Below are 72,089 nucleotides of genomic sequence, written 5' to 3' on the forward strand. Positions count from 1 at the left end.
GATGTTTACTTAGAATCTAAACATTCATGGCATGACCTACATAGTATAGTGTTCATTCATAACATGCATTCATCTAAGTATAAATTGATAGAGGCATTTTCACAAACATGAGACAAGCATTTTATTGTGGTTCGGCAACGTGCCTACATCCACTCTCAAGGTTCCTACCTAGGAACTTGTTGTTCACTATCAATGAGGTTTATGGTTCACCTCTAACCTTTTACATAGAATTTTTATACCTAGGCTAAATTCTAAAACCTTAAGATCGAAAGAACGCATTCTCTCGAAATTGTGAGTTTTATTCTTCGGAAACTCACGAACCTCTACTCTTGTCAAGAATCCTCGATTCTAACAAGAGCTTGATTTTAGAGGGCTGAACCAAGTAACCACATACATATATTTTTAAAATTAAAAATAAAATCAAAGACTCACTCAACTTTATAAGATTTGTCAATGGAGATCTTGAGTTCTTCGAGTCCTTAAGCTCACAAGTATGTCTCGACGGTTGGATCTTACAATCAAGCTTTCAAGTTTGTCGGCTACTTGTAATTACTCCTACCATCATCTCCTTTTTACTCCTTTCTTTATGAACATACCAATGTGTGTGCAAGGTGACGTTTGATGGGCGGAGAGGGATCAAAAAAGAAGTCTAGGAATGTTGAAGGGTTCACCTAAGTTAGATTCTCATGAAAGTAGAGAAGACTCTCAAAATGTGGAGAGAGGAGAGACAATCATCTCTAGGGTTGATCTAAAGGAAGGGCAAAGGGTTAAAAGGATTTTCAATGAAGTTTGAGCCCTTCCATGGCTAGAGAGAGGGTTAAAAGTATGTAGAAATAGATGATTTACTTTTCTCAAGCTTCAACCAACCCAAATGAATGAGTTGGAGTTGTTATATATGAGAAGAGAGTAAATTCGTGCCTCAACGGTCATAAATATGACCGTTTGAGCGCTTGCTGTCGGTGGCACCGTCAGCCAAAAGTGAGGCATATCAGTAAATTACCAAAATGCCCCCGTAGAGTGTTTTGACCATAACTTTCAAACGGTAGCTCCGCTTTGTATGCCGTTCGGGGAGCTAATAGATATTACTATTTAGAACATCCCCAAACTGCCACCAAGGGGTGGGCCATGATAAAAATGGGTAAAATGACCAAAATACCTTTTTTATCATTTCTAGTCAAAACGAACTTTCGAGAAGTCCGACGTCGAAATGATTCGAAAGTATGCTAGATTTTACCTATATAATTACACCTATAAAGTACCAAGGACAGAAAATGGTTTTGGGGTGCTCAAATCTTTAATGTCCCCTCTATATCCATATTTGATTTCCGAAAGGTCCGATGAGCGAATAGGTCGAGGAAAGAGTTTTCCTAGTTACTACGGGTCGACCTATCAATCATCTTAGTGTTGGAGAATGGTATTAGGTAGTCTCATTACCTCTTAGGCTTTGTGCACACACATGGGAGCTTTTTGTCGAGGCGTGTACGGTTGAGCAGCTTTAACGGAGTCTTCATATGTCTTCAATGACAAATCGATCCGACACTCAACATGTGTCTCGGGATTGACAAAATATGGAACTTACAATCTCCCCCTGTGTCAATTACGAGACAAAATCCTAACTAGACCAAAAGGGCTGGGAAACATTCCCGGAATTACTAACACAACTTACATCCGATTAGAATCTTATAGAAGTGTTTACAAATAAAAACCTAAGATTCTAACTGTTTTGCTCCCCCTTTGGTACTGCTCTCCCTGAATAATTTACCTATAAAATTAAACTCAAATAAAACACACGGGTGGAAAGTACATTCTTCCCCTTTTTGTCAGTATTTGACAAAGGGCATAATCAACCCAATGTCGATACAGAATATATACCAATAAACACAGGGGAATAGTACACATGCACGCAATTAGTATGACTATCAGAGCGAAATGCATGATGGAAGCAAACAAGGACATGCCAAAAAAAATATAACTAAGTGGCATAGGCATGGCATGTTGATTGGCACCAAGAAAATATAACTAAATAACGCAGTGTCAGACCATGCATATAAGCGTGCATAATTTAAATGATATGCCAATAATCGATCAAATGCACTCAAAACATAACAAAATGTTTTACTATTAAGCATTGGCATGGCATGATAAACGACACATAAAGATATTACTCAATGACTCATGGTCGTAACATGCCAACATGTGCACAATAATAGAAGATATGCAAATGAGCGATCGAATGCACACGTGATAGTTTTAAATGATGTTACTATTAAGGGACAACTGTATGAAGAATAAATGCCAAAATGATTTAACTATTGAAATATTGGCATAATATGCCAGCAAGATAATAAAGTATGCAAATAAAAGTATAGCAGTTGTAGCATAATAAACGTGTGAGCAGATTTAAAGAATTACCAATTTGAATACTCACACACGGCAGTTAAATGCATGAATTGTGCCACGTGACCACATTTTGTTATTATGCTCACCAAATAATTAAAATATGAGAAATATTTGTAAAAGAATCAAGTTTGGGAGCCCAAGATTGGAACAAAATATATTTGCCACTTTCGGCTCAAATTTGGTGGACCAATGGAGTTCTGTGGTGCACACAAGCATCCGGTTAATTTTTGACTCGGAACAAGGAGGCTTGAAATCCTCGAATATACTAATAGACACACAAAAATGATTTTCACTCAAGATTTACAAGGTTGATGTGAAAACTGAGAGTCAAAGATTGTCCAACATATGTATGTTTACTTGGGCAATGGTTGACAGGAAGCAATGAGGCTCCATCATCCTTAAATGGTCACATTTTAAGAACAGTGTGAGGATACATGTATCCAAATTTACCAATAAACAACATGTTCTTGAAATAAGATGGATTTCTGGATAATGTGGCAACACTGACTCCAACAATGAGAAAATTTCTAAAAAGAAGAAATTCACGAAAATGAGGTCTGAACGTCAGATATACCAATAAAAGTACACAAACTCGAGAGTCCCAAACTCGAGATCAAATTTTATGTCGGAGAGAAAAAAGTCTTTTCATTCCTCGAATAGGTCTATTTTAAAATAATTATGTGTCTACGATCCCAAATTTACCTATAGGAACTTGTTTGGACAATAGAGCATAATTTTGGAAGAATAACACATATTGCTCATTTAAATTTATCAATTTTGATCAACTTGTGAGTTTTTGGACTCAAAAGTGAATGTCTCCTATAGTTGTGAAGTTTTGGCACAACAAAGGGAGATGACGACGGGAAAGAGATAGGAAATACTTCCTCATCATTTATCGTCGAATCAATAAAACTTATGTCCTCCGTTGGTTGATCGTTAACCACAACATTGATGGATTATTTTGAATGAAGTAGGTTTTTTGATTGAAGACTCGATAAAGACAACTATGAATTTATCAACATATAACCTTGCCATTTCTCAAGTCAACCTTTCTCAGGTTTTCATGGTCTCTAAAGAGTATAACATTTATTGTTAAAGACCTTAAAAAAAAAACTTGACACTGGGAGGAAAGATGTTCCACAATTCATCGGTTGTTGATCAACCCTGCTCTAAGATATACAAAGGAATAAGGTATCAGGCAATGTTTACATCCTTGGCTCAAAAATCTTACTATGAAGTATAATAAGCCATTTCCTACAGAACAAAGTTGATCCTCTCAGCAACTCCATAATGTTAAGGGATCTTTAGAGTTGAGAATTTTTGTCAGAATATATAATTATCACAGAGTTAAGTGGACTGACTATTCTTAAACTCTCCACCATGATCACTTCATATCCGTCCAACAACGGACTCTATTTCTATTTGAAGTTACTTAACAATATTCTTGAATCCATCAAATGTATCAAATTTATCCTTAAAAAATGCAACCTAATAGAGTTGGAGTGATCATCAACTACTACTAGAAAATGTCTCTTACCTCTTAGAATTTTAACTCTTATGGGATCCAAAAGATCCATGTGAAGTAATGCTAGAGGATTTGAGGTAGCTAGAACGGTTATCTCTTTGTGGGTACTACGAACTTGTTTACCAATATGGCACTTCCTATGGACATTTCTAGCTTTATTACCCAGCTTGGGCAACCTTCTGACTAATGCTTTTTGAAGCATGTCGAGACAGGTTCTTGTAGTGAACATGGTCAAGATTGTGAAGCCACAACTGGACCTCATCAACCTGAGCCATATTACACACATACGGAGTGGTGGTTTTTCCGGTATCTTTGATAACATAATAGTCATCGGATGTGTGGAGATCTTTCATAACTAATTTTTCATTAATATCTGAGATCTCACACACTTTATGGTGTAACACCGATTGTTCTCTATCGCACATTTGAGATATGCTGAGGAGGTTATATGTCAAACCATCCACACAGAAGACAAATTCAACTTTGGGCTTCGCCGATCCACTGATCATGTCACACCCAACAACCCTACCGATACAACAATCACCAAAGGTGATAGAACCTCCATTAAAATCTGCCAAGAGACTGAATCAACTTTGGTCACTGGTCTTGTGTTTGGAGTCACCACTATCCAAATACCATTTTGTGAAATATCTTACCTTAAGAAGGGTGTGAATCACGTGGTACTGGTTATCCCTTGATTTAACTTTTCAATTTAAAACACATTCTTTGGGATGAAGGATTGTTTTTAAGAAGAGAAGGGATTTACTTATAAAGTTCAGATTTCATCTTCCTTAGTGAGTACTAAGTGGGGGACCTACTTTTCTTTGGTGATCTTGAACTTGAATAAGTCCCTCACAAAATTGTTCACTTTAGGAGGTGAAGAATACCTCACTTCCTTGGACATGGATGACTTTTCTTACTCTACAGATGATCTAATTTTCTGTAAGGGAGTTATCCTAACCCATGTAACTTTTACTCTACCACTGAAGATATACCAATAGAGATTAGGGTGGTTCTAGAGTAAATGGTCTTGTATTCAATTTTAATGTGACCAATTTATCTAGAGAAATTCCAGGTGCCTTTTTCGACTTTATTCATCAGAAAAAGAGGCTACTTGAGGACAAGATTGATTTACCAATATATGTTCATCCTCAACTTCATCCACAAAAAGGATGGAGACTGTGGTGGATGCCATATGGATCCGAATGTGTTACAGTCTTCAAATTTTGAAGATGCTTGTTCAACACCCTCTGACTCATTTGAGTCACTCCACATAGTTTGTGTAGCCAGTTGTTCCGTTGAACCTAGATATTTGGAAATCGATTGTTCTAGGCTTTGAGAAAGAAACTATGGAAAATTAGCCAATACCTCCACAGTGATAGCATTCAGTATCATCCTTTGACATATATGGAGGTCTACCAATGGATCGTCTTTCGTTATCAGGATAACTCATTTTACTGAAACTATGTGAACCTCTTTTTATATAGACAAAATTTGTCCTCATCAAAGTCATGTCCTCAACATCTATATCACTCTCACTATTTTCCTTAAGGATGGGAGAAGGAATGAGAAGACATGAAATATACATATTTAGAGGATAGCTTTGTTAAAGAGTTGTTGATCAAGAGCAAAGAAGCCAAGTGCTTCTAATATATAGAAATTGCATTTCAACAGCTTTCTGTCGGTTGCACCTTCAAGAGTCATCGGTGGGACCGATGAGTATTATAACGTTGGAACTGGCAGAACCATGCTTCTGCCACCGATAGATGATTTCTCAATTAGTTCTGGCGGAGGAAGTCGGTGGGACCGATGACTATTCTGTCGGTGGAACCGATAAGTTAGAGCTTCTACTACCGACAAGCTGACTTCTAGTTTGTATTATCGGTGGCTAACGGTGGATCCTCCACTTTTGCCGACAACCTCAATTTCACTTGAAATCGAGCCATTTTGGGGTTAGCTTTGAACATGAAGTGATGTACAATACTGGCATGTTCTAAAGCACCACTTATATATATAAGTGGTTTCGATGATGGTCCATGTCTTTGATTGGGTTTGACACACGAATGATTTGTCACTAGGTTGTTTCGTTACGATGTGTCTCCATGTGACTTGAACATGGTTTACCAATGGTTACAACTCGACAACATACGACTAACTCGGGATTGACAAAATGAGGTACTAACAAGGACCACCATCTACCCCTCTTAGGGAGGACCTTCAAGACGGAGCTTAACCATGGTGAGCAAACCAATGAGTTCTTCAATACTCATGGTTCACATCTCGGAACTATCTTTGAGGTTGCAATGGGACCAAACCTCCTAGGAAGGGACCTAAGAATTTTCGTGTAAATTATTCCTTCCGGAATAAACTATCTTAGGAAGTACATGGAAATACAACAGTCGTTAAGTTTTACATAAAGTTCTCAGACAAAATTGTTTTATTCCATCCTAATGTTCTTAAAACAATTTGTAAACATTTGAAGTTTGAAGTTTTGACAACGTAGGTTTCTAAGGAAGCCAAGCTTGTTTAGCCGGTCGATATGTGACAATATGTTTGAGTTCACTTGGGGCAATGCCAACGTGTATAGAATTTAGTATTCTCATATTATGACAAATATCGATTTTTAATTGTTTGGGTGGCTCATACCCTTCCTCTACTAAGAACCAAAAATCACAACTCAAGGGAATTGATGAAGATCATCATCCTCATTTACATATATGCATTACGGAGCTGACGGATGGATGGAGGTCTAGAGGATGACCATTGAAGACTTAGACATGGTTCAAAGACTTGGGATCAATTCTAGGATGTTAAGCCTATTAAGAGTAACCTGGTTCTGATACCAATTGAAAATACGTGCTTCGTACCATATCTAGTCCTAGAGGGGGGGTGAATAGGATAATTAAAATTTCTTTCGATTTGTCCAATTTTAACTTAGATTGATAATATGACTATGTGTTCTAAGTCATTCACCTAGCCTCGATTTGGTACTTATGTCTCTAAGATGCATTTAATGAAAATACACTCGGAATTTAAACATTCATTTAACAATGTCATTCAATGGCACATTCAAATATGATTTACCTATTCGACATTCATGGCATCTTATGACATTCAAAACAGTCAAGTGTAAATTGCGGAGTTATGAAAAGATACACGAGACATAAGGCATTTAATGGATCGACAATATGCCTACGTCCATTCTCACGACTAATCTCTAATTTGGAAAGCAATTGAAGTTTACTTAGAATCTAAACATTCATGACATGACCTACATAGCATAGTGTTCATTCATAACATGCATTCATCTAAGTATAAACTGATAGAGGCATTTTCACAAACTTGAGACAAGCAATTTATAGTGGTTCGGCAACGTGCCTACATCCACTCCCAAAGTTCCTACCTAGGAACTTGGTATTCACTATCAATGAGGTTTATGGTTCACCCCTAACCTTTTACATAGAATTTTTATACCTAGGCTAAATTCTAAAACCTTAAGATCGAGAAAACGCATCCTCTCGAAATTGTGAGTTTTATTCCTCGGAAACTCACGAACCTCTACTCTTGTCAAGAATCCTCGATTCTAACAAGAACTTGATTTTTGAGGGCTGAACCAAGTAACCACATACATATGTTTTTAAAATTAAAAACAAAATCAAAGACTCACTCAACTTTATAAGATTTGTCAATGGAGATCTAGAGTTCTTCGAGTCTTTGAGCTCACAAGTATGTCTCGACGGTTGGATCTTCCAATCAAGCTTTCGAGTTCGTCGACTGCTTGTAATTACTCCTACCATCATCTCCTTTTTACTCCTTGCTCCATGAACATACCAATGTGTGTGCAAGGTGACGTTTGATGGGCGGAGAAGGATCAAAAGAGAAGTCTAAGAATGTTGAAGGGTTCACCTAAGTTAGACTGTCATGAAAGTAGAGAAGACTCTCAAAATATGGAAGAGAGGAGAGGCAATCATCTCTAGGGTTGATCCAAAGGAAGGGCAAAGGGTTAAAAGGATTTTCAATGAAGTTTGAGCCCTTCCATGGCTAGAGAGAGGGTTAAAAGTATGTTGAAATAGAGGATTTACTTCTCTCAAGCTTCAACCAACTCAAATGAATGAGTTGGAGTTGTTATATATGAGAAGAGAGCAAATTCTTGGCTCAACGGTCATAAATATGACCGTTTGAGCGCTTGCTGTCGGTGGCACCGTCAGCCACAAGTGAGGCATATCAGTAAATTATCAAAATGCCCCCGTAGAGTGTTTTGACCATAACTTTCAAACGGTAGCTCCGTTTTGTATGCCGTTCGGGGAACTGATAGATATTACTATTTAGAACATCCCCAAATGCCACCAAGGGGTGGGCCATGATAAAAATGGGTAAAATAATCAAAATACCCTTCGGAAAGTTCGACGTCAAAACGGTTCGAAGGTGTGTTAGATTTTACCTATATAAGGACACCTATAAAGTATCAAGGACAGAAAATAGTTTTAGGGTGCTCAAATCTTTAATGTCCCCTCTATGTCCATATTTGATTCTTGAAAGGTCCGATGAGCGAACGGGTCAAGGAAAGAGTTTTTCTAGTTACTACGAGTTAACCTATCAATCATCTTAGTGTTGGAGAATGGTATTAGGTAGTCTCATTACCTCTTAGGCTTGGTGCACACATATGGGAGCTTTTTTTCGAGGCGTGTACGGTTGAGCAACTTTAACGGAGTCTTCATATGTCTTCAATGGCAAATCGATCCGACACTCAACATGTGTCTCGGGATTGACAAAATATGAAACTTACAGACTCCAGATCATAGCTTCCAATAAAAACTGATTAAATATTTTTAACTAAGTGCTTAAAGATACAAGCTAAGATTTTGAGCAAAATACAACAAAGTCGCTAACCAAATATTACTCAAATTTTTTTTTTTCGTATACAAGAAGTAAATAATAAGTGGAAATTTGACCCATACACCCCCAAACTTAAACATTATATTGTCCTCAATATTTCAACTTATTTATGCAGAGGTAAAATTGAAATTGACAAAATGAAATGAAGTGGTTTAGATAGCACCTGAGAAAGACCTTACAGTCCTGTTGATATTTTATACAATGTCCCCTGAAACGTGTGGGTTGCCTCCTAGAAGCGTTAAGTTTAACATCTTTAGCTAGACAAAAACTTTGTTAACTTTGATAGACGGGGTCATCAAGGAGAAGAACCTCCTCCTGCGGAACATACTCGAGAAAAGGTTTGAGATGTTGGCCATTCACTTTGAAAGTGGATCCGTCCTTAGGATTAAGGACTTCAACAGCACCATGGGTGTAGACTATTTGGATAATATATGGGCCAGTCCATCGAGAGTTAAGTTTTCCTCGAAAAAAGTAGAGTCTGTTATCATGTAACAAAATTCTTTAATTAAGAATGAAATTCCTCCAAAGAATGTGCCTATCGTGAAAGAATTTGGTACCCTCTTTATACCTTTTGGCACAATCATACGAGTCATTTCTAATCTCTTCTAACTCGTCTAGTTGTAACTTTCGCTTCTCACCGACTTTATCAAAATCAAAGTTGAGGCGCTAGATCGCCCAATATGCACGATGTTCGAGTTTTACAGGGAGATGACATGCCTTACTAAAAACTAACTGGTAAGGAGACATCCCTATGAGTGTCTTGAATGCGGTCATATAGGCCCAGAGTGAATCACTCAATCTCAAAGACCAATCTTTCTTTGAAGGATTGACTGTCTTTTCTAAGATAGTCTTTATTTCCCTGTTAGAAATCTCCACTTGCCCACTTGTTTGTAGGTGGTAAGGTGTGGCAACCTTATGCATTATGAGCTATTTCTTTATCAACGCAGTAAAGATTTTGTTGCAAAAATACGAGCCACCATCACTTATGATAGCTCATGGAGTACCGAATCTTGAAAAAATCGTCTCCTTGATGAATTTTATTACAACCTTGTGATCATTAGTTCTACCTACCACAGTTTCGACCCATTTTGACACATAGTCAACGGTAACTAGGATGTATTGGTAATCATGGGAGATAAGAAAGGGTCCCATGAAGTCTATACCCCACACGTCAAAAATTTTGATGATTAGGATAGGATTTTGAGGCATTTCATTTTTCTTAGAGATTTTTCCTAATCTCTGACATCTATCACAAGATTTTTTAAACTCGTGGGCATCACGAAAAATACTAGGCCACAAAAATCGCATTGTAAGATTTTCATAGCGGTCTTCCTATCACTGAAGTGCCCTCCACAGGCATGATTATGACAAAACTCTAGGATATTGACTTGCTCACAGGTTAGAATACAACATCTAATGATTTGATCGGGATAATACTTAAATTAGTATGGCTCATCCCAGAAATACCATTTTGTTTTTGACAGAAGACGGAGTTTCTCTTGACTAGTCATTTCAACTGGGAATTGACCTGTAACTAGGTAGTTGACAATGTCCGCATACCATGGAGCGTTGGCTTGAGAAATTTGCATAAGTTACTCATCGGGAAATGATTCAGAGATGGGTAAGGATTCCTCAGATGGCTTGTTAACTATCCTAGACAAGTGATCAGCTACGACATTTTCTACCCCCTTTTTGTCTCGGATCTCGAGATCAAACTCTTGTAGAAGTAGAATCCAACGGATTAACCTTGCTTTAGCATCTTTCTTTGATAGAAGGTACTTCTATGCTGCGTGGTCTGTGTAGATCACGACTTTAGATCCTATGAGGTAGGGACAAAATTTTTCAACGGCATAGACCACTGCTAGCATTTCCTTCTCTGTTGTAAAGTAGTTAAGCTGAGCTTCGTTAAGGATTTTATTAGCATATTGGATAACATGAGGTTATTTATCGATTCACAGACCCAAAACAGCGCCTATTGCATAATCCAAAGCGTCGCACATAATTTCGAATAGAATGCTCCAGTTTGGAGGTTGAATAATGGGTGTCGAGGTTAACTCGGACTTCAGCTTGTTGAACGTAGAGAGACATGACTCTGAAAAGTCGAAAGGAATATCCTTTCCCAAAAACTCACATAAAAGCTTTGAGATTTTTTCGAAATCTTTAATGAATTTACGATAGAAACCCGCATAGCCTAGAAATGACCTAATTTCTTTAACCATTTTAGGAGGTGGTAATTTTTCTATTAGACTTACCTTCACCTTATCTACCTCAATCCCCTTAGCAGAAACAATGTGCCCTAGCACAATCCCCGATGTTACCTTGAAATGACATTTTTCCCAATTGAGTACTAGATTGACCTCTTTGCAACATACAAGGACCAAAGTCAAGTGATGGAGTGTTAAAAAGTAGCGAGTGCATTGTACAATCCAAACGGCATGCGACGGTACGCAAAAGTTCCAAAGGGGCAGGTGAAAGTTGTTTTCTCTTGATCGATTGGAGCAACAGGTATCTGGTTGTACCCGGAATAACCATCTAAGAAGCAATAGTAAGAATGTCTTGCTAGACACTTTAACATTTGATCAATGAAAGGTAAGGGGAAATGATCTTTAGGAGTCATCGAGTTGAGTTTCCTATAATCGATACACACTTTCCATCCATTTTTGACTTGAGTGAGGATTAATTCGTTGTCTTGGTTCACTACCATAGTGATACCAGATTTCTTAGAAACTACTTGTATAGGACTCACCCAACGACTGTCGAAGATAGGATAGATAATACCTGCATCTAGCAATTTCATCACTTTCGTCCAAATCACGTCTTTCATGACAGGATTTAGCAGTCTCTGAGGTTCTAAGGAAGGCCTAGTGAAATCCTCTAAATGAATGTGATGCATCACCACAGATGGACTAATTCCCTTTATGTCAGCTATGCTCCAACTAATAGCTTCTTGATGTTCTCTTAATACTCCTAACAACTTTTCCTCTTGAACTTCATTGAGGTGAGAGAAAATGATCACGGGCAAGGTTTGATTCTTGCTAAGAAATGCACATCTCAAGGTCTTTAGAAGTGACTTGAGTTCTAATTTTGGAGGCTCGACATGGGAAGGAACAAGATTAGATGTGCGTACAGGAAGACTTTTAGCTTTTGCGTGCCACCGCACAGAATCTAAGAATGGAACGGATTCAAGCAAAGAATTGACTTCGCTTATAGACTCTTCTACGTCCAAGTCAAGTCCAAAGTGAGCCAAGTATTTTGTTAGGGAATCAGAGTACCCTAACTCTTGATACGTTTGATTGACTAGCGTATCTATCATGTTCATTTCTTCCATACCATTATCTACATCAATTCCTTAGAAATTGTGGAAGACGTTTAGTTTCAATTTCATATCCCCAAATGCTAAAGTCATAATATCATTTCTACAACGAATGACTGCGTCAGACGTGGCTAAGAATGGACGTCCTAAGATGATAGGAATATAATTGTTTGAATTGATGACTGGCTCTATGTCTAAGACAACAAAGTCAACAAGAAAATAGAAATCTTTGACTTTAACTATCACGTCCTCAACTATACCCGTTGGAATTTTTATGAACCTATCGGCTAGACTCAACGTGATATCGATGGGTTTCAAAACCCCCAAACCTAATTGTTTATAAATCGAATATGGTAAAAGGTTCACACTGGCCCTTAAGTCTAAGAGACAATTTTTTGACCACTTGATTTCCAATATGAATGGAAATTGTCGGACATCCAGGATCCTTAAATTTTGGTACAATCATTTGTTAGATGAGCGACGAAACTTGGGCTGCCATGATGGCTTCCTGAGGAAACGGTGTTTTTCTTTTAGCTGCGGTCAAATCCTGAGGAAACGGGCTGCCATGATCGCATAAGAAGGTATCTGTTTAATGGCATCTAGGAATGGGATATTGATATGCATATTTTGGAAGACTTCTAAAACACCCTCAAATTGCTTATCTTTTTTAGAATCTCTAAGGTGATGGGAAAATTGAGCTTTTGAAATTGGCAAAATGATGGGAGGATTTTTCAAGTCTTTCTCCTTATCTTTTGGAGACTCTATGACTTCTTTTTTAACTTTGTCTTTCTCTAAGACTTTTTCTCCTTTGTCAATAGGTTGGACCTTGTTGTCCACCTTCTTTCCTGAACGCAAGGTGTGGATGGCCTGGACTGAGTCTTGTGGAGCTCTAGAATGATTTCCTATTTCGTATTGACCTTTCAATCTGTTTGGAATCAAAGGTTGACCTTTAGGATTAGGGAAGTCTGACTAGGAAATTGACCTTTCTCTCTCCCACTCAAGGAGAAAGCTAACTGCCCCAACTTAACTTCCATCTTAGCTATGGATTGCGCAATGACCTGCTTAATCTAAGTTTGATTTTGATGGGCTTATTGTTGAGTTTGGATGAACTGTTGTTGCTGCCTCATCAACTCGACAATCATAAATTCTAAGGATGACTGTTGTTGGGCAGGCTGATGGTAATTGGTCATGGGATTTGGTATGATGGCTCTACAATCTGTTGATTGTTGGGGTTGATAAGAGACTTGAAGAACAATTGCTTGGTTTGTGGAAGAACCAGATTGCCTAGGACAACTCCTATTGTAACCTGACAGACCACTAGATTGAATAGATTTGTTCTATCTGTATGAGAAATTAGGATGGAACATATTATCTGGGTGATACGTTTGGCTAAAAGAATTCAGAATTGGCTTCCTAAAATTACTATAGCCATTAATCGCATTTGCTTGTTCAGCTTTGATTTGAGGTAAGGTGGGATAACACTCGACCCAATGGTCATTGTCATCGCATATAACGCACAAAGAACTCAGTTCAACAGTCACTTGTGAAATTGTACGAGGATCTAGGTGAGGCTTGGATGCTGAGATGGTAAAGGCATCTAACTTTTTCATGAGATTGTTCATCCCACTCACTAGACTAGACATGACATTTTTGAGATTAGGGTCTGCCTTCATCTCATACATGCCTATCTTCCTAACTAGATCGTCTCTATCAAACTCTTACTAGTTAGTGCTCCAATTTTGAGCACTCTCGGCTAACTCTACGAGAAAATCGTACGCTTGGTTGGGAGTCTGGTTCATGCACTGACCCTTATGCATTAACTCGACTAAGATACGTTGATTCATTATTAATCCTCTATAAAAATTTTGCACCAACTATACTTTGTCAATGCCATGGTGTGGGCACTTAACCAATAAATCATTGAATCTTTTCCAAGTTTGAGAAAATTCATCATCAGGACGGGTTCTAAAATTTCTAATGGAGTCCTTCATTTTCTCAGTTTTGGCCACGGGGTAGAATTTGGCCATAAATTTCTTGGATAGAACATCCCACGTAGATATGGAATTGGGTGTTAGAGAGTTCAACCATGCAGCTGTGTGGTCTTCTATGGATAATGGGAATAGAATAAGCTTGGTACTCTCCTCATCTAGATTCTGATTTCTAAAAATTTGACATATTGTCAAGAATCGATTAAGGTGGTTGTAAGGTTGTTCACGCTCTAAACCGTAGAACTTAAGGAGCATATTGATGGTGGCAGTCCTAATTTCAAACTGAGGTGCATTGTTCAATGGTAAAATAATGCATGTAGGAGGAGATGCGAAAATTGGAGCAAAGAGCTCATTAAGAGTTCGTTCTCGATCGTCCATCATAACTATTGATGGTGTCTTGCGTATCCTACTAATGGTACGTTCGATCTCAGGATCAAATGGTTTTAATATGATATTTTGTGAACGTTTACCAAGCATGCAAATCACACAATCGATCAAACAATCACGAAAAGAAAAGACTGGACCTAGATAGGTTGCCTAAAGCTAGACAACTCCTAACTGGGTACAAATAGCGTAACTAGCCTTCCAACTCGGTTCTATAAAGTCAAGTTTGAATCATTTGGATTCTAGATCGGAGGTGGCGCACAATGCATAAGTAAGGGCACTCTTAAATTACCTTCCTTTCTTGAATAGAATGAGTCTATCCCCTCAAAGGGAAAGATCTTACTAGATACAAAAGATGACTAAGAAGTACAATTGGCACAACTTGAAGCGGAATTTCTCCTATTGAGCTCGTGGGCCCTATAGTCAAGTCTGATTGATTTTAATTAATTTGATTGGATGACTAGTGAGTTGATTATCCTAATTAGAGCAAGGAATTGGTAATGACTTCCAATCCTTATCTTATCATGCCATCCCTAGGAGAAGGGTGCTCTTTACTACTTAATTAACTATTTCAAGTGTGTGTAAATTGGAAAAATAACATACAAAGACAATGAGTAACCCACTAGCAAAGAGAGGCGTGGGTGTTTCGGGATTACCTCCCGTGCTAGACGGGGTGAAGACGGTTTGAGTCGACTTAGGCTACCAACTTCAATTTTGGTGTGCGAACCTAAGGAGCCGTGACGGTATTGTCTACCCGTCGTCCTTCCTTAATTTATTACAATCCAAGCCTTCTTGGATAATTAAAAAAATTACAAAGAATCTTATACAAGAGTTTCTAAAATAAAAAAAAATAAACCTAACTAAAAATTAAAGGAAATTGAAATAAAGAAGAAAAAAAAATGTTCACCTACAAGAAACAAAACAGAAATGTTAATAGAATTGATAGTAAACGGATTCAAAAATATAATCTGACTTACCACAATCTTGTTGACTAAGTCACATTTTATAGAAAATTTTGTTCTACCCCAAATCGATATACTATAATAGATAATTGTAGATCGGAGTAGAAAGTTACAGTCAATTTAAGTTCTGTTGTCTAGGATGAAAAAGAAAATGGGAATGACTTTTTTTTTTCAATATTTTTTCTTCTTTCTTCTCTCTTAAAACCTCAAGAACACTTAAACTTATAGAAAGAAATCAAAAGAAAAAAATAAAATAAAATAAAAATGAAATAAATGAATTTTAAATCAAAACTTACCACTAAAACCTTTACGTTTCCCTGGCAGCGGTGCAAAAATTCTGATGAGACTATCGTTGTTCTTCTCACCGGAGTTAATAATAATCTTACTTTTACCTTACTTGTGGGGCAAGTAGGAGATCTAACCCAAGAGAAAGGAGGAGTAGAGTTAAGCTAAGATGATAAAATTCAAATTAACTAAAAGGAATTAAAATTATTTTTCTTTGTATTTTTGAACTTATAAGAAGATGTAAAATTGCTAGAAAATGAATTAAAGTAAATGAAATTAAAAACAAGTAAACTTATGAAATTAAAGCACCATTGGAGGTGGATTTACCTAAAACATGTTGATGAGTAACTCCTAATCTCTAGTCTTTTTATAACTCAATCGTAAGGACTTGGTGTTAGCTCCTTAGATCGGAAAGTTTTGCAAATGAAATAAAATGAGGGAACATAAACAAAGTAGAATTCTTTAAAAACTTCTTACTACCAATTATCTAGTTTAAGCATATTTTATCTTGATCTAATCTAAGCATAAAGTATCTATATTAAGAATAAATGGTGCAAGAAACTTAAAGAGAACTCATAAGCATTTTAAATAAAAGAAAGGCATGAAATTAGAAATAACACAAGAACTTGCTCTAGGCTTTTCCACTCTCCAATGGAGGGGAACTTAGCCTAATGTCATTGTAAGAGAGGGAAGATAAGAGATGAAAGAACTTTTTTTCATTTCATAGAGAAACTTACAACTTCTTCTTCTTCTATTTCTTACAAGACTATTTAACCAAAAGAAAATAACTAGAAGATAAAAATACAAAAAAGTAAGAGAATAGGCTAAGAGCCTTAGATTAAAGGAGTCTTGGATAAGAGAACCAAGAGGGACCCTTTCTCTAGAAATTGAGGCTCTATTTATAGAGAAAAATGTGTGAAGAAGAGTTTAAAAGTAGCCTCCAGTTGTCTTTGCCCAAAAAGACAAAATAGGAGAATATGAATTAAGGATTAGGGCATTCCAAAGTGGGCCTAAATGCTTTTGCCTTGAGATTTTAATTTCAAATTGTTGATTTCTGCACAAGAAACACACGTAATTAGATTTATCTAGTAAATGAATTTATTTGTATATAATTAAGCCTAATTAACATGCAATATGGTGTTTTGAGGCTAATCATGATTATTACCTTAATACGGAGAAATAGGGATCAAAATCAAGATAAATGTACAGAAAATGTGCGTATAATTGAGTGTTTCAAAACACTCATCATCAGACCAATGACGTTCATGTCTCAGAGCGAGAAAGGCCATGGTGATGTCATGTTGTGGAGTTCATTTGACAATGCATTGATCTTGTTGGCATATATTTGACATAAAAGACATTTCTTGACGTGCTGAAAGTAGTCACTCTCCATTGTGGACCAGTAATAGCCCATCCTCATTATTTTCTTTGCTAGCATGTGTCCATTCATGTGAGGACTACAGACCCCTCCGTGGAAAACTTCAACAAGACGTTTGGCTTCAACTTCTGCTACACACCAAATGAGAACCTCATAGTGTGATTGTTTGTAGAGTATCCCATTGCATATGATGAATTTCCTTGATAATCGTTGAATTGTTCTTTTTTTGACTTTCAATAGCTTCTAGAGGGTAGGTTCTATCTTCCTAGTAAGCCTTGATGTCGAATAACTTTGGAGTTTTTATTTCGGCATCATCTATCTCAATTGGTAAATAATAAGCTGGCGCATCTTGAATCCCTATCTCCAAGGGATCAATAGTTGTTTTTTCAGTGACTTTGATCATAGAAGCTACGATTGCAAATGCTTCTAGAAATTGGTTTTTGGCCCTTGGCATATAATTGAAAGTGATTTGAGAAAAGTTAACACTTAGTTCTTCGATATACTCATAGTATGGTATCAGTCTCTATTTTCATGTCTGCCACTCCTTGGTAGTCTAGTAGACAACTAGACTGGAATCCCCAAATCTATTGTTCTCGTCGACTTCCATCTTTATTGCTGCCTTAAGACCTACTATGCATGCTTCATATTCTACTTGATTATTTATGCACTAGAAACGTAGCCTAATTGCTATGGTTGCATGCAATCCATCGAACTTCACCACAATAGCCCCAATCCCATTACCTTTTTGATTGACTGTACCATCAAAGTACAATTTCCAACCTGGTTCATCTTCATCTTCATCTTCTTCAGCTTCTGTAAAGAGAATGGCTTCATCTGGGAAGTTGGTTTTTAATGGTTCGAAACTTGGAAGAGGATGCTCTATTAGATGGTTTGTGATAGCCTGTCCCTTGATTGCCTTCTGCGTGACATACTTAATATCAAACTCTGATAGTAAAAGTTGCCACTTAACGGTGCGACCAGTGAGTTCAAGCTTCTCGAATAAGTACTTCAATGGATCCATTCTAGTAATAAGTTGTACTTTGTAGCTTAGCAAATAATGGCGCTATTTTTGAGATACCCAAACTAGGGTGCAACATGTCTTCTTAAGCAGAGAATACTTTTCCTCGTAATCTGTAAACTTTTTACTGAGGTAATATATTGTTCTTCCCTTATAGCCAGTTTCATCATGTTGCCCTAATACACATCCTAAGGATGTTCCAAGTACTAACAAATACATTAATAAAGGTTTTCCTAGGGTAAGGGGAACTAAGACTAGAGGATTCAATAGATACTTCTTGACAGTCGTTATTCCATTCTAAAGAATCATTCTTCCTTAAAAGTTTGAAATCAAGTTCACAGATTGACGTGAGTTGTGCCATAAACCTGTTGATATACTGAATATTTCCCAAGAAATCTCGTATTTCTGATTCTTTATTTGGAGCTGACATTTCAATGATTGCTTTTGCTTTTGCTAGACTACTTCAATACCTCTCCGACTTATGATGAAACCTAGTAACTTTCCTGAAATTGCCCCGAATATACACTTTGAAGGATTAAGCCTTAAGCTAAACTTTTTCAAACGATTGAATATTTTGTCCAGGTTCACAAGATGATTTTCTTCTGAATCAGACTTAGCGATCATATCATCCACATAGACCTCAATCTCTTTGTGAATCATATCATGAAAGAGAGTGGTCATGGCTCGTTGATAGGTTGCCCCAACATTTTTGAGACCGAAAGGCATAATCGTGTAATGAAAAATTCTCCCAAGGCATGATAAATATGGTCTTCTCCTAGTCTTCTTCTACTATCTTGATTTGATTGTAACCAGAGAAACCGTCCATGAATGAGAATATGTCATGTCCCGTTGTGTTGTCGATAAGCGTGTCGATGTACAAAAGTGAAAAATCATCCTTCGAACTAGCTTTGTTCAAGTCTCGATAATCTACACCTATCCTTACTTTTCCATTTTTCTTTAGCACTGATACTATATTTGCAATTCATTCTGGATAAGTTGATACTACTAAAAATCCTGCTTGAATCTATTTCGTAACCTTGTCTTTGACTTTTAAAATTCATTTCGATTTCAACCTTTTGAGTTTCAGCTTGATTGGCCTTACATTAGGAAGAATGGGTAAACGATGTACTACAAGATCAGTATCAAGTCCTAGCATATCTTGATAGAACCATGCAAACACATCTAGGTACTAGCGAAGAAATTCAATCATTTTTATCTTTTGGGTTAGGGTTAGAAGGGATCCAATTTTGACTATTTTTGGGTCTTCTTCGGATCCGAGGTTTATTGAGTCTGTTTCCTCAACATTCACTTGACGTTCTTCCTCATGATGTTCTACAAGCTTTTTCAGTTCTATTGGCATGTCAACCTCGTGTATTGATGAGTGTCTTGAAACACTAAATTATACACACGTTTCTTGGACATTTATTTTGATTTTTATTCTTATTTCTCCGTATTAAGGTAATAAACATGATAAAGTCTGGAAACATCATGTTGCATATTATTAGATAATAATTAGGTTTAATTATACATAACTAATTTTATTTACTAGATAAATCTGATTACGTGTATTTTTTGTGTAGAAAATTAGCATTAAAGTCAAAATCTCAAGACAAAAGTATTTGGGCCCACTTTGGTATGCCCTAATCCTTAACTCATGTTCTCATCTTTTATCCTTTTGTGCAAAGAAAAGTGGAGGCTACTTTTGGACTCTTCTACACATATTTTACTTTATAAATAGAGTGTCAATCTTTAGAAAAAACTCTCTCTTGATTCTTTCATTCAAGACTTCTTTAATCTAAGGCTCTTAGTCTTTTCTCTTATATTTTTTATATTTTTATCTTCTAGTTTATTTTTTTTGGCTAAATAGTCTTGTAAGAAGTAGAAGAAGAATAATTTTGTAAGTTTCTCCATGAAATAAATAAAAGTTCTTCCATCTCTTATCTTCCCTCTCTTGCGATGACATTAGGCTAAGCTCCCCTCCATTGGAGAGTGGAGAAACTTAGAGCAAGTTCTTGTGTTATTTCTAGTTTCATGTTTTTCTCTTATCTAAAATGCTCGTGAGTTCTCTTTAAGATTTCTTGCACCTTCTATTCTTAATATAGATATTTTATACTTAGATTAGGTCAAGATAAGGTATGCTAAAAGTAGATAGTTTGTAATAGAAAGTTCAAGAAATTCTACTTTGTTTATGTTTCCTCATTTGATTTCATTTGCTAAACTTTTCAATCTAAAGGGCTAACACCAAGCCCTAATGATTGAGCTATAAAAGGCTAGAAACTAAGAGTTGCTCATTAACTTGTTCTAGGTAAATCCTCCTCCAATAGTGCTTTAATTTTATAAGTTTACTTACTTTGAACTTCATTTACTTTAGTTCATTTTTCAGCAACTTTAAATTTTCTTGATACAGTTTTAATTGCTTTTGGTTAATACAAATTTTATCCCTTTAGCTTAACTCTACTACCCTTTCTCTTAGGTTCAATCCCTTACTTGTCCCACAAGTAAGGTAAAAGTAAGATTAATATTAACTCTAGTGAGAAGAACAACGATAGTCCTACCGGAATTTTGATGCTGCTGCTAGGGAAAGGTAAAGGTAGTGGTAAGTTTTGACTTAAAATTCATTTCTTTCACCCTAGACAGCAGAAATTAAACTGACTGTAATTTTCTGCTTCGATCTCTGATTAACTATTATAGTATATCGATTTGGAGTAAAATAAAATTTTCTTTCAAATGTGACAAAGTCAACAAGATTTTGATAAGTCAAAATTAGTTTTTGAGTCCGTTTACTATCATTTCTACTAACATTTATATTATGTTCCTTGTAGGGGTATATTTTTTTCTTTCAATTTCCTTTAATCTTTATCTAGGTTTATTTTTCTATTTTAGAAACTCTTGTATAGGGTTCCTTGTAATTTTTTTTTTAATTATCCAAGAAGTCTTTGATTGTAATAGACTAAGGAAGGACGACGGGTGGATGATACAATCATGGTTCCTTAGGTTCGCACACCAAAATTAGAATTGGTGGTCTAAGTCGATTCAAACCGTCTTCACCTCATCTAGCATGGGAGGTAATCTCGAAACACCCATGCCTCTTTGTGCTAGTAGGTTACTCCTTGCCTTTGTGTATTATTTTTTCAATTTACACACACTTGGAATAGTTAATTAAGTAGTAAAGAGCACCACTCTCTTAAGGATGGCATGATGAGATAAGGATTTGAAATCATTATCAATTTCTTGCTCTAATTAGGATAATCTACTCACTAGTCATCCAATCAAATGAAATAAAATCAATTAAACTTGACTATAGGGCCCACGAGCTCAATAGGAGAAATTCCGCTTCAAGTTGTGTCAATTGTGTTTCTTGGACATCTTTTGCATCTAGTAAGAACTTGTCCTTTGAGAGGATGGACTCAATTTATTCAAAAAAGGAAGGTGATTTAAGAGTGACCTTGCTTATGCATAGCGCGCCACCTCCAATTTGGATATCTGAATGATTCAAAATTGACTTCATAAAACTAAGTTAGAATGTTAGTTGCATTATTTCTACCCAGTTAATAACTACCTAGCTTTAGGCAACCTACCTAGGTCTAGTCTTTTCTTTTTGTGATTATTTAATCGACTGTGTGATTTGCATGCTTGGTAGATGTTCATAGAGCAACGTATTAAAATCATTTGATCTTGAGATCGAACGTACCATTAGTAGGATACATAAGACACCATCAGTAGTTATGATAGATGATCGAGAACGAACTCTCAATGAGCTCTTCGCTCCAACTTCTACATCTCCTCCTACCTGCATTGTGTTACCATTGAACAATGCACCTCAGTTTGAAATTAAGATTGTCACCAGCAATATGCTCCCTAAGTTCCACGGTCTAAAACGTGGACAACCTTACACCCACCTTAATCAATTCTTGACTATATGTCAAACTTTTAGAAATCAAAATCTAGATGAGAAGAGTGTCAAGCTTATTTTGTTCCCGTTATCCCTGGAAGACCATGCAGCTGCGTGGTTGAACTCCCTAGCACCCAATTACATATCCACCTGGGATGTTCTATCCAAGAAATTTATGGTCAAATTCTACCTTATGGCCAAAATTGAGAAAATGAAGGACTCTATTAGAAATTTTAAAGCCTGTCTTGATGATGAATTTTCTCAAACTTAGGAAATATTCAATGATTTATTGGTAAAGTGCCCACATCATGGCATTGACAAAGCACAGTTGGTGTAAAGTTTTTATAGAGGATTAACAATGAATCAATGAATCAACGTATCTTAGTCAAGTTTATGCATAAGGGTCAGTTCATGATTCAGACTCCCAACGAAGCATATGATTTCCTTGTAAAGTTAGTCGAGAGTGCTCAAAATTGGAGCACTAACCAAAAAGAGTTTGATAGAGATTATCTGATTAGGAAGGCATGCATGTATGAGATGAAGGTAGACCCTAATCTCAACAATGTCATGTCTAATCTAGTGAATGGGATGAACAGTCTCATGAAGAAGTTAGATGCCCTTACCATCTAAGCATCCAAACCTTACCTAGACCCTCGTACAGTTTCGCAAGTGACTGTCGAATCGAGTTCTTTGTGCGTCATATGCGACAACAACGACCATTTGGTCGAGTGTTGTCCCAATTTACCTCAAATCAAAGTTGAACAAGCAAATGCAATTAATGGCTATAGTACTTTTAGAAAGCCAACTCCGAACTCTTTTAGTCAAACGTATTACCAAGATAATAGGTTTCATCTTAATTTCTCGTACAAACAGAACGAACCTATTCAATCTAATAGTCCGTCAGGTTACAATAGGAGTTTTCTTAGGCAATCTGGTTCTTTCACAACCCAAGCCATTGTTCCTCAAGTTCTTTATCAACCCAACAATCTATAGATAGTAGAGCCATCATACCAGATCCCATAACCAATTACCATCCACCTACCCAACAACAGTCGTCCTTAGAATCTATGTTTATCAAGTTGGTGAGGCAGTAACAATAGTTCATCCAAACTCAATAGCAAACCCATCAAAATCAAACTCAGATTAACCAGGTCACTACACAATCCATAGCTAAGATGAAAGTCCAATTGGGGTACTTAGCTCTCTCCTTAAGTGAGAGAGAGAAAGGTCAATTTCCTAATCAGATTATTCCTAACTCTAGAGGTCAACCTTCGGTTCCAAATGGATCGAAAGGTCATTACAAAATAGGAAGCCATTCTGGAGAAGCACAAAACTCAGTCCTAGCTATCCACACCTTACGTTCAGGAAAAAAGGTGGATAACAAGGTCCAACCTATTGACAAGGGAGAAAAAATCCTAGAGAAGGACAAAGTTAAAAAAGAAGTCATATAGTCTCCAAAAGAGAATGAGAAAGATTTGAAAAATCCTCCCATCATTTCACCAATTCTAAAAGTTATATTTCTCCATCGCCTTAGAGACTCCAAAAAAGGTAAACAGTTTGAGGGTGTTTTAGAAGTTTCCAAAATGTGCATATCAATATCCTATTTCTAAATGTCATTAAGTAGATGCCTTCTTATGAGAAATTCCTGAAGGATTTGACCTTAATATTACATCATAAATATTTTTGACAAGAATTTAATGTCCGTCATAACCTAGATGTCATGCACATTGAGAAGAATGCTATTGATCATCTTTTATCGACGATTCTTTAAGTCAAAGAAAAAATGAAAGACAACATAAGTGCACGTGATGATCTAAAAGTGATGAACATAAGAAAAATCTTATAGATGAAAGAAATAGATGGAAAAATAGTTAAACCCAAGGCTCTCTTTACTTTAAGCCGCAAATAGAAAGAGTTGTTATGCCGCACTTTATATGATTTGAAGGTTCCTATAAGGTATAGTTACAAATTGAAACATCATGTGAACCTAAAGAATCTTAAAATAAAGGGACTCAAGTCACATGACTATCATGTAATTATGTAACAATTGTTTCTTATGTTGATACAACATGCATTTTCGAAACATAAGATATTGCATACTGTTATTCGACGGATATGTATGTTATTTCAATGTGTTATGATCAAAGGTGATCAGAGTAAATGATATTATTGCTATCAAACACAGTCTTGTGGAACAATGTGTGTTTTGGAGAAGTTTTTTTCCACCTTCATTTTTTGTTATCAGCATTCATCTTATGATACATCTAGCTGATGAAGCATTATCATGCGTTCTAGTCAAATTTCATTGGATGTATCCTTTTAAATATTATATTTTATAATTTTACTAAAGATGTGTCAATTCATGCATAAATTAGGAAGTATATTCATAATTGGACATTTTTCTGAATAGGTTAATGAAAACTTATAAATGACATGTAAGAAATTTTGCACGCCCTCCTATATATGCAAATATTGATTTTTCTTATGAGTATCTTATGATGAAGATTGTTTTTAAAAACTCTTATGGTAGTGAATTCAGTTTGTTGGATGTGTTACTAACATATATTAGTGGTTGGTACAACGTTGGTCTTAAAAATTCACATGGTGAATTTAGTTTGTTGGTTTTGTTAATAATCTACAATTCTACATAAGTAGTTGGTATCTGTAGACACCCCATTTTTGCATCCGCCTGATTAATCAAGTCGTCAACCCGATCGCAAAGGTTCCCAATGATGGATGTCTATTCCAATGCTTTATTTTGTTACCAGATATGTTTCAGAAATCCGGATGAGGTATCTCGAACGAACAAAACTTAGAAAACCACGCTACACTAGGAAAATACGATCCCAAAAACATAGAAATTATCATCTTGCAAACCAAAAAGAAGCTTCACGATAAAAATCACTAAAAATGACAAAATTACCAAAATACCCCTAACATCAAAACAACCCTAGAGCCTGTATTACGCTTAGGAAAACCCACTCAAATACATAAAACAATAAATCGAAACCAAGTAAACCACTTCGTCAATTTTCACGAAATTTGACAAAATTACGAAAATACCCCTCATAAAGTTCACGATCATTTCATACAAAAAAACTTCATAAATGACAAAAACCAACATTCCCATTGAATTCCTTATGAAAAACTGATTTCAAAACATCTTGGAACATGGAAAAACGACTTAAAACGTAAAAAATCCTCTCCGAGGGCAAAATGGTAATTTCACAATTTTAATAATTAAAAATTTCGAAATTAATAAATAAATCATTAAATAATATAAAGTGAAACATTAATAAAATTAATTTTAAAATGTGAACAAAAAAATCGATCAGTCAGGCTTTCAGGCAAAATTGTTGAGGGTTCGTAAGATATTTCTTTAAAGACCCCTCCATTTGGGGGTCCAAAGAATTAAAGATATAATAGAGAGGGGTTCTCCAAAAAGTTAAGTCAATCAAGCAAGACTAAAGTCAAGATATTAAAGTCAATAAAATAAGACTAAAGTCAAAATTAAAGTCAATTAAGTAAGACTAAAGTCAAGTATTAAAGTCAATCTCATAAGACTAAAGTCAAAACCCTAATCTAAACTAATTAAGTCAATCTCATAAGACTAAAGTCAAAACCCTAAATCAAAACCCTAATCTAAACTAATCAAGTCAATCTCATAAGACTAAAGTCAAAACCCTAAAGACTAAGTCCATCTCATGAGACCAAAGTCTAAACCCTAATTGAAACCCTAAAAAGAAACCCTAATCAAACCCTAATGCTTCTAAAAACTTTATAAATAGGAGCCTCCACACCTTATTTTCGTATCAAAGAAAAAACCCTAGAAAAAGTAGGTGAAGAAGCCTCCATAACCTCCCCAAAACCCTAATTTTGGAGCCCCAACTCCTTCCCTAACACCCCTACTCCGATTTTAGCCTAAAAAACACCCAAAAACCTCTCAAAAACATCCCAAAAATCCACAAAAAATTCGAAGCACCCAGATCCAAGAAGGAGATACCTTACCTCGGAGATCAGGAATCAGATCCAGAGATAGAACGAAGTAAGGAATACGGTACAAGGAGCCGTTTTCACCAGATCTGAGGGAATAGCACTTTTGCAGATCGAAGGTAAAATTTTTCATTATTTTTTAATCTAGGTTTGTCATTAGCGATGTAAATTTATTTGGGATAAGTAGAGACCGGCAATGGCCGGGCGGGGTTGGTGCCTAACACCTTCCAACCCCGTAACATGATCCCCGGATTCAGATTTTCCGTAGAAAATTAGTTCATTATCCGTTTTAGAGTCAGTTTGGTTTCTAGACCATAATAACTAGGTGGCGACTCCCAAACCTCAAGGGTCAAAAGCGGATCCGCACACCCCGCTGATTAAGGGCGCTTTCAGTGGCGACTCCACTGGGGACATTGAGGATCAGACTTGAAAAATCCCAAGTATGGGAGCATCGCTAAAATAATTTAGATTTTTTTTTTGTTATTATTCTTTGTCTGTTTGTTCGTTCATTATTTACATCTTTTTTTTTTTTCTTTCTTGTTATTTTTATTTCGTTCGATCATTGAGCATGCCATTTTTTTACTTTAAATATTTTGACTTCAGCATATTACTCTTGTGAGTTAATCAAGGGCCGTCTAAGGTGATCGTAGATAATGCGATATTTCGATATGGATAATTTTATTGAGGACGGGATGTTGATAGTTGGACAATAATTTTTTTTTTCTTTCAAATGCATGGGTAGATTCATTTTGTTAAAAGAGCTTTAGTGTGCGCTTGATTTGTTGTTCGATTTATTAGTGTGCGCTTGATTTGTTGTTCGATCTATTTATTTTTGTTTTTATTTTTATTTTTATTTTTATTTTTATTTTTTTTTTAAATTTTTTGCAAGCCGTGTTGTCCATTGACAACAAGAGGAAAAGGAAAAAGAATGAAATAATAAAATAAAAAAAAACATTTTGAAGGTTCTGTGACTTAGAAACCAATTTTCGTTTTTAATTAATGGGTGGTGTGTCCCAAGAGAAAATCGGGTTTTAATGGATATATCCTTTTGTTTTAAATCAATTTCTCTTTGTTTATTTCTTCTCTGCCAATGGGTTCATTGTCCCCAACAGAGACTAACTGCTCTAAATAAGATAAACTGATCGGTTCGATCTTTCAAAATCGATCATTTTGAATCTATCATGCTCATCAGTTTACGATGCACCTCTTCAAAAAGAATGTGGGTTTTGTTCTTCGAACGCTTGGAAGCAATAACCAACCCAAGGCTGCTGATTTCGTCATTTTCTTTTCCTTCTCTCTTTGATTATTAAAATATTTATGAAGTTTCCGATTGGTGGAGAAATTTTAATTTGGAACGAAAGAGTAGGATCGGATTGTTTGTTTTTTATGTGACGATCTCCTCTTGAAAATCTGTTTTGAGTTTCGAATTAATCAAGATTTCTTCGGTATTTCGATTTTCAGTCAAACTTCTAACGTGAAAATTTCGTGATCATTAAATCGTTTGGTTGAAGTTGCGACTCATGGAGTCTGTGGATATAGTGTCCATTCCAATATTGAGCTTTAACGAATGATTAATGGCAGTTTTTTAACGTTATTTTTCTGTAATTCAGATTTGAAATCACATGAGATCAGTGATCATTGGACTAATGGCAGATTTTTAACGTTATTTCTCGGTAATTCAGATTTGAAATCACATAAGATCAGTGATCATTGGACTGATCTCAACCGATTATATCAAAAAGCAAGATCGTTCTCTGTTTTTTTTAAAAAAAAATTTGACGAACATGGCTGAAATCTGTTGGAGAAGATGGTGTGAGGATTAAGGAAAATTTTCATTTTTTACTAAGGGCACACCCCCTTTCATTGAAAATGATGATTAATTGTTATAACAACCTACCAAATTGCTCTTGTTTCATTTTTTTTCATTTTTTTTTATATTTTTTAATTTAGTTTTTTTTTCTCTACTGCTTTTACTTGTTGTCTTTTTAATAGTTTAAAAAAAAAATTTTAAAAAATGTGTTTTTTAAGTTTGTTTATAAAAATAAAAATCGATTGATTTTTTTTTTATTATTCTTTTCCTCTCTCTCAATTCACGTAAAAATCATCATAACTTCTCATCCCAATGATTGTCATTTCGTTCTTAATCCAATATCCTCAGAAATATCAATTTGGTTAGGGTCACCCCAAAATGACCCTTGATTAGACTATAAAAATTGCAAAAATGGCGCCTATTGCAATGATCGGATCTAGTCGATTATCATATGCCATATTCATTGATTAATTTTCCATGATTGATGTATGAAGGTAATGTGCACGTTTAAATTTTAAATGGGACCATATTATGTTAATTGCATATCTAACATGCCATAATCTTGTTTGAGATACATGTTTGATGTTGATCATTATGTTGATGTGATGGAATGTGATTGGATTGGTATTTAATATTCATTCGATATCAATGCTGTACTGGTTTGATTGGACCCATGGGCCCATTTGTTTGAAAAAGGCCCCGGGCACACCTCACCCTGTTTTGCATACACCACATGCACGTTTACTGTTTTATCCACTTACACGTCCCATATAGCCAACGTGGCACTAGTGCGTGACCCGGTCTCTTCGGAGATGCGACGTCATTCATGAAAACCACAACTCCAGTCACGTACCTTAGGGTATATCAAACTGGGGGCATCAATACCGTCTGATCAGGTGATTCTGCGAGATATATTGATGCACCCAGGCTGGAGCGACCTGAGCCTTTGACCTATTGTAAACCACACAGTCACATGTCCCTATTGCCAACGTAGTACTAGTACGTGGTCGGTCCCCTCGTGGGATGCCAAACCATTTATGAAAGCTACAACTCTTGACTCGTACCCATAGGTATGTAAAAGATAATCTGAGTATATCAATTGCACTTCTTAGTCAAAATCGATGCCTAAGCAAGATCTTGCCCCGCTGTACCCTACTGTACGAGGGGCATAGACTACGTTTATTCTAGACGAGAGGTATTTAAGTGGGCCCTTGCTTAGCATTGTGCGCCACCTCTCAATTGGAGATCAAACTGGCTGTTTTTGGCTTCAGAGAAGTGAGTTGAGGTTTTAGATTATCACCTATACGGTATATCAAACCAAGTCACCACGTGTCGAAAGGTATATAGGTGTGCTTGGGCAAAGGTGGCCAGATAAAAATGCATTGCACGTAGTAAGCTTAGAGTCTAGAAACCTTCCCAGTAGGTCACGACTCGAACTTATCGTGGGTGTTCCCGGGTTGTTTATTGAATGGAGCCTGTTGATTGATGAATGTATGTGAGTGATGTGAATGGTGTAGATCAGAGTGTATGATTGTCCTCAAGGATCAAATGTTGTTTTTGAAAATTAAAATGAGTGCACCGACCCAATAAAGAATCCATTCTTTTACAATAATGACCCAATCCATCCCGATCCAACAATCATGGTGGGCCGAGCCATTTAAATTGAAAATGGAAATCAAATTTGCAAAAGAAGACAAATAGTTTACATAAAGAAAATATTTTCCAGAAAAGATTATTTTCCAAAAAAAGTGTTCTTTAGAAGAAATGTTTTCCAGAAAAAATATTTTCCAGAAAATATTTTCCATAAGAATAAGATTTTCCAAAAGAAAATAAAAATTGACATTTTACATGGACCTTCGAAGAGTACTAAAATACCCTTTTGTGTCAAACCAGGATGCTAGTCGCAGGCGATAACCCAATCGATCAGTTAGTCAAAACGACCGTTGTAGGGATGCACCCTGTAGAGAAGATCAATTTTGGGAGATTCATATTAAGGAGTGCTCTCTACTTCCACGAGTTTGAGATAGACTGGAACCTCTTATACGCTATGGCTAAGCGATGGAACCCCCACCTTCACATATTCCACATGGGGTATATGCATTTGTGCCCTACTCACGAGGATTATTGTAGCATCATGGGGATATCCACTTCGGGACCTTTAGTCAGGCCCTCATTGAAGACCGGATATTCTGGTGACCTCGCCACAGGACTGAACATTTCCAAGGAAGAAGCCAAGGCCTTAGTTTATAACAGGAGATTGGACTTAGTACCTTTATTGGGCCCGTATCGCTCCCACAGTCACCCTATCAATGTAAAACCTGAAGCCTGGCGAGCTACTAGAGATTATCGATTGTGCCTAGGAATCCTAGCCCAATACATACTGACCTCCAATAGTGATGGCCAAACTATCCCTGAGTCCTTCATAGATATAGCCTCACAACTCTCAAGGAAAGCCAACCCAGTACCTCTCATCCTAGTTAAAATTTTCTCAGGTTTAAATGCCATAAAAAATGGTGAGCGGAAAAGCTTCAAAGGAAGCCCCTACTTACTCTATATGTTGCTTCGTGATCGTCTCAAAATTGTAGATGTTTCCCTCAAACCTCGAATATGGACCAGAACATTTTTCCAAGAGAAACCTGTTAGTGCGTCACAACTCAGTCAAAGCTTGGAGCAAATGGTTAGACTCTTGCCTTGCCTATCATATTGGTTTTAGGTGCCCTTGGTGGATGACTGATCCCCCTGTTCTAGGAACCAAAGGATCATACTATGTCCGTCTGATTGGGTTAGAAGAAGCATCTTTTTACCATCCTAATCTGATCCCAGAACAATACGACGTACCTACAGAGTTATCTTTACCTCAGCACAAAGCCTTCTTCCCCCTCGAACCTTTGACTGAAAAGTTAGTACACCTCATTGAGAAAGCTTGGAACAAGTGCACCTTAGGGTATCCAAACGGACCAGCAGAATTCAAAGAGCTAGTTGTTAGAGCCAAGAGGATCAAGCCTGACAGCAATCCTGATGACCATCAAGACAAAGCCAAGCGTCCATGTAAAAATAGTTCAAGTCAAATGTATTGAAAGATGTTTTTAATAAGAACATTTATTTGTCAATCATTTTCAATAAAGCTATTTTTCTTTCAAATAAATATTGATTTCTTCTTTGAATGTTCATTATGTGAATGGATTAATTAATAGATTGGTGCACAAACCTCAATGAAATGATTCCTTAAAATATTATCAAGAGGGTAATACTGAAATTGACTAAATTTACCTTTGATGGGGTCATATAGGATTATCATTGCGCCCAAACTCAAGCGTCCACCTCTTAGTTGGAGTCGTAGGTCCAGTCGGTTAGAACGAGCTACAGTACCAAGTCAGCAAACAGAGATGGCTTCAAAATCTGAACTTACAGAGATCCGTAAGATCTTGGCAACCTTTGCCAACGATATCAACAGTATAAAAGGCAAAGTGGAAATATTAGAACAAACCTCAGAATCAATGGGCAACCCCCTAAATGATCCAAAAGGAAAGAAGGTAGAAGAGAGACGTCTACGTGAAGTCTTTGAACTCGATGGAGATGAAGAATATGTTGATGAGAACCCAATGTTAGCTAACAGAATGTCTCAGTTAGAATCAGCTATGAAGAGTATAAAGGGTATCGATGAAATTGCAGCAGGCATTGAAGCTTTGAACCGCATCCCCAGAATTCATTTGCCAGAGAAGTTTGTAATGTCGGAAATGGATAAGTTTAGTGGTATAAGGTGTGCAAAAACACATCTTAAGGTGTATGTTACTAACATGCGCACTATGGGACTTAGCGACGAACATATGACATTGTTGTTTCAGAGAACTTTATCAGGATCAGCACTACGATGGCTAATGTCTCAAGATCCAGTTACTGTGGGTACATGGGAGAACATGTCAAAGGCTTTTTGGCATCAGTATAAGTACAGTACCGAGATTGAGACCTCAAGAAAGGATTTGGAAGCAACTAAGCAGGGAAATGGGGAGACATTTACTGATTTCATTGGTCGTTGGAGGGCCAAGGCTGCCCAAATGTGGGATAGACCTTCAGAAAAGGAACAAGTAGCAATCATCTTAAAGAACCTCTCACAAGGATATGCTCAGCACTTAGTGGCCTAATATCTCCTACTTTCGAGTCTTTGTTACAAGCCGGAAGCCAACTTTAGGACGTTTTTACCTCTGGGATCCTCTCCATACGTGTTGACTGAAGAAGATGAGCCCTTCTCCCTTTCCTGTGATGAAGTTAGACATATGACTTGAGGTGGAAGAGTTTTTAAGCCACAAGAACTCTGTGTTGACAATCCTACAGCCCTGGCAAAAAAAGAGGGAGAAGATCCCACTAAGGAAAGCATCGAAGAAGATAACTCCGTGATCAAACAATTGAAAAAATCAGGGGCCAATATCTCAGTATAGGGTTTACTCATGGCTTCCACTACTCATAGGGAGGCTATTCTCAAAGCACTAAACATAGCCCAAGTCTCCCTTGACACTTCTCCAGATCAGCTGGTCAGTATAGTGGGGGCAACTTACGTGGAGAATATCATATCCTTCTCGGACTCAGATCTCCCAAAAGAAGGGGCGAGCCACACTAAGCCGTTGCACATTACAGTTGACTGTAACGGAATGAGGGTACCTTTAGTTTTGATTGATAACGGGAGTGCACTAAACGTTTGCCCATTGAAAATGGCTACTTGTCTCGGATTTAAGGCTGAAGATCTCAAACCTACTAATCAAGGTGTTAGAGCCTATGATAACACCAAGAGGGATGTACTGGGAATTTTGCACCTTCGACTGTCCACTGGCATAGCTGAATTTCCTGTGGAATTTCAGGTTATTGACATCCAGTCTTCTTTCAATTTACTGTTAGGGAGACCATGTTTACACCAGATCAAAGCTATCCCTTCTACGCTACACCAGAAGGTCAAATTTATCAAGGATGGTCTGGTAATTACTCGTCATGGAGATGCTGAAATTGTAGGGATCATAAATAATACTGAGGCTAAGGATGAGCCGTTGCTCGAGATTCAACCAGAACAACAGGGAGTAGAGCTCAGTGGGTTCGAGTTTGAAAAGATATGCTCAGTCCAATGGGATCAAGCCATGAAAGAGTATTTTCCAATGGAAAATACCTATAATTGCTACATGGCCAATATATTCAAGAAAATGAGATTCTTCCCTGGTATGGGCTTAGGTCGCAAGCAGCAAGGTATTAAGGAGGCACCATTGATTAAAGAGGCCATCGGCACATTCGGACTAGGATATAAACCTAATAAGGAAGATTGGGCCCAATATTGGAAGACAAAACGGGATAAGGCCATTGCTAAGAGGCAAAGGCGTACCACAGATCTCATTAAAATGAAGCCCAATCGAAAGACCCTCAATGGTTATTTCGTGAAAAAAGAAGGAGAAGACTTCCGCTACTGCAGGTTCCTAGAGCTGTTCATTGATCACATCACAGGTACTCGTCTGCCGGGGTTTGAAATCTTTTTTGGCATGGAATGGCCCGAAAAGGAAGCAAGCATAGAAGTTAAGGAGAAGAAAGTTGAAGACTGGCAGCTCGATCTGGACTCCCTCAACATAGATCAGCTATTCATTGAAGATCATGGTATCTTAGTGTTGTCAGTTGAAAAAGGAATCCCAAATCCTCAGTCAGTAATCAAACCCGTTGTTGGGTCTCTATCAAATTATCATGTAATCAGTCCTGTGTTGCATGTCAAGGCTGGGTCTGTCGGTCCCATTAGTCCTGTTCAGTCTGACATGCCAGTTGAGTCATTTATTTCTGTTGAGTCGAGTAAGTTAGTTGTTTCTGCTGAGTCTGTTGCTGCTAGGGAGTCTGTTTTTCCTACTGAGTCGAGTGAGTCTGTCAAGTCTGCAATGAGTCCTGTTACCCCATCTCTTTTTAATGAAATGAAAGAAATTTTTGATTACCCCGAGCGTAATAATAATTCAACTAATAATCTGATTTCGGAGGGAGAGTCTTCTGACGAAGAACCTCCCCCTGAAATAATCAAATTACTTAAACAAGAAGAGGAACGTCAAGCTCAACCTCTAATAGAGGAAGTAGATGTTATCAACCTCGGAACAAAAGAAAGTCCTCAAGAAATTCGTATAGGGGTCACTTTATCTCCCGAAGAACGCAAAGGGATAGTAGATTTACTCAAAAAGTTCAAAGACGTGTTCGCGTGGTCTTACGAGGATATGCCGGGAGTAAGCACAGATATTGTCCAACATCGGATTTCGTTATATCCTGATGCTCGACCAATCAAACAGAAACTTCGACGTATGAAGCCGGAATGAACTTTGAAAATCAAAGAAGAAGTTACGAAGCAGATTAACGCTGGATTTTTGGAAGTAGTAGAATACCCTGAGTTGATTGCTAATGTCGTTCCGGTATCGAAAAAGGATAGAAAAGTTAGAATGTGTGTGGATTTTAGAGACTTAAACAAAGCAAGCCCAAAAGATAGTTTCCCTTTACCACACATAGATGTTCTAGTAGACAGTACAGCAGGACACGCGTTGTTGTCCTTCATGGATGGATTTTCAAGGTACAATCAGATAAAGATGGATCCTTTACTATAAGATCATGCCTTTTGGTTTGAAGAACGCTGGAGCTACCTATCAAAGAGTAGCCACGACTTTACTACATGACATGATACACAAAGAGGTCGAAGTCTATGTAGATGATATGATAGTCAAATCCAAATAACGACTAGGACATGTTACAGTGTTAGAAAAATTTCTCACAAGGATTCAAAAGTACCAACTCCGCCTCAACCCACAGAAATGTGTATTCGGAGTAACTTCTGGAAAGTTGTTGGGATTTGTAGTCAGTCAGAGAGGAATCGAAGTAGACCCTGTAAAGATTAAAGCTATCCAAAAGATGCCGCCTCCCGAGACTGAAAAACAGATTTGAGGTTTTCTCGGCAGAATCCAGTATGTTAGCAGGTTCATCGCTCAACTCACCAACGTCTGCGAACCTATTTTCAAGCTTCTTAAGAAGAATGAACCAACAGTTTGGAATGAGCAATGTCAAAAGGCTTTCGACCAAGTCAAGGAGTATCTCTTAAACCCGTCTATTTTGGTTCCACCCACACCAGGCGAATCACTTCTTCTTTATCTGTCAGTCACAGAAGAAGCTATGGGATGCATGCTTGCACAGTATGACAAAGATACTCGTAAAGAAAGGGCCATCTACTACATCAGTAAGAAGATGTTAGAGTATGAACGAAAGTATTCGTCTCTCGAGAAAACTTGCTTAGCATTGGTATGGGCTACTCAGAGACTCCGGCACTATATGCTGTCTAATTCTATTATCCTGTTATCTCGGATGGATCCTCTCAAGTATCTTTTCGAGAAACCGGCATTGACAGGGAGAACCACACGATGGTTACTGTTGCTATCAGAGTTTGACATCACGCATGTTACGCAGAAATCCATCAAGGGGAGAGCTGTAGCAGAATACTTGGAAAATCACCCTGTAGTAGAAGGAATAAGGCCTGTCAATCAATTCCCAGATGAGAACATCTTGCACGTTAAAGAAGAACCGCAGAACCAAACATGGCAGTTATACTTTAATGGAGAGGCCAATCAAAATGGGTATGGAATAGGGGCAGTCTTGTTATCTCCAGAAGGGTGTCATATTCCTATCGCTATTAAGTTAGCTTTTTTGAACACTAATAACACGGTTGAATATGAGGCGTGCATCGCAGGGCTCGAAGCTGCTTTGAACCTGGGCATTACAGAAATTGAGGTTTTCGGGGATTCAGCCTTGGTCATACATCAATCATTGGAAGAATGGAAGACTAGGGATGAAAAGTTGAAACTTTATCATGAGTATTTGTTAAACTTAGTTAGTAAGTTTAAAGCTATCCTGTTCCAGCACTTGTCAAGAGAAGATAACAGATTTGCTGACTCCTTAGCAACTTTATCTTCAATGATCCATTTGCCCCCTGGCATGAAATTAAGGTCGATCACGGTTGAAGTCAAAGACAAACCCGCATACTGTCATCAAATCAATATTGCTACTCGATTACCCGATGGAAAGCCATGGTACACAGACATAAAGAAAGTGTTGGAAAAATAAGAATTCCCAGAAGAAGCATCAAGGAAGGAACGGCAGACCCTACTAAGATTAGCATCTCAATTTATCCTGTGCGCGGGAAGCTTATACAAAAGGTCTTATGATGGGATTCACTTGTCGTGTGTTGATGAAGATCAAGCTGAACAGATAATGATTGAACTACATTCAGGAGAATGTGGCCCTCACATGAGTGGGAAAATGTTAGCTAAGAAGATTATGAGATAAGGATACTATTGGCCCACGATGGAAACAGATTGTCATCACATGGTCAAAACCTGTCATAAGTGCCAAATACATGCGAACCTGATACATGTGCCGCCATCTCAATTAGTGGGTTTGACTTCACCATGGCCATTCTCAGTCTGGGGAATTGATATTATTGGTAAAATATCACCTAAGGCATCAAACGGGCACGAATACATTTTGGTTGCCATCGATTATTTTACCAAATGGGTTGAAGCTGCCTCTTATGCTGTCCTTACTGCGTCTCGAGTTGCAAAGTTTATTCAAACGAACATCATCAATCGATACGGGGTACCTTCAGACTTGATCTCCGATAACGGGTCGCACTTCAAAGCTGAGGTTATCAAATTGTGTTCAAAGTTCAAAATCTCACACCATAAATCATCTCCTTACCGACCTCACACTAACGGAGCAGTCGAAGCAGCTAATAAGAATATTAAGACTATCCTTAGGAAAATGTGTCAATCACATCGAGATTGGTCAGAAAAACTGCCATTTGCATTATGGGCATATCGAACCTCAATTCGATCTTCCACCGGAACTACTCCCTACTCCTTAGTATATGGCATGGAAGCAGTCTTGCCAGTTCAAATGGAGATTCCATCTCTCAGGGTTCTGTTAGAAAGTCAGTTGTCAGAAGCAGACTGGGTTCGCCAACGGTATGAAGAGTTGAATTTGATCGAGGAAAAACGACTGAGAGCGTTGTATCACGTGCAAGCTTATCAAAGAAGAGTCGCTCGTGCGTTTGACAAGAAAATCAAGGCCCGTCACTTACAAGTCAGGGATTTAGTACTTAAAGATAACAAGGCACCTATTTTTGATCCTAGGGGAAAGTTCAAACCAAATTGGGGAGGTCCGTTCATCGTCAAAGAAATATTACCAGGAAAAGCTGTCAGACTTCAAGATCATGATGGAATCGAGTTACCAGAACCAACCAACCTTGACCAAATCAAACGGTACTACATTTAAGGAGGCCATCTTTGGCCGAATCAATTTCCTTGCTACCCAGTTCGTTATATCCTTTCTCAGCCCTTTGCAACCTTTTCAAAAAAAATATATATATATTGTGCCTTGTATTTCTTAGCCCGATCACCTAACCTAGGGGAGGGAAACTCTGAACTACGTTTTGGTCTGATCCCAAAATCTTGGGGTACGTAGGCAACCTGAGAAGTTACTTCAGGCCCGACCACATCAATAATAAAAAATAAAAAAAAATAAAAAAAAATCAAGAAAAAATTCAAAAGAAAAGGAATATCATTCAAAATGGGGAAGAAAATTTAAAGAAAAAGAAATAATGCCACACAAGGGGCATTTGGGTTTTGAGCCTCAAAATTCCTTTCCTTTTATACCCAGTCCTAAGCTTACCTATAAAAGTCCTCCTAAGTACCGTGTGAAAAGTCAAGGAGGGTGGCAAAGTATGATCAGACAGTAACTCCAGAAGTTCAGAAGAGAAGGAGAAGATAAAAAAATGATGAAGCCTGCTAAGTTGAAAACCCGAAAAGGGCGACTTAGGCAAAAATTAAGGTAAGCTCGCAAGGTTGAAAATTTGAAAGGACAACTTTGGCAACAATCAGAGCTGAGAAAAAAGAAGAAAAAAGCTCGTTAGATCGAAAACTTGAAAAGGCGATCTAGGCAAAAGCTAGAGCAAGCTCGCTAGATTGAAAACCTAAAAAGGCGATCTAGGCAAAAGTTAGAGCAACAAAGAAAAATAGAAGAAAATCCCAAGCTGAGAGCGGTCCGAGCTGAAACATCAGAAGTCCGAATAATCGAGTTCAATACTTGTCTACGATCGATCTGAAAATTTTGACTCCCCCAAGTGAACAAAGGGAGATAAGGGTGAATTCTATGATGAAACTCGAAAGGAAATAATTTTGTGCTCTTGAGCCTGACTCAAAAACCTTCAATAAAATTAATCAAAATTAAAAGTTGAGTCTTTATTGCGCTTATGGTAATCAATTATTTCAAACCTTCATACAAGGGGCATTTTCTTTCTTTTTAATGTAATTTTTCCCCCTTATACTAGGGGCATTTTTTTTGCACAATGTGTTCAATTATTTTCAAGGCCGTGTTCATTATCAAACTAGAGGCATTTTGTTTTTGAGCAATGTTAATCCTAAAAAATATTAAGAACCCCAAATTTAAGGTTACCCTCTTGATAACAGTTTTTTGAAAAACTTTTGATGTTCAAAAGAAATAAAAACTCAGGTTTTAAATTCATAAAACTTTTTGTTAAATCCTTGAGGTTCAAACAAAAGCATTTTGGATCTCACATAGGAGATATAACATTCTTTCGTTCTCCAGATTCTTTTCCAGATTCAATCATTCTTGGAATCAATCATTTCTCTTCCAGATTCATTATCTTCCAGATTTATTCGTTCTCCGGTTTGTTCTAATCAGTTTTCTCCAAAATTCATTCATTCCTCTGCCAGTTTTGCTCAGTTTCCGCCAAGGGTTATCTTGGATTTTGCTATATTTGTTAATCATGTTTGAGGCGAACATTGTTGATTTGTTAGAAGGGTTGCGTGATGAGAGATGTACCCATAGAAGAACCATACGACGAATTATTTGTCCAGCTAGTTGGCTAACCTCTAAAGCAACTGTTTATCTGTAATGCTTAGGAATGGATGACGTCAACTGTTTGACAAACGTCAACTGGTTAAAAGAATCACGGTACGCAAGCTTTATGCACGTAGAAGATCCATGCGACGAACTATTTGTCCAGCTAATTGGCTAATCTCTAAAGCAACTGTTTATCAGTAATGCTTAGGAGTGGATGACGTCAACTGGCTGACAAACGGCAACTGGTTAAAAGAATCACGGTATGCAAGTTTTATGCACGTAGAAGATCCATGCGACGAACTATTTGTCCAGCTAGTTGGCTAATCTCTAGCGCAACTGTTCATTAGTAGTGCTTAGGAGGTGACAACGTCAATTGGCTGATAAACGTCAACTGACTAAAATAATCGCGGTATGCATGCTTTATGTACGTAGAAGATCCATACGACGAACTATTTGTACAACTAGTTGGCTAACCTCTAAAGCAACTGTTTATCAGTAGTGCTTAGGAGTGGACAATGTCAATTAGCTGACAAACGTCAACTGGTTAGCAGCATCACATCGTCAATTGGCTGACAAGCGTCAACTGATTAGAAAAATCATGCGACGAATCATTTGTCCCGTTGGTTGGCTAATCTTTAAAGCAGTTGTTCATCAGTAATGCTTAAGAGTGCACAATATCAACTGGCTAACAGCATCATAACGTCAACTGGTTAGAAAAACTATGCGACGAATCATTTGTCCAGCTAGTTGGCCAATCTTTAAAGTAGTTGTTCATCAGTAATGCTTAAGAGTGCACAACATCAACTGGCTAGCAGCATCATAACGTCAATTGGCTGACAAACGTCAACTGGTTAGAAAAATCATGCGACGAATCATTTGTCCAGTCAGGTGGCCAAACTCTAGTGCGAGAGCATTATTGAGTATGATAATTTTTTATTCATACTCTTCTATATCTCTAATCAATGTGTCCCTAGTATTTAATGAGACATGTGAATTTTTTTTTTTTTAAAACCGTTCACAATTTTAACTCATGCAGGTCAGGAGTATCATGTATTTTAAGCTCGTACGATAATGAGTATTGTCAAACAGTTTAGGCTCGTGCCGAGGAGCATTGCCAAATAGTTTAGGCTCGGGCCGAGGAGCATTGCCAAACAGTTTAGGCTCGTGCTGGGGAGCATTTTCAAACAGTTTAGGCTCGTGCTGGGGAGCATTGTCAAACAATTTAGGCTCGTGTTGGGGAGCATTATCAAACAGTTTAGGCTCGTGTTGGGGAGCATTGTCAAACAGTTTAGGTTCGTGCTGGGGAGCATCATTCTTTTAAGCATAGCATCTTTTGAGGAATTTATCGTTAATTGTACCAAGACGTAATCCTTCTGGTGTTATAAGAAGATATACTCCATTAGTGTATACTTCTTTCACTACATGAGGCCCATCCTATTTTGGATCAAACTTCTTTCCAGAACGGTGTGAAAGGATGATTGGTCGTTGTACAGCGAGAACTAAATCGCCAACGAAAAAATGTGGTCGAACTTTCTTATTGAATGCACGTGATAGACGGGCTTGGTAACACTCTAGTCGTTGTTGTGCTTCCAATCTCTTTTCATCCAATGCTTCAAGTTCAACCAGACGTAACTTGCCATTCTCATCGTAAGTTAGACCTCCTTGGATTACAATCCTTAATGAAGGTATCTGACATTCCAAAGGGAGAACAGCTTCTACTCCATAAACCAATGAGTAAGGTGTGGCTTGTGTGGGGGTACGGTATGAGGTTCTGTATGCCCATACTGCTTCTCCAATTCGTTCATGCCAATCTTTTTTAGATTTTTAGACAACCTTCTCAAGAAGCTTGCAGAGAGTTTTGTTGAAGGCTTCGGCAAGTTCATTTGCTGCAACGTTGTACATTGTAGAACATCTCTGCTTAATGTTAAACTTCATGCAGAATTGATCCATCAGCGTATTGCTAAAAGATTTCCCATTATTTGTCATGATATATCGTGGAATGCCATAACGGAAGACGATATTACTTTTGATGAAGTCGACTACCGTTTTTTTCTTGACCTCTCGAAGGGGAACTCCTTCAACCCACTTAGAAAGGTAATCAGTTGCGGCAAGGATATAAAGATGTTGTCTTGAGGATTTTGGGAGTGGTCCAACTACATCAAGTTCCCACCCGTCAAAGGACCAAGATATGATTGTAGGATGCAATGGATCCGGTGGTTGACGAATATAATCTCCATGAAATTGGCAAGCTTTACACCTCTTTGCATGGTTTAAAGAATCTTTCATCATAGTAGGCGAGTAAAATCCCATCCTCTTCAGATTGTGATGGAGTTTTGACCCTGACTGATGTGAACCGCACACTCTAGAGTGTGCTTCTTCTAAAGCATCTCGGATTTCATCATCTCCGAGACATCTCATTAAGATATTGTTGAAAGAGCGACGATATAACTTATCGTTGAAATATAAAAATTGAGGTGCGCTACGACATATTTCGATTTCATACTTTAAGTCGTCTGGCAGCTGTCCATACTGTAGATAGTCGATAAGTGGCTGTCTCCAATCTTTGACTTCGGTTATTTCGACGGTGTTCGCTTCGTGCAATTCGCAATTTTCCTCTATCAAAAGAGGTAGTACCCACCTATGGTAGATAGGGATACTCATTGTCTCTCCTTCTAACATAACCAAACTTGCAGCAAGACTAGCTAAAGCGTCAGCCTGTTTGTTTTCGGCTCTTGGTATGTGTTTGATGATGACGTCTTCAAATTGACTTAGAAGTTGTGTAGCATACTGGTGATAAGGTACCAACTCATGTTTTCGAACGTCATACTCTGTTGAGAGCTGATTGATAACAAGCTGTGAGTCCCCATACACATAGAGTTGGTGTAACTTCATCTCCAGCCCGAGTTTTAAACCAATGATCAGAGATTGGTATTCTGCAACATTGTTTGAACATAATTTCGCTAAGGCAAATGAAAATGGCAATACCTCATTTTGTGGGATGATAAAAATTACACCTGCCCCCGCTCCATCTCTTCTAGCTACGCCATCAAAGAACATTCTCCAAGCTGGAAGCACATCAATAGAGAATACTTCTTCGTCGGGCAAGTCGTGAGACAATTCCCATTCAGTTGGAATAGGATGATCAGCAAGAAAGTCAGCTAACGCCTGCCCTTTTACAGCTTTTTGAGGGATGTAAATAATCTCAAATTCTGATAAGAGAAGGGCCCATTTAGCTAGTCTTCCTGACAAGATTGGCATTGTCATGATGTACTTGAGTGGATCAGCTCACGTAGTAAGTCGAATTGTGTGCGATAACATGTAATGCCGGAGTTTCTTTGTGGCAAAACTGAGCGCTAAACATGTCTTCTCGATGGGTGAATAGTTTACTTCTACTCCAACAAGAGTTCGACTCAAGTAGTAGAGTGCACCTTCTTTTCCTTCATCATTTTCTTGAGCCAACAATGCTCCTAGTGACATTTCTTGTGCACTAATATAGATAATCAATGGTTTTTCAGGAATTGGTGCAGAAAGAATAAGAGGCTTGAGAAGATACTCCTTGATGCTTTTCAAAGCATTCTCACAAGCTTCATCCCATTCAAATGATGTATCTTTCTTAATCAATCGACAGAAGGGATGACAACGCCCAGCTAAGTTTGAAATGAACCTACGAATGTAAGCAAGTCGACCTTTAAGTTCATGAATATTTTTTGGTGCTGGCATCTTTTGAATGGCTTCAATCTTATTTCGATCTATTTCAATACCACGATGCCGAACCACGAATCCCAAAAATTTATCCGAGGTGACTCCATAAGCACATTTTAATGGATTCATCTTGAGCTGGTACCGCCGTAATCTGTCGAAGGTATCACGTAGATGTTGTAAGTGATCTTCTCTTTTCCTGGACTTTACTACTAGGTCATCAACGTAACATTCCACCTTGTCATGTAGCATGTCATCCAAGATTTTCTGCATAGCTCGTTGGTAAGTGGCACCAGCATTCTTAAGTCCAAAAGGCATAACTTTGTAACAATATATACCTTTTGGGGTATGAAAGACTGTAAGCTCCTCGCCTTTTGGCGACATTCGAATTTAATTGTAACCAGAAGATCCATCCATGAAAGACAAGGCTTCATGTCCTGTAGTCGCATCAACCATAAGTTCTATGATTGGGAACAAAAAATCATCTTTTCGACATGTATTAATCAAATCGCAAAAATCGACACATACTCGAATTTGTCCATTCTTTTTTCTTACCGAAACTATGTTGGAAATCCAAGTTAGATACTTTACTTCTCGGATGAAGCTAGCTTCTATCAACTTGTTGACCTCTGTCTCAATCTGTGGTATCAATTCTGGTCGAAAATGACGTTGTGCCTGTTTTATTGGGCGAACTCCGTTTTTAACTGCGAGCTGATGAACAGCGATCTTCGGGTCAAGTCATGGTATTTCTTTGTAAGTCCAAGCAAATACATCTTTGTATTCTTGTAGCAACTTGAGGTATTTGAATTCTTCATGATGGTTTAGAAGAGTGTTGACGAACGTGGGTTGAGGCTCTTCAATTGTCCCAAGATTTATATCTTTCAAGTCGTCTACAGTGGCTTGTCCGCCTTCTTCAAAGACTGGTGGAGTATTTTCGAGTTCTTCATTTGACGACGTAGAATCTTCTTCAGGGAATTCCTCAATGGTAATATGATTTATCGAAACGACATCTTCAGAATTATCTGTTTTACTAGTTGAAGCTCTGCTGTTGCTCGTTTGGTTTGTGAGGATGATGGTGTGTCGCTTCACAACCAATGCATCTGATATCAAGACCTATAAAGCTGTTTGTCGTTTCATGCGAGATGGAATAGTGCTATGTAAGCCACTACTATCTTTATGCTCCACATGTTTATTTTTTTGCTTAGGTCGACGTCGCGATTCTCTTCGTATTTTTACTCCAACATTCTGACCAAATCTAGATATAACAGACGCACGAGGTTTATGAATTTGTACATCATGATGATCATCTAAAGCACCCAATCGGTCAAATACCGACGTGGTTGAAATGTGGCTACCAATTCAATCAAAAATTGATGTTCGTGAAACTTGTGTTTCTTCTACAGACTCATCGATGACCTCTATTGTAGTATGTTGTGAAGAAGCCGTTTTCATCTTAGAAATTTTGATTGGAGCCTCTAGTGTATAACCTAGCCCTGCTTGTGTGAATGAAACTCTTTCTCCAGCTCGAACGAGTTTGACTTGTGTTGCAGTTAAACTATGAATTTGATCAGTTTGTGGTAATTCGCCCAACCGCACAGGTTCACCTTTTTCATAACCGGCAATCTTGAATAACTTTAAAGTTTTAGGACCGAACCAACTTTTGGACTCTATTTTTGTAAGGTTGTCTTCATGGTTCCTCACAATTGACGTGGTTGGGACAACGTGTTCCATGGGTGTCCTTACTATGTAAGATTTTTGGAGAGGTGTAACCGGAAAGGTTAACTCTTTTTTCAACGTCTCCAATTCGATTTTAGAGACAGAAGGTTTGGTCTTTGAAGAAATCTCTTCAAAAGGTGATTGTCCCAGTTTTCATCGCGATTGTGGCACGTAGCGAAGCATTGGGGTTGGCAATACAACTATGGATGACACGTCCACCATTGCTTGACCCACCTTGATCTGTCGAGTTTCTGGTTCTTGTTTCTTATTACGTTCTTTCTAAAGCGGAGGACCAGGAGAAATTTCATCGACATCCTTCGTAGTATGCTTTCTTTTGTCGGGTTTTTGCTTACTAGCATGAGGTACCGAAACTGGAAGTACTTCTTGAATGACATCCCCTTCAAAATAAAATTTCGCATCTGCGAAAGAGAGCTTGACTCTTATCATGTCGATCGCTCTTTGACCTCCTAAGTTGAAACCCTGAATCATCAACTTACTGCGAGCAAGTTGATCCGATGAGATGCCAACTTGTTTCATAGTACGAATTGGCATGATATTGACCGCAGAACCACAATCCAGGAGGATTCTTTGAATTTTAGTTTCTCTCACATAACCTGTAACATAAAAAGGCCTATTGTGAGGTCGAGACCCCAATTGGAGATCCTCGTCAATGAAGGTGATTGTGGCCATACACAGACCATTTTCTCATGGATCTATGTTGGGTTGAACTTCCTACTTTAATTCAGTTGAGCTTTACTTTGAAGCATACTGAACCTTTTGGAGTTCATTGGAGAAATCCAAGTCAACCTGCAAATCTTTCATTTTCGAGGTGATATTGTCTTTCTCAAGTTTCTGATCTCCATCACTGGAAGTAATAAGATGTTCTTCTGATCTACTGTCGGTATCATTTTCGAGCACCTCCGCTTCCATTTGGTGACATGAAATTGTGCAGGCTTCCTTCAAGAGCTTCCTTGGTAAGAATTCTAAAAGAGTAACCAGCACACGGGGAGGTTGTTAAAAGATGTCTTCAGGGTCTGCGAGCGAAACTCGGAAAGCCATCTTCTTTATTGCTCTCTTTTGTTTCTTTAACCCTATACTTGGTTTTGACTTTCTTCTCTTTCTCTTTGACTTCGAAATAGAAGGAGTTGGCACATATATAGGGCGTCTTTTTTGACGAGTGACAACTGTCCACCCTTCGTCATCAAATGAAGCAGACTCTGAAATGTCTGACTTTGAGTTTGAAGCCGAATGAAATTGTGGTCATTGTTGAAGGGAAGTGGGAAAGGTGATGATTTTTATTTGATGTGGCCTTGTCCCCAGCGTGGGATGGGCCTTTTCAACATCGGAATGTACGGATATGAGTTGTGATGGTTTAGGTAAAACTTTGGTGATCTGAGGAGATGAAATCTGCGTAGCATACTGACTTGTCAAGAGTATTGGATCAAAAGATCAAAAAGTGACAAAGGTCATGTTGGAAGTAGTAACATTTTCGACACAGTCAAGTTCAATTTTCCCTTGACGTGCCAAATCCATAATCTTCTCTTTGAAGACGAAGCATTTTTCAATTGGGTGACTAATCACCCTATGATAGCAACAATATTTCGGATCATTGTCGCGACCTGCTTCCTCGGGTCGTTTGGGCACTAGAAGTTCAACGAGCTTTAATTTCAACAGCTCTTCGAACATGCCCAAGACATCAGCATCAGGAAAAGGGTATTCCTTTGCCTCAAGTTCTTTGATAGTTTTCCAAGTTTTTTCTTTTTCTTATGTTGAATCAGCTCGTGGCTGATCTTCTCTTCTTTTACCTGTGATCTTAACAGGTTTGCTGGTGGTGGTAGACAAGACTTCTTTAGTTTTGAAGGACTTTCCATCCTTCTTTTCCTGTCTTCGAGGCTCGCCTGGTCGTGGAGTTTGATGCACAGCTATATTCTGCTCCATGTCGTGGGCTCGAGTAGCTAGCTCTTTGAAAGTATGTGGTTTAATTCCTTTCAAGATGTAAAGGAGTTGCCAGTGCATCCCTTGAACACACATTTCGATAGCAGAAGATTGAGAAAGTCGATCCATGCAGTTGAAGGAAAGATTTCTCCATCGCTTGATGTACTCGATAACTGGTTCATCCTTCCTTTGTTTGACAGCGGCGAGTTCTACCATACTCACTGTTCTTCTAGTGCTGTAGAAGCGGCCAAGGAATACTCTTTCAAGTTGATCCCAACTGTCTATTGAGTTAGATTCCAAATCAGTGTACCAATCGAATGCATTGTCCCTGAGGGAGCGAACGAATTGTTTCACCATAAAATCACCGAATGTACCGGCATTGTTGCAAGTTTCAATGAAGTGGGCAATATGTTGCTTTGGATTGTCTTTTCCTTGGAACTGTTGAAATTTTGGCTGTTGATATCCTACTGGAAGACGTATTTGTTCGATGCGTTGAGTGTAGGGTTTGGAGTAAACCAATGAGGACTTTAGCATGCCCTCATACTGAGCACGAATGGTGTCAGTAATCATTGCTTGCAGTTGTTGAACAGAAAGCGAAGCAACAGACCCCTGTGGTGGATCTCGAGTAGCTTTTCATGAACCAGAATAGTCTGCTCGTTGTTCTTCTTCGCGCGGAGTAGTGTATGCTTCAGAGGTGAATCTTGGAGGGTGTGAGGGTCCAGCACTCGATTCATTCTCTTTGTCTTTCTGCTCCAGACGGCTGACGAGAGTTGCAATTTGGATATCTTCATCTTTCATTGCTTTTGTTAACTTGTTGATGGTGTCTGCCATCTGAGCAACTTGTTCCTCCATCGTTAGTGCTCCAGCTGTCATCACTGCTCTGATGGATGTGTGAGTTTGTGATGGAGAATTGATCGATGAAGATCTAGACGATCCCTCGCTTGACTTCGAATTAGATCCAGAATCTAACGAGTTGTCTTCTACCACGTCCGCCCACGATTCCTTCGTGGTTAGTGCCATTTTTGTGGCCCATTTCTTGGAGTGATGCTGGAGAGGCTCCATTAGCTTGATTCTACCAGTCTTTGTCATTGTTCGTGTCACATGATGATCGCGACTAATAACCTGATCAGATTCAAGATTGGAAGAAAGGATTTTCTTACCTTTCTCAGTAGCGGCAGATGCGATAGCGTTGACGTTGCGAGATACCATCGATGGTTTAGGTGATGTTCTTGTAGTTGACTGAAAGATGAGAGGTTGAGATGGTCCCACCGGGTGTGCCAGAAATTTGTCGACAATAAATTTTTAACGGATCTTCCTCGAGATTCGTGAAATATAATCGCAAATGATTTTATTGATTTTTGATGAAAAGGAGATACAGATCTCAATGTTTCCTTTGATTAACAGTCAAATACAAAAATAGTGATGACGTATATAGCTTTTCTTCTCTCCATGCTTCGTGCTTTATCGGCTGAGAAGGTTGCTTTGGATAGTGGCTTTGCTTTGTGATTGATCTTCTGTAGAGGCTTTTGTAGATCTTCTTCTCTCCGGGCTTCGCGCTTTATCGGTTGAGAAGGTTTTCTTGGTTTCGAAGAAGGGCTTTGTGCTTGATCTTCTCTTTAGTCAGAGTCTGGATCTCTGTAAAATCTTATTTTTTCTCTAGAGGAGGGCTTGAGAGCTTTTTCTTCTCTAAAGGGAGAGCTTCTGTCTTCTGAGAGAAAGTGATCCAGATCCCCTCTCAATGAGAGAGGCTCTTGTATTTATAGACTTAAAATAATTTAGCTTTCCAATTATACCTCAACTTAAAGATGTTTAATTGATTTGTTTAAAAGGCTAAATTTGTCCAAATTCAATTTTAAGGATTTTATGGATTATTATTGGGCCAAACTTATTTATTTGGATATAAGGCCCAATACTTAATGTGTGGATCACTTGAATTTGTTGGATCATGGACTTTATCTGCGAAAACCCAAACCCAAACCATATGAGGCCTGTCCCGATTAACAAACCCCCAATTTAGATTTTTGGCCCCATTTTGATTTGGTGGGCTTTTTCATTAACTTAGAGGGTTGTAAGGGCCCGTTTATATTTTGATGTCTACAGTCAATATTGTGGGTTCAATCCCACATTGTCTATAAGTTACTTTTGTATGCAAAGTAGCTTAAGTCCCTTTGTAATACATCCAATTAACAAGAGTAAATGAAGCAAGTTAAACTAATCACCACTTTGGGCATCGCCAAAAATGTTTTTAACTTAATCAGAAAGTTGTAATTGTAACACTCCCAAAGCCAACTTCTGAACATGGTAATAGATGATATATTTATTTTCCCATGACTTATTGTACCATTGATTCCACTTTTTTTTTATTTCTTTTTCTTTATGTTTTTTGTCATTTGTTGAGTATCTCACATTTGAGTAATTTGTTGTGTTCAGGAAAAGCTTTTCTTAGATTCTGAGCCTGTGAAAGTAAGAGCAAAAGTTATACTTCTTCTTAAGTAGTTGGACTTCCCGGTTGATACTTCACCACTTGTGCTATTTTTGTCTATTCTCCTTATTGGTAGTAGTTACATAACCAACACATTAGAGATGTTGCATATGCAAACTGCGGATTGGAAATATTGATGAAATTTAGTGTTGGGTTCTTGTGATGGAGCCAGTGAATCTGATTCTCTGATACATCACCTCTTAAAGTGTTCTACCAGTAGTAATATATTACCCTGACATGCTTGAACATCCTGTGGTTAATTTGTTAGTTGAAAATGAAAATATTCTGGTATAAACGTTGACATTTTATATTGTCCACAATTTCTTGATGTTGCACCATGTGGTGTAAAATTTCATATCACCTCTATTTGATTTATCTCATTTTTGTTCTATTTCCCAAGCTTAATTTTTTATTATTTCAGGTAATTCCAGACGCCTATCGTGACTTGAATTTGCCATATGTTGATTGGTGGATAGCTTGAAGGCAAAGCTACTAGAAAAGTTAGAGCACTTCCTCGTTGACCTACAACTTGAAACCAGAGAGGTAGAAACTACCACATTGGATATTGATGAACCTTCTAAACTAGGAAATTTTTCAGATTCGATTCCAACTATACCTCCTGAAGCAAGTGCACACTAGGTAAGACGTGTATGTTTATATCATTTCTTTATTTTTTTTCTTTGTCGTGCTAAGAACTACATTTAACAAATTGACTAATGTTTAGAGTAATCTTTGTGTAACCAATATTTTTATAAATGTTGTACATTTGTCGCCAAATTCTCTTTGAAAAGAAAAGGAAACTTGGTTGATATATGGATTTTAGATTTTTGATCCTTTATTTATTTGTGTGCATCTACATATAAGTTGAATTGCTACTTCAATCTCTTATGGTATGTACGTGATTCACATTGTTTTTGAGGAACCAAATACAAAACTTGGAAGTAAACATGTTTCAGTCGTTTGCAGGTATCATTCTGGTGGACTTTTTGTTCCATAGTTAATGTATTATTTTCTACATCAGTTATCACTTTCTTGGAATATATTGACTTGAACCGCAACTTGCCTTTACTTCAACTTATCATAGTTGGATGGAGCGATAAGTTAAGATACATTTTCGTAACTCATCTATGATACTTATTGAAAGCGCCCTCGATCCGTGGGGTGCGCGGATCGCTTTTGACCCTCGAGGTTTGGGAGTTGCCACCTAGTTATTACGGTCTAGGAACCGAATACTGACTCTAAACGGATAAAGAAACTACTAAAGAAAAACCGAGTCCGGGGATCACATTACGGGGTTGGAAGGTGTTAGGCACCAACCCCGCCCGGCCAATGCCGGTCTCTACTTATCCCAAATAAGACTACATTGCTAACAAATAACCTAGATAAAAAAATAAAAATAAAAATAATAAAAAAAAGTTTACCATCGAAACGCAACAATTCTATTCCCTCAGATTTGATAAAATCACTCTTTGTACCGTACTCCTTGCTTGTTCTATCTTCGGATCTGATTTCTGATCTTCGAGGCGAGGTATCTCTTTCTTAGATCTGGATTCTTCGAGTTTGTCATGGATTTTGAGGTGTTTTTGAAGGGCTTTTAGGTGTTTTTTAGGCTAAAATCGAAGAAGGGATGTTAGGTAAGGAGTTGGAGCTCCAAAACTAGGGTTTATGGGAGGCTAAGGAGGCTTTTTGACCTACTTCTCTTAGGGTTTATGATTTGATACGAAAATAGGGTGTGAGGACCTCTATTTATAGATTTTTTTAGGGGTTGATTTAGATAGAATTAGTGTTTGATTGTAATTCTTTTAGTTAGAGTTGTGTTTTAGTTAAAATTATTTTAGGTAGAGTTGTGTTTTAATTAGGATTGTTTTAGGTGGAGTTGTGTTTTAGTTAGAACTCTATTAGATAGAGTTATTATTTAATTAAAACTCTATTATGATTTTGACTTTTGGTCTTATCTGATTGACTTTTAATATTTTGACTTTAGTCTTAATTGATTGACTTTTAATATCTTGACTTCAGTCTTGCTTAATTGACTTTAATTTTGACTTTAGTCTCACTTGATTGACTTTAATACCTTGACCTTAGTCTTGCTTGATTGACTTTAAATTTTTGGAGAACCCCCCTCTATTATATCTTTAATTCTTTGAACTCCCAAATGGAGGGATCCTTAAAGAAATATCTCACGAACCCTCAACAATTTTACTTGAAAGTCCGATTGATCGATTTTTTTAATTTAAAATTTTAAATTAATTTCATCAATATTTCACTTTAATTATTTAATGTTTTATTTATTAATTTCAAAATTTTTAATTATGAAAATTGTGAAATTACCGTTTTACCCCCAGAGAGGACTTTTCACGTTTTAAGTCAGCTTTTTATGTTCCAGGATGTTTTAAAATCGATTTTTCATAAGGAATTCAATGGAAATATTGGTTTGTGTCATTTATAAAAAATTTTGTGTGAAATGGTCATGAACTTTATGAGGGGCATTTTCGTAATTTTGTCGAATTCTCTTAAAATTGGTGAAATGATTTATTTGGTTTCGATTTGTTGTTTTATGTGTTTAAGAGAGTTTTTCTAAGCGTAACGTAGACTCTAGGGTTGTTTTGAGGTTAGGGGTATTTTGGTAATTTGGTCAATTTTTAGTGATTTTTATCGTGAAATTTATTTTTGGTCTGCAAGATGATGATTTTTATGTTTCTGAGGTCATATTTTCCTAGCGTAACGTGGTTTCTAAGATTTTGTCAGTTTGAGATACCTCATCCGAATTTCTGAAACACATCTGGTAATAAAATAAAGCAATGGAATACACATCCATCATTGGGAATCGTTGCGATCGGGTTGACGAGTTGATTAATCAGGCGGATGCAAAAATGGGGTGTCTACACTTATGCAATAAATGAAGATCATTCTCCAATTGATGTTGTGCGAGACCCGTATTTGGAAATGATAATCACTTGTGGATATTGATCTAGTTTTTAGCTATGATTATTTACTGACCAGGTTATGCCTTTGCCATTGAACAAAGCATTTATGTTAAATGAGTCATGGTTTCATGGTTCTTAGATAACTTATCGATTATATTTTTCTTGCTATAGACAACTCATTTTCGCATTCGCCTGATTAATCAACTTGTTAACCCGATTGCGACGGTTCCCAATGATGGATGAATATTCCAATGTTTTTTGTTTGTTACTAGATATGTTTCAGAAATTCAGATGATGTATTTCAAGCAAACAAAACATTAAAAATCACCCTACACTAGGAAAATATGACCTCAAAATGTATAAATCATCATTCCTCAGACAAAAAGAAGCTTTACTTAAAAAATCACTAAAAAATGATAAAATTACCAAAATACCCCTAACACTAAAATATCCTTAAAGCCTACATTACGATTGGAAAAAATCATTTTGAACACATAAAACAATAAATTAAAATCAAATAAATCGCTTCGCCAATTTTCACCAAATTTGACCAAATTATGAAAATGCCCTTCATAGGGTCTACGATCATTTCACACAAAAAAATCTATAAATAACACAAACCGATACTCCCATTGAATTTCTTATGAAAAATCAATTCAAAAACATCCCAAAACGTCGAAAAATGACCTAGAAACACAAAAGTCCTCTTCGAGGGCAAAACGATAATTTCCCAACACTTAAAATTTAAAATCTTGAAATTAATAATTAAAACATAAATTAATGTAAAGTGAAACCTTAATAAATTGAATTAAAAATTTTTAACAATTAAAACCAATTAATTAAGCCCACGGGCCAAATTTTAAGTGGTAGCCTACTTGTTCAAACAGAGCCCACCTGACATTTATTTAAAGACCCCTCTATCTGGAGGTCCAAAGAATTAAATATATAATTAAGGAGGTCCTTTAAAAAAGCTTAAAAATATTCTTTCATTGTACGTAAGAATTAAAATCCTAATCTAAAGAGACCTAGTCAATCTAAAGAGACTTAGTCAAACCTTAATTTAAGAGACCTAGTCAAACCCTAGTTAAACAACCTTATCTTATCTAAAAGAAACATAATCTTAAATCCTAATCTTCTAAAAAAATCTATAAATAGGAACCTCCACAACTCAATCTCGCAGGTCAAGAGAAACCCTAGGAAAAGGAGGTCAGAAACTCCCCTCAGTCTTCCCAAAATCCTAAATCCAAAGCCCCAACTCTCTACCTAACATCCAAACCCCAATTTCTACTTAAAAAACACCCAGAAACCCTCCAAAAACACATAGAAACCTTTTAAAAAATTAGAAAATACTCAGATCTAAGAAAAATACACCTCATCTTAAATATCAGAATCGGATCCAGTGACGAAGAAAAAATAAGAAAACTCACACGAGGACGCTCTTCACAAGTTCTAAGGGAACATATTATCGCAATCACCCAGGTAAAATAGTCTTTCTTATTTTATTATTTATTTTATTTATTTTTAGGTCTGTTTAGCAATGTAATATTTTTGAGAAAAAGTAGAGACCGGCGTTTGCTTGGCGGGGTTGGTGCCTAACACCTTCCAACTCTGTAACGTGATCTTCGGACCTGTTCTTTTTGTAGACCAATATTTTTTATCCATTTAGAGTCAATATTCAGTTCCTAGACCATAATAACTATGTGGCGACTCCCAAATCTGAAACTCAAAAAAAACAGATCCGCAACCCGCAAATCGAGGAAGTTTTCAATGGCGACTCTGCTGGGGACTTTGAGAATCAAACTTGAAAAAAGTCCCAAATATTGGTGCATTGCCAAATCGACCTGGTTTTTTATTTTTTTTATTTTTTTATTTTTATCTTTTTGGCTTGATTGTGGATTATTCATTTGATTTTTGGCTATTTTACTTTTTATATTCCTCTTATTCTATGATCCAATTGAGGGTTACTTGTGATGATCCTAAATCATTCTAGATTTCAAAGATTAATAAGATAAGGATGGAGTCATGGTCGTTGGGATGAGAAGAATTTTTTTTAAAATAATTTTTTAATCGGTGTTGCTTTGATAATAATTTGTTTTCTCATCTAAATTTGTGCATGATGAATGATATCAAAGAAAGAGAGAAAAAAAAAGAATTTTTTAAGGTACTGCTGTTCGTGCGTGAGAAGAGGAATTCAAAAAAAAATTGTAGAAAAAAAATCACAAAAAAATAAGCATTGTCAACGTGGTGTGCAACTAGTAAAATTACCTTTTTTTTATTGTTCTATCTTCTTCTTCATGTGTGCTGAAAGGGGGAGCAAACAGAGAGAGACGTCTCTCTCTCTCTCTCTCTCTCTCTCTTTCTCTCTCTCTCTCTCTCTCTCTCTTCCCATCTCCATATCGATCTATCTCCTTAGTTTGGTAAGGTTCTTGATTGATAAGGAAACATGAACCAACTAATCATGACCTCCATTGAATTATTCTAATGCTTCAGGCGTAAGAGAACTGTAGTTGCAGTGACGCATTGCAAGCGTGGCAAAGGTCTGATCATGATCAGTGACTGCCTAATTTCGCTCCAAATTTCCCTTGACCTCTTCCAAGATCCTCCCGATTGCATGCTCAAACAACCAGAGACTCTGAATCTCTCATAAGACGTTTTGAGGAAGGAGAGATGATTTGATGTCTAGGGATAAAAGAATATGACTTTTGACTCTCCTATTGATATTTTTTTTTTGTTTCTTTTCTTTGGGACAAATTAGAAGCTTGTTTGGCTGTAACAACTTGAACTTTGAGTTAATGGATAGGATGGGAATCAAGGAAAGGGATCTAAGCAAACTTATGTTTATGAGTGTTTTATTTCCTTATCCGTAAAAGTTTGGTCTTCTTAAAAAGAAAAAAAAAAAGGAAATTGTGATTGAGTGTTGCTGGCAGCAACATAAATAAAATAATGTGTTGTGAGTGTTGTGCTGGTAGCAACACATTTTTTTAAATAAAAAAAATTAAAAAAAAAAAAGATTGCTCTCCTCACTAGTTAGTAAGATGTCAAATCTTGCTAAAGGTCATTGATCTCGCCATGTGACATCCAAGAGTGATCCAATGCCACGTGCTTGTGGCAAATGAAATTCTAAGAACTTTTTTTTTACAACTTTTTTTTTTTGAGAAAATTCTTAAAAATTGATTTTCATTCTGAATCTTGGTTTTCAATTTGATTTCATAGCCACTCATTTTCAAAACATTGGATCAAGGTAAAAAATGTGAATCACTTTTGGATCCAAATTTTTCTATCAAATCTAGAAGCCCGTGGCATTGGATTACCGATCATATTGGCTAAATGACCCTTAGTAAAATTTGAAACCTTATGAGTTATTCAAGTTAGCCTATGTTCTCAAAAGATTTGCCATGCATGTCTTTAAAAAAAAAAACAAAAGGGGTCATCACGCTTTATCTCACAATTATCATACCATCATCAATTCAATGTTCGTTGAAATCTCAATTTGTTTTGGATCGCCCAAAGTGATTCTTGATTGGACCATAGAAAATAGTTTTTTTTTTGTTTTAGTTCATTTTTTTTTTAAAAAACAAAGAATTTTTTGTGCATGTTTCAATGTTGGATCTGATCGATTAGTCTATGTTATATTCATTGATTGATTATCTGAAATGTCATGATCTTAATTGATATATACATGAGATGTGCATGCTTTGATCTTGAACTGAATGATATGGATATTTTTTTATATTTCTTGATCAATATTTATCCTTGCTTGTATGGTTTAATCTAACCCATGGGCCTATTTATCTAAAAATGCCCCGGTGTCACGGCCCTATTCTTTCGAAGCGGGGTCGTGCGGCGCAAGGGGGTCAAGTCCACTTGCAAGCCTGTAAAATGATCGTACACCACACACACGTAGCTAGCAAACAAGTAAACGAGGCAACACGAGATAAAGCCCGAAGGCAACTTTGTTGATATAATATTGATTACACGGTGTAACGCGGTATAAAAGCAAATAGATGCGTTACAAGCAATTGATGATCCTATGACACGCGGGACCTCCACGGAGCTGAGCTTCAAGTCTTCAACAACGTGGGTGTAGGCCGGGGATTGGGACAGCACTGACACCCTTCCTACAAGTGTATGCTAAGTCTTTACTAGATTTCCAGAAGGGAACATCAAAAGTAGAGGCCGGTCATACTCCCTTATTACGAAAATGCCACTAAGCTAACAAGGATGCCCTGGCACGGGGCTGACACGTACCCTAAGCTAACAGATATGCCCTGGTACGGGGGCTGACATGGCTTCATAACGAGCCTTACATGATATTACATGGGTGCTCCCAGGTAGCTCCGGGGCGAGCTTACACCTAACTCTAGGTGACAGATGATTTGGCCGTTACAGTCTCCCCCACCTATTCTGCAGACGTCCTCGTCGCATTGACCTGGCAAACTCTTCAATCGGCTGCTTGAAAGGTTGTAGGTTCTCTGCACTCTCCTGTGTAGCTTCAAATTCTGGCATGTCCTGTGTGACGAAGTACTCCACGTGCTGCTGCTGCTGTTGCTGGATGGAACTGCTGCTGAAATGACGTCTTCGAGAACTTTGTCGACAACACGCTCTGGCTGAAAGGCTGAATGAGAAGTGGTACGTGTTGGAATGCTGCGCGCGGGATCTCCTAGATCTGCTTGGTATGGCTTGAGACTTCTTGCATGGATGACAGAGTAGATGCTGTGTAACCTGTACGGTAACCAGAGTTTAGCAAACCTGTACGTCCTTGGACTGTGTCTCCTGTAGCCTGAAACAATAGTGTGAGAAGTTAAACACTGTTGGCCTGATATATGTTCAAAAGTACTCTTGTTGGAGGAAGAGTTCTTCTGAATGGTGGAATTGAACAAATTCGCCCAATTCGGATGATAGGCATTGGCAAGATGCCTAAAATACTCCAACGCAGAACTGAATCTCTCTGCTGGCCAAGCTGATTGATGATGTACACTGCTCGAAAAATCAAGCTGGAATCTAAGTAGTCTGCATGGTCCGTTCCATAACTTCCCTGTGACTCTTGAATCTCTGACGCTGACAACACTCTGAGGTACATCACAATTCTTGCTGACACTCTGACTAAGTGGCTGAGGGGCTTCTTCTGCAACTTGAATCTTACAGTAACCTGATCTCTGACCTAACTCTGAAAAACACTTGGCTGTTCCAAGCTTATCAAACAAGTCGGCACTCTGCTGGATAGGATACTTGTTCTTGATGGTGATCTTCTTCACTGCTCGATAATCGATACAACGTCTCGAAGACCCATACTGCTGCTTGCTCAACTCAGCTAGTCTTGGATGATTCATCCTGTAAGGCCTCTCTATAAGAGGTGTGGTAACAGGTAGCAATTCATTCTGATGATCTATCGACCTACGTGGCTGTAGTGTCTTCGGAAGCAAATTCGCTGTCTCATCATCAACTTCTGCTAAAACCTGTGTAACTTGTGTGGGAGTTGAACTATGGTCCTTTTCTTCGGCTTCAACTCTCAAGGAAGCAAGGTACGGTTGCTTACCTTTCTTCAACCCTTTCTTCACCTGAATGGTTGAAATCAAATTTCCCTCTTCTTTGCCTGTGGAGACGGGAACAAAGCTTGGACATTCACCTAGCATGCCCAAGGTGTTGGCGAATGGCATCGGTACAACCCTGTTTTGTCGCATGAAATCCATCCCAATGACAACTCTGAACTCATCGAGCGGAACTGCGAGTAAATCAAGCTTACCCTTCCATGTACCTATCTTGACGGACACTGACTTGGCCGAACCTTGGATAGGAGTGGCTTGGGAGTTTACAGCTTTCATACGGCTTGAACCCTTATCGAGCCGGATATTGAGACGCTTCGCCTCTGCAGGGGTAATAAAGCTGTGAGTAGCTCCTGTATCAACCATTGCCTGGGTGGTCTTCCCACCAACTTCAATATCGACATACATTAGACCCTTCCGTTTTCGGCTATTCTGAGTCTCAGATGTCTGCTTCATTGCATTCAAAAGATGCAAGGCTCCCATGTGAGGAGAATCTTCATAATCTCGCCCACTCGTACTCTCGTGACTAGGGTCACTCTGGGAAGCTAATAGTGCAGTCAGTTTGACTCGTTGTGGGCACTTGACTGTCTTGTGAGGCCCACCACACAAAACACATCCATGCTTGTGACGACGCTTGACTGGCGAGGTACTTCTGCTCTGTGAAGGCGAGGAGTTCCGTGATGATCCCGGACTGGAACTCTTTCTATGCCTTCCATTCTTGCCATTCGAAGACTTCTTTGTGTACTCAGGTTGCTGGTAGTAACCCTTCGATTGAGGATGTACATACTGCTGGCTCCCTCCTGCGGGAGTATAATCAGTCAACCGCTCGGCTGCTGCAATTGCAGACGCGAGATCTTCCACACGTTGCCGTTGGAGTTCTGTCTGAACCCAAGGCTTGAGTCCTTCTTGGAATGAGAACAACTTGTCTTTCTCTGACATATCACGGATATCAAGCATCAAGGCGGAAAACTGCTTGACGTACTCGTGAACTGTACCTGTATGTTGGAGTTGCCTCAACTTTCTGCGGGCAATGAACTCCACGTTCTCTGGTAAGAACTGGTGCTTTAATTCTTTCTTGAGGTCCTCCCATGTATCGATGGAACATTGGCCACTTTCCATCTCGGTATACTTTGTCCGCCACCATAGCTTGGCGTCACCTGCAAGATACATAGAAGCAGTTGTTACTTTTACCTCTTCGGAATCCGGACGAGCTGCACGGAAGTACTGCTCCATGTCGAACAGGAAATTCTCGAGCTCTTTCGCATCGCGAACACCATTGAAGGTACGTGGCTCGGGTACTCGCAAGCGCGAGGAAGAAGCTTCACTATGGGTAGGCCGTTCGTTACCGACGGCGCGAACTAGGAGACCTACTTTTGTAGTGAGCTCTGTAACCTGTTCCTGTAAGACGGCTAGACTGTCTCGGGTATCTTCCTCGAGGGCTGTTACTCTAGCTCTGAATGTCTCGGATCCTTCCTCCAGCGTGCTCTGGCGATCATCTAAATGCGCAATACCATCAACAATACCGGATAGCATACCTATCCTTTCCTCCAATACCTCGATGCGTTCCTTGTTTGTACGTGGTGGTGGTGTGTTTGGAGCGGGTTGGTCCGCGGTACTAGTAGTTCCTCTTGCCATTGTTCGCGTGAACCAAATGGAATCTCGGGGAAATAGCTAGGGGGAAACCAACTGTGCTCAAACAACTGCTGCTCTGATACCAACTGTCACGGCCCTATTCTTTCGAAGCGGGGTCGTGCGGCGCAAGGGGGTCAAGTCCACTTGCAAGCCTGTAAAATGATCGTACACCACACACACGTAGCTAGCAAACAAGTAAACGAGGCAACACGAGATAAAGCCCGAAGGCAACTTTGTTGATATAATATTGATTACACGGTGTAACGCGGTATAAAAGCAAATAGATGCGTTACAAGCAATTGATGATCCTATGACACGCGGGACCTCCACGGAGCTGAGCTTCAAGTCTTCAACAACGTGGGTGTAAGCCGGGGATTGGGACAGCACTGACACCCTTCCTACAAAGTGTATGCTAAGTCTTTACTAGATTTCCAGAAGGGAACATCAAAAGTAGAGGCCGGTCATACTCCCTTATTACGAAAATGCCACTAAGCTAACAAGGATGCCCTGGCACGGGGCTGACACGTACCCTAAGCTAACAGATATGCCCTGGTACGGGGGCTGACATGGCTTCATAACGAGCCTTACATGATATTACATGGGTGCTCCCGGGTAGCTCCGGGGCGAGCTTACACCTAACTCTAGGTGACAGATGATTTGGCCGTTACACCCGGGCACACCCCATCCTACTTTGCACACACCACTAGCACGTTTATTTTGTTGCATTGCATGCTTGCATGTCTCTTATAGCTAACGTGGCACTATTGCATGGCCCGATCTCCTAGGAGATGCGACGTCATTCATGAAAATCACAACTCCAGTTACGTACCTTAAGGTATATAAAACTGGAGCATCAATACCGTTTGATCAAGTGATTCTGAAAGGTATATCGATCCACCCAAGTTGGAGTGACCTGAGCCTTTGTCCTATTGTAAGCCGCAAAGTCACATGTCTCACCAATCCTAGACTCGTACCTATACGGTATATCAAAGTTAATCTAAGTTCACCAACTGCACTTCTTGGTTAAAACCAGTACCTAAGCAAGATCCTGTCCCGATGTATTACGATATAAGAGGGATAGACTACGTCTATTCTAGATGAGAGGTGACTTAAGAGTGCCCTTGCTCAACATCGTGCACCACCTCTCAACTGGGGATTAAACTGGTTGCTTTTGACTTCAGAGATTTAGGTTGGAGTCTTAGATTATTACTTATACGGTATATCAAACCAAGTCACCACGTACCGTCTGATTGATTACGCTCGAAAGGTATATATGTGCACTTGGACAAGGGTGGTCGGATAAATTGCATTGCACGTAGTAAACCTAGAGTCTAAGAACCTTCCTATAAGTCATGACCCGAACCGACTATGGGTATTCCCGGGTTGCTATATTCAATCCAATCAATAGGTAAGTGGGCGGACCGATCCAGACTGTTCAAAATAAACCCACAATATCGGTCCGACCCAATGTGTGAAATGTAAATCAATTGGCCCAATTGACAAATGGATCAAACTAATCAACACCAAATCAGTTGGACCAATTGGTTTTACTTTCAAAGATTCAGACTATTTTAAATAAAAAAGATTCGATCTTAGGGTCAAATTAATTTGTCTGATCAAAGGTTCTATCCCAATCAAAGGTAGACCCGTGACTAACATTTCTCACCTTCTTGGTCACTATAAACTTATAGTACATTTGGATTCGATATTTTCCACCGTACTTGGGCTAACTTATATCAAAATTTTAATCATGTGGTTAAGAGTTAAACCTTTAGAGTCAATGGTTTACTTCCAATAAGGAAATAATTGCTCCTAAACATTATAAATCACCATTTAAGTCACCTTTCCAGAGTATCAATGTCAAGTCCAAGTAGTCTACCCTTGCACCATAGTATTATGTCAATCTACCCAAAAAGACCTCTTCGCTTTTAATTTCAATTCAGTTTTCATCAGTTTTGAAATTCAATTAGTCATTTCAGTTACGTTAGTCTTTATTTAATTTTTGAGTTTTAGTCGAGTTTATTAGTTTATGTTTTTAAAAAAAAACTTCTGATTATCATGCGTTTAATAACGATTTGAATATAATATCTAACATGAAAAATGACTGAGAACTCAACTTGATAAATATTGGAATTAAAAAGTACACTTAAGAAGTGCAAATGGGTATTACATTATCCTCAAGGGAATATGAAAAATAATAAAAAATTCAACAACGTTCTTGTATGGGCTCATGAGGATATATTGATAGATTGCACCAAAATAGATCAAGGCATAAAGTTGATGTTGAACTTCAAAATCGAAGTTCATCGATCAAGAATGATGCAGTTGAAACCATCGATAAAGGTACTAAGACCCACAAGAAGGGATCCATCATGTTTTTCACTCGAGAGAGAAGAGTTCTCATTCACAAAAGAATAAAATATTTTCTTGAAGTTTTAGAAGAGTTGAGAACAGTTAAATACAAAGAACTCAATCACACTCAATTTCGTAGAAAAAGACTTTACTCGACAGAGCCATCAAAACATCGAGTTTCTAAAACCTTGACCAAATCAAGTAGTATTTCACCAAATGAGACCTTCTTTGATCGAACCATTTTTTTGTCTTACCAAGAAAAAGATAACATTCGTTAGCCCCTCGCAGCCTTTAAAGAATCAATAGCCTCTTCTTTCTAAACCACACCAAACCAACCTTAGGAAGGAAATCTTAGTATGAACTACATTTTGACCTGATCCCAAAAGAAAAAAAAATATTTAGGGTACATAGGCAACCTGAGAAGTCACTTCAGGCCCGGTCATGCAAAAAAAATGTGTTCTCTTAAGAAAAGTGTCATCTAAAAGTAAAATCCCCTATAGAAAGGTTTGAAAGAAAAAAATGTCAAACTAAGGGCATAAAAAAAAAGTCAAAAGAATTTTAAACAAAAATTTCAAACTAGGGGCATTAAAATTAAAAGAGAATCAAAAGAAAAAAGAAATAATATCAAAATAGGGGCATTTTGGGGAAGTCGAACCTTATACCTTTTCTTTCTAAACCATGTCCTAAGCCCACCTATTAAGTCCTCCTGAATGTTAATTGACTCGATTAAGGTGCAGGAAACCAAGAAGTTGTCAAGTTAAATAGTTAAGATCATCAAGAAAAAAAAAGTCCGCTAGGTTGAAAATCTAAAAAGACGACCTAAACAAAATTAGGATACACAAAAACAAGAAAAATCCTATTGAGAAGAAAAATTCAAAAGGAAGTTGTCAAGTTGGTTATTAAAGATCATCAAGAAAAAAGAAAAGTCCGCTAAGTCGAAAATCCAAAAAGACGACTTAAGCAAAAGTTAGGGCATAACTATAAAAAAAGAAAACCTGCTAGATTGAAAATCTGAAAAGGCAGCCTAGGCAAAAATCAAGGCATCATTAGAAAAATAAAAAAAAAGTCCGTTAGATTCAAAATCTGAAGAGGCGATCTAGGCAAAAATTAGGACATCATCAAATAAGGGGAAATGTCTCATCAAGAAGAAAAATTCAGAAGAAGCTTGTGCAAACACTAGGAAATGCAGAATCATTCAAGCCACGATATTTGACGAAAATAATGTTGAAGTCGAAGGAACTCAGAAGTCATCTTGAACATTGTAAGATCTTTAAGAATATGTTTACTTGTCTAAGTATTCATTAAAGAAAATTGTAGAACCATCAACCACTTTGAAGAGAAAGATTTTCTATTCCAATAATTATCAAAATTTTAAGTCCAGCTCAAGCATTTTTTAAAAGAAATTCAAAAAAAAAATAATCAAATTCTTTATTGCACATGTGATAATCTTAAGAGTCTTGAACATTTAAAGGAATTTTGATTCTTCTATCTGTCATATATCAGAGTCCATAATTGCTCGTACATATTTTTCAAGTGCAATCCATTCCATCAGTTTCGTAATCAAGTTCCGGTTAAAACTAACCTTGAAACTAGGGGCATTTTTGAAAGTCATTATGATTCTAAAGTTTTGTTCTTAATCACATGATAAAAAGGAAAATTGTATTCTAAAGCTTCAAAGTCCGACAAAGCTTAATGATAATTATGAATCCAGATGCATGATAAGCCAATAAAGGCCCAATCTCCTGATCTTTGAGCTTGATAATATCGAGTCTTTAATTAATCCAAGCCCGAGAAGCATGGCCCCGATAAGTTCGAGTCCGAGAAATAAGACTTCGACATTTTTTGAATCATAGAATGAACTAACAAGATTGTTTAAGTTTCTGTAAACCTTAACTAAAGTCTGAGAAATGAGACTTCAGCTTTGTTTGAATGGTAGAATGAATTAACAGGATTGTTTAAGTTCTTGTAAACCTTAGCTAGAGTCTGAGAAACGAGACTCAAGTTTTCTTTGAATCATAGAACAAATTAACGGGATTGTTTAAGTTCCTGTAAACCTCAGTCATAGTCCGAGAAACGAGACTTCAGCTTTGTTTGAATCATAGAATGAATTAACATGATTGTTTAAGTTCCTGTAAACTTCAGCCAGAGTCCGAGAAACGAGACTCCAGCTTTGTTTGAATCATAGAATGAATTAACAGGATTATTTAAGTTCCTGAAACCTTAGCCAAAGTCCGAAAAACGAGACTCCAACTTTGTTTGAATCATAGAATGAATTCACGGGATTGTTTAAGTTCCTGTAAACCTCAGTTCGAGTCCGAGAAACGAGACTCCAACTTGAATAGGATTTTTTAAGTTCCTATAAACCTTAGCCTGAGAAACGTAGCTCCAATAAGCTCGAGTCCGATAAACTAGACTCAAAATTTTCAAACTCTAAAAAAGAATTTCGATAGGATTTAATGGAGTTTTTTACTTACAAAAATTCAATATTTTGTGATTGTCTTCATTGCGTACGTGCATTTCAATTTGAGTCATCATCGTCAGTGAGAGAAGATCTCTAGGACCTGACATTTGTGGTTATCGAGGAAAGTCTATTCTCAATGATCCAATAGAATACTCAGTAGGCATCACCCATTGCACAGACGTACATATTTAATTAGTCAGAGAGAATTTTTCAAAATTCAAGGATCTGACACCATCAGTGAAAGCTTGTGTTCAAGGACCTAACACCTTTAGTTCGATGAGAGTTTTAGCCTCAAGGATCCGAATATTCTAACGAATTGCTAAATCAGACTACAAAATGAACTGTCACTAGTTTTGGCATTCGGATATCATACTATCTACCAAAATAGATTTGCTATCTAGTTTGCTTCAACCCTCTGCCAAAGAGGGGCATTTGTAGACACCCAATTTTCGTACTCGCCTGATTAATCAACTTGGCAACCCGATTGCAACGGTTCCCAATAATGGATGAATATTCTAATTTTTTTTTTGTTACTAGATATGTTTTAGAAACTTAGATGAGGTATCTCAAGCAAACAAAACTTTAGAAATCACGCTACGTTAGGAAAATATGACCTCAAAACGTAGAAATCATCATTCTTCAGACAAAAAGAAATTTTACGGAAAAAATTATTAAAAATAACCAAATGACCAAAATACCCCTAACATTAAAACATCTTTAAAGCCTACATTACAATTAGGAAAACCTTTTTGAACACATAAAACACCAAATTAAAATCAAATAAATCGTTTCGTCAATTTTCACCAAATTTGACAAAATTACAAAAATGTCCTTCATAGAGTCCACGATCATTTCACACCAAAAATCTATAAATAACACAAACCGATACTCCCATTGAATTCCTTACGAAAAATCGATTCCAAAATGTCGAAAATCGACCTCGAAACATAAAAGTCCTCTTCAAGAGCAAAATGGTAATTTTCCAACACTAAAAATTTAAATTTTCAAAATTAATAATTAAAACATTAATTAATGAAAGTGAAACCTTAATAAATTGAATTAAAAATTTTAAACAATTAAAACCAATTAATTAAGCCCACGGGCCAAATTTTAAGTGGTAGCCCACTTGTTCAAATAGAGCCCACCTGACTTTTATTAAAGTCCCCTCCATGTGGGAGTCCAAAGAATTAAAGATATAATTAAGGGGGTCCTCTAAAAAAGCTTAAAAAATATTCTTTTATTGTACGTAAGAATTAAAACCCTAATCTAAAGAGTCTTAGTCAATCTAAAGAGACTTAGTCAAACCTTAATTTAAGAGACCTAGTCAAACCCTAATTAAACAACCTTATCTTATTTAAAAAACCTAATCTTAAACCCCTAATCTTCCAAAAAAATCTATAAATAGGAGCCTCCACAACCCAATCTCGCAGGTCAAGAGAAATCCTAGGAAAAGGAGGTCAGAAACCCCCCTCCCAACCTTCCCAAAATCCTAAATCCGAAACCCCAACTCCCCACTTAACATCCAAACCCCAGTTTCTACTCAAAAAATACCTAGAAACCCTCTAAAAACATCCAGAAACCTTTCAAAAAAATTAGAAAACACTCAGATCAAGGAGGAAGATACCTCATCTTAGAGATTGAAATTGAATCCAGTGACAGAAAAAAAATAGGAAAACTCACACGAGGACGCTCTCCGTCAGTTCTAAGGGAATGTAGTATCGCAATCATCCAGGTAAAATAGTCTTTCTTATTTTATTATTTATTTTATTTATTTTTAGGTCTGTTTAGCAATGTAACTTTTTTGGGAAAAAGTAGAGTCCGACGTTTGTAGGGCGGGATTGGTGCCTAACACCTCCCAACTCTGTAACGTAATCCCCGGACCTATTCTTTTTGTAAACTAATGTTTTTTATCCATTTAGAGTCAATATTCGATTCCTAGGCCATAATAACTAAGTGGCAACTTCCAAATCCCAAATCCAAAAAAATGGATCCACAACCCGCGGATCGAGGAAGTTTTCTCTTGCTAGGGTGCTTGCTTGCAGTTAGTTATTTTCATACATCTGTAGTTTTTTATGAATTAGACATGAACCATGCTTCATCTCATCTGATATTCTACACTTAGGCTTCCATTTGTAAGTTTTCTGAGGCTGTTCGTGCTTATAGAGTCATATTTCCTGATTAGAAAAGCGGCTCATTGAACTTGTGCGGAACCTGTTTACCAAGTATTGTAATAGTTGTTACATTCTTTTATCCAGTATTTTTTATGATTCGTCCTTGAAGAATATGAAAGTTGCCACTGTCTTACTAATGGATTGTAACCATTTTGTTTTGTTGAAGGAGCTCTAAAACCATTCAGAATCATATAAAGAAAAAGTTTTCTTCAGCAGACTTATTGACAATATTTCATAAGTACTTCATTTCAAAACATATCTACCATTGCATCATCACTTGAAAATCATGGTTTTATACTATGCCTCTTATTGTTGGGAACCATTTTCATTTTTTTTTTACTTTACCTTTTTAGTACCCAGAGCTAGCCTAATATTTGGTATTATAAGGTATAGAAAACGATGATTAAAACTAGCCATTTCTCTGTTTTATATTGTTACTTGCAAATTGCAGCATTATTATTTTCAAGTATCATTATCGTCTATACAAGTGGGGCTCTCCTAATCTCCACAAACCTATAATATTATGACAGTCCAATTTTTGTTTTACATGTCTCTTTACATAACCATTTACATTTGAGTTAATACCTCTGCTACTATTTCCTATCCAATCAACATTTTCATATAATTTACATTACAAGCATGAGTAAAGGAGTTCCTGGCACCAAAGGATTCAATTATTCTCTAGACAATAAAGGTGTAGGTGTAGATTCTAGAAACTGAGCAAAACAGATAAATGCATTTGTGTAGGATGTGATGGAGGTATGGCTCGACTGCAATCTATTTTGTTGCTTTTCTGTAGAGGGAAGGAACAAGTACCTTGAGATTTTGTTATTTGTTGCTGAGAAGTTTAAAAGAGTTCCTTACAGGTAAGTACTGACCTCGAGAGTTCTAGTTTGTGTTCTTTTATTTTCTTTAATCAAAATATACACTTGCGGGATTTCAAGTAGGACCCAAGTACTAAAAGACTGTAAATTACCGTATGGTCCCTTGGAGCGTGTAAATATTAAGAGAAAGGTAAGTATGAAGAAAAGGGTTTTAAGAGAAAGGTAATAAGGTGATGTAGAGACAAGAATAGTCATGGATTTGATTATGGAGCAGTGGCTCAAGTGTCTTTTGGAGCATGTAAATAACTTGTTTCGTTTTTTGTGGTTCCATCTTGTAATGCATATATGGTAATGTAGGGAAGAAGTGATGGGTAGGTTCTTTGTTTTGGGGAGGGTGGTGGCTCCATTTTGTTATTTTGATGGTGAAGTATTTGGTATGCGGTCGGAATCCAATCGACAGCTCTGATGGACCCCTCTCGCACTAATCTTGAGGTCACTCTTAGCATCCCCCTCCTCGCGGGGGCTTGGTACCTGTCACAGACACTCCGAAGCTCAAGTTAGAAAGACAAAGGAACAGTAATCAGTACTGGTTAGTCCTCGATCATTCCAAAGAACCCCTATAATAGTGCCATCCGTGCTATTTAACCCCTACCTTTCTCTAGGGTTTCCCTCGCTATAGGTTGCAATATAGGTTATAATCATGGGATCTCTACTGATTCTGAGGGGTTGTTTACCTAATCGGGATATCCTAGAATGATTAAACTTATCTGTAATGATTACATCCGGGATTTTCGGAACTGACGTGCACGCAACAGTATTGCAGTTTTCTCGATACCTTGCCATCCCAGAGCAAGCCGTGCTTAGTGTTGTACTGTTATATTAGCCAGACTAGGGAGGTCTCTACTCTGACCTGCTTTGCTTGCTGGGCAGCACCTTATTAAATGGTCTGTGTTAGGTACCCCCTGGCTAGCCTGGACATATGTATGGCTAAGATTGGTCGCAATTATTTTCCTTTACAACTACCCCCTCTCGAGAAGGCGTAAGATCTTTTCATCTCCTCGAGACATAACGCTGCTCTTTTACTGGCTGTTCAACCCTTCATAATTGCACTGTTGTTTCTGAATTGACGCATTAAATGCAACGTTGTTTCGAATCTCTACTAACGGCTCAGATGGATTCCTCCTCATCTGTAACCTTCCACGTGTCCCCTAGCCTTCTTGCACTGCCCCCAATCTGCGATGCTTCGGCTGGACTCAAGTTGTCCTCTCAAGCGTATGTATTCCTGCGCTTTTCCTTATAAATAGGGAACTTAGTGTGTTTTTCATCTACTATCGTGTTAAAACTCTGCATATCTGCTTCTGTGTTTTTCTGAGAAGACTCTCTCTCATTTTTTCATTCTTATTTGCAGCAATAGTTACCTCTATGCTTCGAGGTAATCTTTTCCTCTCTCTATCTGTCTGCTTTCTTTTCTACACTTGGTTTTCCCATGGCTATCACTACATCCCAACTTCGACGAAGCCTGTATATTCCTGTTTCGGTACATCTTCTGATTGGCAGTGACTCTGATATCCCCGATGACTGCAACTAAGGAAAATCTTTGTCTAGACCGACCAAATCAAGGTTGGTCTTAGTTTTCCTCTCTCTTCCTTCCTGAGAGAGGTGTTGAGTAAAATAAACCAGTCTCCGAGAAAAATGTCAGGGAACTTCTACCGTCTAGTGGAGGCTATGGAGAAAATGGGTGTTACCCCTAACGACTTCCTCTCCCGATACAACTTAAAGGTGATTCCCAATCGACCAGGATTTTTCTTGCTATCCTCCAAGAGTGCAGTGGTGGCTCTAACCCCTTCTCTCCCAAGTTCTGATAAAGGGTGGCATAAAGGCCCCTTCTTCTTTTTTAAATACTGGGAATTTGCCCCTGGCACCCCCTATGAGGAATTCAGAGTCCCCCATGACTTCTAGGGTAATGTTGTCTTGGGGCTACTAACTCATATTCTATTCTTAACTTTACCCATCCACTGCCTATTTTTTCTGACAGTTCCTCTTGTTACTTTCACAGACTCTTCTATTTTGACGACTGTAAAGACTAGGAAGATACTGCGCAGAGCATCCGAAGCCCAGAAACCAGAGGCGATTGTGGACGATCTACTAGGTGTCGTTCTTCTGCCACCTTCACAATGTGTTTTACCTGGTCTGACTTGTCGTCTCGAAGAGGGTTGTGATCCACCTTCATCAACTCCATGATGAAGGGATCCCAGTCATCCGATTCCTCCCTCCAACATATGAGGCTTTGCTCGTACTTCTGAGGTTCTGCCCAGATCCTCCGACTTCATAAATATCGATCTCTCGAAGTTCCCTCTTTCCACTGCCACTAGGGCTGTTCCGCTACCTGTCCCAGCTAAGGTGCGGAAGAAGAAGAGAAGACACTCTTCCCGTGGCACCAGCCTTTATGGTGAGATCGTACCATCTGGGGAGCCTGTTGCCCTTGCTTTTATCTCTATTTTTGCTTCTCCTACTGTTACTGCCAAGGGGTCTTTTACCTTTGCTCCGTCCTCTGCCTCAACTCCAACTATAGCTACTGCTACTAGTACTATTGTTATTTCTACAGGCATTTCCGAGGAAACTCAGGCGGAGGCTGGGCAGAGTTTTGCCACCGCCAAGGAGGATAGCACATCGATTGGTCAGGAGAAGTATGAGGAGCCCTTCCCCCCTAGAGGGGTCTAAGGACGAGGGCCCCCCGCTGCGCAAGACCCCTCCAGAGGAGGCTGCCTTTGCTTGAATCAGCCGTGGGGCCTATATCCGGGATGAGAACGAAGGCAACCTTTTCCGTCCCCACTGCTACGTCCACAATAAAGGCTTCAGGATTAACGACCCCGTAATCGCTACTTCCTTGCTCTCCCAATCCATTTCTCCTATGGACTGGGACGTTGCTGACTGGGCTAATGTTGACCTGGGCTTCAGTCGTTTCGTCCACGGCCTTCATCAGGTAACTTCTGCTCTTACTGCTCTACTCAATTATTTTCTGATATCTTTGTCCTAATGATCTATTCTTTCTCTGTAGGCGCACGTATACAGAATCATGGCATAAGACTAAAAATTGGGCAGTTATCCTGGCTAGGAAGCAGGATGAGAAAATAACTGTGCTTCAGGCTGAGCTGGCCTCCTCTAGCCAATTTTCCCAAGAGGCTAAGGAGGAGATGGAGGCTACCCTAGCCCAATTCTCCAAAGCCAACTTAGACTTGGAGGCATCCCCAATAAGAGGATGATAGATCTCCAGGGTCTCCTCCAACTAGAGCTGGCCAACTACAAGGAGAGAATGCAACAGAGAGATGCAGAGTTAGCAGAAGTCTAAGACAAACTTCGACAACAAAAACTAGAGTTGACCTCCCTAAGAACAAGTGCTGATTCAATCAGAGCTGCTTAGGCCAAAAAGGATGAAGCTAAAACAAGGAAGCTACTAAGGTAGCTGCAGGCCCGATATTCTCAACTAATGGAGGAGTCTTCTGCGAAGGCTTATCATGAAGGCTTCGAGGCTACTCATCTCCAATACGAGGATGAAGAAGAGGATATGGATGGTGAGGTGGACTTAGATGATGCTCCCGAAGTAATCCTGAAATTGTCTCGACCCTTTTTTACTCAATAGTGGATAGAGAGGGTCCGATTTATTAAATAGGGGACTTTTGAAAAATGGGAGTCGCCACCTAGTTTAGGTCTAGGAACCATAAATAACTCCAAATGGATATGGATCGGTCCACGAATCAAAGATATAGGTAAGGGGTCAGATTACGGGTTTCGAAAGGTGTTAGGCACCGAACCCGCCCGATCAAGATGATCGGTCTCTACTACAATCCAAAATCATCCTATGGTCAACATACAAAGATTACGGTCAAGGTCACAATCCAATCATCATCATCAATTTATATTGGGTTTTCCAAACAAATCCTATGGCTAAATTGTCCCAACTGCTACATGATCATTCTTTGAATTCCACAAAATATGGAAGGGTTTGAAAAAGCCTTAATTAGCTCCATGACCTGAAATCAATTAAGAAATTCCACCTGCAAGTATTTCTCAAACTGTCCAAAATAAAAACTGCCAAATTAGAACTCAAAGAATTTTCAAATTGGGAATCTAAAATTTTTCAAATTAGAAATTTAAAAATATGCGCTAAATTCCCAAATTAGAAATTTCAACAAATACATTTTTCAAAATAGAAAATTTCAAAAAATGTAAACTTTCAAATTAAAAACTCTCAACTTCCCATCTATGTGAACCTCCTAGATATAAGGATGCAGAATCTTCTAAATTGGAAAATTGCTAAAATGTGAAATTCCTAAAATCGAAATTTATAAATATATGTCTTTCCCAAAATAAAAAATTATGCAACCTCCTATTAGAAGATTTTCAAATATGAATTTTCAAAACAAAATCATGAATAAGAGTTTCCGAATTAGAAAATTGTGAATTTATGACAAATTACCAAATTGAAAATTATCAAAATAGCAATGAAAAGTTCCGCATCATCATGCTTACCAAATTGGAAATCGACAAACACCACTGTATATAAAATTTTCAATTTCAAATGACTCTTAAATCAATCCAAACGGGCAAACATATGTGTCCTTCAGTTTTTTCAAAGCAACTATCACGCAACAACATGCCTCTCAATTTTTCCAAAACAATTATCAATCAAGACATGTATGCTTATCAAGTCAAGGAATATTCTAACCACATGGAATAGCCTTGAAATAATGCGAGGATCTCGAACATCATTATAAGTCATGTAAATCCAACTCGATCATAATAACCATGATAAAAAAAATCCTATAATCCTACTAACATGCGAAAATAAAAAATAAAATACAATGAAGTCTAACAAATAAAAATAAACAAGATGGGGCCTAAAAATATTTTCCTAACCTATTAATATGCAAAAAAATACAAATAAAATAAAAAAAAACCTCCTAGTCCTACCTCTATAAAAAAATATAAGAATACATTAAAACTACAAAAAAAAACTATCGAATCCTATTCGATGCAAGAACAAATAAAAATAAACAAAAATCGCATAAACAAACATTTTCCTAATCCTATCGACATAAAAAAAAATAAATAAATATAAATAAAAACTCTAATCTCACCAATATGCAAAGATGAAAATAAAAGTAAAAATAAAAATTACATAGATAATATTTCCCTAATTCTATTAATATAAAAAAGTGCCATGAAGGGCGAGGAGAAAACGAGAACACAAAAGTTAAAAATAAAATAAAATATATACATACTTACCTATTGGACAGGGATAGTGAGTGGATTCCTTCTGGTATCACCGGAATGCTTGTGAGTGTTTGCCGCTATGAGGACGTGAGAGTCAAGGGCAGTAAGAGAGAGGTTGTAACAATGTGTGAAGAGACTAGACAAAGAGAAGTGACTGTCGTGCTGGGCAGCAAAGGGGCGTTGCAATAACGAGTTGAAAATGGAGATGAGTGCAACCAAGAAGCAGCAAGTTGAGTATGAGAATGAGTGCAGTAAGAAGGCAGTGAAGGGGCATTCTGGTTTAGCCAAAACGTGGGTGTATTGGGATGTTGCAAAGGAGATGAA

This window comes from Akebia trifoliata, chromosome 7 (genome assembly GCF_017979445.1).
Source record: "Akebia trifoliata isolate Shusen 1 chromosome 7, ASM1797944v1, whole genome shotgun sequence".
Taxonomy (NCBI): domain Eukaryota; kingdom Viridiplantae; phylum Streptophyta; class Magnoliopsida; order Ranunculales; family Lardizabalaceae; genus Akebia; species Akebia trifoliata.